The following is a 72,089-nucleotide window of genomic DNA, read 5'->3' as shown; positions in this document are numbered from 1 at the left end:
TCTCATCAGGCTGTTTGTCCTCTTTCATAGGAGCATCTTCCTTCTTTTCTTCATTCATTTTTACCTTTTTGGTGCTTCTAGCTACTAAGTCTTCTTCTTCTAGCAATCTTTTTTGAGGTCGACAATAATTTTCTTAGAGAAAACAGAGTTCATGTTAATAATTTTTAAAATAAATACATTCATGACTATTAACTATATGATACTTTAATATTATTTATATTTATACTTAGAATTGTGCATATCAATTTAAATTAAACAGTATTTAATTGTTAGTTATAATTTACTAAATCTCTAGTGATAGTAAATAAGTAGTAATCAATTAAAATTGTTTGTAGGAGAAGTAGTTAATATATTGTTTTAGTTTTGTGTAAAGATAAATCTACAAGTATTTTTGTAGCACTAAGATAAAAAAATTTCTTATTTTATGCCGTAATTAACAATTTTTTAATAAATCAGATGAAGGTATTTAATTTTATAATAATAATAATAATAATAATAATAATAATAATAATAATAATAATAATAATAATAATAATAATAATATAACTGAAAAACAGAAAAATAATAATATGGTATAACAGTGGAGCTAGTTTTTTGTAGTTATAATATTTTTAAATTTTGGACTCTTTTGCAAAAATCTCATATCTAAGAATTAATCTCTCATTTTTTTTAATTTTTTTTTATATTTAGGTCCATTAGGTTACGTTTGCTTTTAGGATTGAAAATAATATTAGAAGACTAAAACTGAGTATTATATTGAATAATCTAATATTTTAAACACAAAATTCCAGTCTTTTCAAAAAATAAAAATAGAGTCTTTAACAATAGAAACTAAATTTTTTATAACATTTTTTTTAAGAAATATTCTAATTAACTTTTTAAATTCTAACTATACCCTTCAATCTCCATATTTATTTTAAATTAAATATAACATTAAGACATAACTCTATCTTTTCGTCTCTATTTTTTCTTTTCACTCTCTTTTCTAAATACTCCAAAATTTTGGAGGTACTTTTACCACTATAAAAACTTCCTTAAGTTTTATACAGGGCCCTCTTAATAACTTGATGGTTAAGTTTCCATTGGTTTGTTGAACATCTTTCAATAATGGCAAATTGACAAATTAATAACAACCATAAAAGAGAATTTCTTAATCTGTTTGTGACATCACTCTATCTACAGTATGAAGTTGGAAACCGCTTTAAAAAGGTACAACTTAGAAACGGATCAGCATTCAAATTAAAGAAAATTTGGATTTTCTTTATGCTTTCTTATAAATGATTATATAGGTGCGCCACAAGCCTACAAGGTCAAAGTAACTACAGTAATAAAAAGGATAGTATTACAAAATTGACCTGGGAATAAACAGTAGTGTACTTGTTGCTGGTAGTGGCGACAAAATTCTCGATGCAGATTATAAAATGTTAATTAGTAGATTTATTTTAGTTTAGGGATGATAATGATAATGTTATTGCTTTTGCATTATTATCTGTAATGTTATTACTATACATATAAAGTATATAAATTATACTTATATTTATTAGAATTTATATATATTAGTGAACAACAGTTTACATTCATATTTATTAGTTTGCAATTATAAATTAATAAAATTTATTTATTAAAGATAATTTAATATTTATATTAACCATTTATTTGACCAAAATTATTAAAATCTGTTGGCCACCAAAGACTTTGTTATTATTTGTTTGTTACTAGGGTTAATAAATATCTCAAGTCATGAAACCACTCATTCCAAAAATTTAAATTGATTTTAGAATTCACCAAAAATTGAACTCTTGATCTTTCGGATCTAAAACTCTAATACCATGTCACAAAAAAAAGCTCTAATACCATGTCATGATACCACTCATCCCAAAAGTTTCAGCCGATAAAAAAAGATAACACTAATAATTATATCTTTAATACTCCATAAACTTCTATTACAAATATTCCATTGATTTCATAATAATAATAATGCGTGAATCCTCACATTTTACAATTGATGCTATAATAATTAAAGGTGCTGTTCCTTGAGCTGCACAGCGGTAAGTGCATACAAATTTGATGAACTCGTTGCTTTCTTGTTTGTACCACTGTATGTGCAGCCACACGTGCATGAGAAATTATAGAAAACGGAATTCATGTATATGTATGTTAACTTTTTGCTTATGCCTTATCTTTGAACGATAATAATTAATTAAATGCCAGGCACTAACACACAATGACTAATTAAGCTTGCAGTTGATGACGTTCAAAGTTTAAAACTAAAAAGTGAAATCCAATTAAGAATCAAGATTCGCCGCCACTACATCCTGACCAAAGCAGTTCCATGAGAAGACACCTAAATCGTCTAGAACATGAAAACAAAAGTCTCGTGCAATAATCAATAAATGGCTTTATTTACCTTTGGCTCCAGTAATCAACTCACTAGTTAGTCCGTTCAAATAGATATTAAAAATTTAAATTTTATTTTGTATATGTAGTAATTTATTAATCAATAAATTTTTAAATAGAATTCACTTTTATAACAGATTAATTTTTTATTTATCAAATTAAAAAATACTGTAAAAAATAATAAAATGACTTTATTTATCTTTTTAGAATAAAATTTAGTTAATATATGTTATAAAAATATAACAACAAATATAAAATATTTTCTTATTAAATGAGATTGGTTACATGGATTAATATTAAATGTTATCATATATTATGTTTTACAGTAAAATTATTTATACGTTATAAAAATACATGTTAAAATCATTAATCAAAAAATTTTTATAAAAAAATAATAAAAGTTAATTTTTTATAATGTATTTATTCTACGTTATCTACCACTACAAGAAATAAGGGGTTTAGCCACGAAAAAAATTGTGGCTAAACTTTAAGATAATCGTAGCAACTATACATTGGCCACGAAAGAATATTTGTGGCTAATGGGGGGTTGCATTTTCAATTTGTCACGATTTTAGCGTTATTAGCCATAATTTTAAACATCGTGGAGACCTTCAAAGAGTCACGATTTGTATATCATTGTCCACGCATAATGTCGTGGCTAAATAAGAATAATTAAATAAAAAAGTATAATTCTACTACATTTCATCCGTAGTTAATTTGTGCAGGCCGGGTTTTTCAGCCACATTTTTTTTGTGGCTAATGTTGGATTATTTAATCACACTATTTTTGTGGCTAACTCACTATATTTTTTACATACAATTCAGGGCTAATTTGTGCTAATTTGCTCTAATTGAACAATTTTATTAAATTAAAATTATATTTATATATATTACATTAATAACAAAAATCAAACTTTTTAAATATATAATATCTAACATTTTTCCATAAAAAAATACTAATAAGAATTCAGTATAATAATAATAATAGTCTACACTTATATATAATAAGAAATAAAAAAAATTTAACATAAATAAAATAAATTCTAATCCCTTCTAGATTAAATATATTTAAAATTTCAACTATTACTTATTAAATATATCAATTAAATATCTAACATATCACACTGGATAAACTAGGCACTTTATCACTGTATTTTGATAACAAAAATTTGTACAGAGCTGTCATATCCATAACTTTTTCTCTAAAGTTTCATCCAGTTTCTCTGAATTTATCACACATCATACATTTTCAACACCAAAGACCTTTCCAATTTACAGCGTTGCTCTACGAGCCATTACACCCAGAAATTGTATCAATAAATTTACGTCATTATCTCGACTTTGTCCATGTCCATCAAGTTCCATAATGTCTTTTTCATCCATTTTCAAATGCCAAACTTGAATTGTCGTCCTTTTGCCAGTTGTAATTTCTCCCATAGAAGTGTCTGCAATGAATATAAAATTGAATAAAAAAATAAACTAAATATTAGAATTCAAAAAATTACGTAAAAAAAATTGAAATTTCATATACCTTTGACATTTACAACTAAAGGGTCGTTATAATCTTTTCTGGTAGGTACTTATTTCACCCAAACCTTCTGCAAATTCTTCATTATTGTTGATATTCTGTGTTATCGTAATTCTGCTAAGAGGGTCTCTTCTAAATTATTATGTTTTTGTTTCACGAAAAAATCTACTAAAAAAAACTAACAAATAACAAAGAAAAAATCGGTATTTTTGTAAGATACGCTATCATATGATAGGGTTCATATAGTGTGGTTAAAGAGAGTGCTTTTAAGGTGCTGCAGAAAAGTAGGAGTTAAAAGACAACGTGAATGATGGGAAGTTATATTAAAATTTGTCCGTGATTATTTTAACTTTCCGCCAAAAACTACTTCAGAAGTTAAGCGCACATTAAAATTTTAAATTCTAAAAATTCAGCTTGACCAATGTTGTTTAAATTGTTTTTTAACTTTCTTTAATCTTAAGAATATTTCTTTCATTCTACTGTTTATTATCTACTAGATATACCTTAAATTATTTTATTTTTAATACAATAGTTATTTATTTATTTTTTAATTGTCAAATATAATAAAAAATTTAAATTTAAATTTTGATTTTGTAATATTTTTATCTTTAATTTTTATTATAATAACAATAAATAACCAAAAAACTACTTTAATAAATATATGACCCTCACAATCTCTCATTTCATGCACTTGATAGTTGATGATTTAAACAATATACTATTATTTAATTATTTACCTATTATACATAAAACAATATAACAAGAGTTATACATTAAATAAATTTTGTAAATACTTTTACCTGAAAATTTTAATGTTTAATAAATTTTAATTACTAAATTAGTTACTAAAATTTTATTACATTAGACAAATTAATTATCAGATAAAATTGTTATAAAAAATTTTATAAATTAATTTCTTTGTTACTTAATAAAATTTCAAACTTTTATACAAGTGACTCATAAATTAATTAGTATTAATTTTTTTATAACTGAAAATAATTGTAAAATAATTAATTAATGGAATATACCAATTAAATAATAGTAAAAATAAAAAGTTTAATTCATAATTTCATAAAATAATTTTTAAAAAGATAATTATACATATAATAAGAGTACAGTACGCACAAAAATATATAGTATGTACTAAACCATATAAATAAAGACTAATTTTTTTTAACTTATTCTCATTTTTTTAAATTAAAAAAATGATAAATAATTTATTTTTAATAAAAACCAAAAAAATTTTTATACTTACAAATTATTGAACTTTTTATTATCTATTCAAATTATATTATTTTAGTTAAATAAATTTTATCTTTATAATTAACTCAAATATTAGAATATTATCTTTATTTTTATAATTTTTTATTTTATCTAAATTCATTTTTTTATATTTTTAGATTTAATTTCATAAATATGTGTTAATTTTAGAATATTAAAAAAATGATACTATATATTAATAAATTTATTTAAAAAATTAATTTATTCAAGACAGAATAGCCATGTTACATTAATGTAAGCAAGAAATACAGCTACGAAAAATATTGTTTGTAGCAAAAGATTAAATTTTAGTCTCGTAGTTAAAATTTGGTGGCTAAACACCGTTTTTATGGTAGTGTACCAAAATAAAAATTTTGTTATTAATAATAATCTTCACGTATACTTTTAATAATAAAAAAAGAATTAACTAATATGTATGTATCTTAAGAATATAAATTAAGATTATTATTATTAGTAAAATATTTTTAATTTTTTAATAAATATATAATAAAAAATATTAAAAACAAAATTTTACATATTTTTTATAATAATATTTTTATTAATAACTTCAAATGTGCCTTCTAGCTAAACTCATCAAGAAATCCTTTCGAATGTGATGGTCAGCGTTGCAACTTTATAGTCAAGTCATCAATGGGCATAGCTCTAATGATATATTGATATGGGAAAAATATAAGAAATCAACATAAATCAGTCTATTTTTTAAACAATTTTATTTAATAATTAATTTTAAATTTTTAAATTTAAAATTAAAATAATTAAAAACTGATTAAATAAATTCTAATTAAAAACTGTAAAAAAAAATTTCACATTTTTATAACAATGCAGAAATTCTTTTTTTTTTCTCCTTTTCTCACTTCTATTTCTACAGCTGTGTCATACACACTCTTTTTCGTTGTCATTGTCATCGAACCATTTAGCGCGAAATTTTCTCTGTCCTCCTTAGTCACACCAACTCTCTTTTTCTCTCTTCATAAACCAGATTTTTGCATCAGTTTAAAATTATTCTAAGTTTGCTGATTAAATTGATGAAATATGTTGCTAAATTCATTTGAACTGGTTTAATTGACTTTTTATTGAATTAATAGAATAATTATTGTTGGCATAGTTTGAATATTATTGGGTTGTATAGAGATTTCTTATTTTATTGCAATTTTGATGAAGTTGTTAAGATTATTTGATCCTATTAATTCACTATGTTATAGTCAATTTTGCAAAAATATGATTGCTGAATTAATTGGATTATGCTTGAGTATTGTTGTTAATCCACTAGTGATACTCCATCATACTTTTATATTTCTTGGATTATTTGAATTTTATTTGGTTTGGATTGATTGATTTGTTTGCTGAATTTTGTTTAGGTTTAATTATAATTTTATTTTTGCTGATTTATTATTGTTGGATATCATTGCTGAAAAGTGACGGAAAGGATGTTGCAGTGAAGATTTTGAAAAGAGAATATCTACAAAGCAAAAATTTTAAATGACTATTAATTTAGTGAAGAGTCAGATAGATCCATCAGCATAAAAAATATTTAGTGCATCAAAAAGTATAAAAAATAATGGTCTTGATCCCATTAAATTTGTCATAACTTATGCCAATTCTATTGACAATTTCATTATGTTTGTTATATTATATTCGAAAGTTGGTATTTTAAATTTCAGAAGCAAAATAAATGAAGTTGGTATTTTAAATTTCTTTTTTCACTATTTTTGGAAGTTACCAAGTTATCATGCAAATAATGATGGCTATTACTTAATTATATGAACGCAAGTACATAAACAAGAATTTTTCTTCTTCAAAACTATTGGACATTTAAGAAGCAAATACAAATAAATTATAGAAATAATTTTGGATGGTGTATTTTAAATTATTGGACATTTGTATATGAGAACTTCAAAATACAAGATTGATAAAAAAGAATTTTATGATGAAAAATAAGATTGATTATACTACACTCTTAATGTGATAGCTTCAAAAGTGAAACCAACATGGCATGTTGCTTGGGAAGGTAGTGAAAGAATTTAGAGGCATCCATAACTGCTAAACAAGAAAATTTAGAAAATATATAAAGTAACATTCATTTAATATAAAAAAAGAATATTCTAATGTTTGATAGAAGTAACATTCACTTAGATCTTTACAAAAACAATCAGGTACCTACATGGAGAAACATGAGAAACATGTCGAGTAGGGTTTAAAAAAAAGTTATTCAATTCTTAAAGAAATACAGTCTTCCACATATACAACACAAGAAAACTCAAAAAATATATAAAGTAACATCCATTTAGTATGAAAAAGAAATATCCTAATACTTAACAGAAGTAACATCCACTTAGATCTACACAAAAACAACCAAGTACCTACACGGAAAAACATGCCAAATAGGATTTAAAAAGAAAATGCCATACAATTCTTAACAAGATACAGACATCCACAACTACAACGCAAAAAAATTCGAAAAATGTATGAAGTAACATTCGTTTAGTATGCAAAAAGAATATCCTGATGCTTGACAGAAGTAACATCCACTTATCACGAATTTTTTAGGTATCTTTTTTCTTCTATGGTATGACCTTAAAAACTCCATGTCTTCGTAATGGATGGCGAAAAAAGAAAAAAGAAAGAGAATGATAAGTTCCATAGCCGAATCCACATGTGTGTGTGTCTTGATGATGGCATGCGATAGTCGGCAAAAGGGCTTTTTAGTAACATAAATCAGATAATTTTGTAATATGTAAAGATCTTTGGGTAAGATTGCACACAAGCAGAACTTTCAATACAATTCCATGGAAACATATATAATAACCATACATTGTCGCCATAAAAAAATTTTACTGAAATCCACCAATTCAAGTAAGGAACAATAGTATTAAAAACAAGTGACATACACTATTTGAATGGGATAGAGTTTTAATTTTTTTAGACAAAACAATCCGTTATCTAATGACAGTAACATCCAATATCTAGTTACATGCAACCCCTGTTCGTGCTACAATTTTAAATGCGCATATTTAGAACACATCTAAATTTAATTAATATTACAACATTCAGCAATTCAAAAAATTAAACGCCAAATCATCCTTACAAAACAAAAAGCCTTTGTAAAGCGTGCATGCAAAATTCACCAATTCAGAAAACAAACATCAGTATAGGAAACAAACTAAATCATCAACATTTTGAATCGGAAAGAACAAAGTTTTCTTTTAAAAAAAAAGCTATACAATCTATAATAACAATAACGTCCAATCTATAATCGCATCTAGTTCAGCATTATTAAACACAAATCAAAGAAAAAAATTCCAATTACTTCTTTCATCCAATATAGGATTTAAAAAAAGAAACAGATATATTCAAACGCGATAAAAATAGAAACAAGAGACTCACGGTGGGAGGGTGGCGGCGCAGCGGCGGGTAGCGCTGCAAAGAGAAAGGTAAGCAACGATGGTGGGTGCAGACGTCACTCAGAACGCGCGTAGAGGCGCCGGCAAAGATGACGCCTGGAACTGGGTGGAGGCGGCGGGTTGGTCGGCACGGTGTTGGCGAGGACATAGAGGTCGATCGACGCGGCAGTAGTGACGTTGAACGGAACGGAGCTCGCGAATAGCAGCGTTAGCAGTGAAAGGCTCGGCACTGGTGGCCATTCCACATTGGTGTGACTTCACCGGCCGATGGCAGCGACGTAGCAGGGATGGCGAGTGAAGGAGGTAGAGAAAGGATTGTGTGGTAAATTTTTGAATGTGAACTTAAAAAGTGAAAGATAATATTAAGATAACTATTGAATTTTTTGGGTGTTTTTTTAGTTATATGGACTTTTTGTTACTAAGTCTTTTTTTTTTGACAGAAATAAACTTTCAATTAAGAAAATAGCCAAACGGTACTTACATATTGTAGAAAATATATTAGATCTGAAATTAAATAAGAAAATAGATAAATTTTATGTTAAACTATTGTCTGAGAGGAGGCGCAAAGTTCGATTACAAAAAATCTTATACAAACGAAACAAACATTCGTTACGATCTCTTTTATTTCTAAATCTTTTGTTATTAAGCCTATTTGAATTAGCTGATGATTGACAAATATTGAGTTGATTCTCTAGCAGAATTGATTAATATATGTGTCCAAAATCAATTAACCGTTAATGTATCTGTTGATGTGCCGTCGCTTCCAGACAAGAAGAGAGTTAGTTGGTCTAACCAACACAACACTTACTTAAAGCAAATTAAGCAGCTTCCAGAAATATTTGAAGCTAATTAAGGCTGGTCCCTACCTACTTCAAACTTTCCACTCAAATTCTTTGGTCAAATTAAAACTCAATATGGAAAATGTGTATCTCCATAGCCAGGCTTCATATTATTTACAATAGCAATTACCCGATATCATTAAAACTTTTTTTTTGTTATTATTTCGTTTATAATAATTTATATTACATATAAATTAATATAATTTATATTTATATTCTTCAAAATTTATACACAATTTTGAGTCAGTATTTGATAGTAATAATTTGTATTTATATTTATATGTATTTATACAAAAATATATATATATAATTTATACATATATTTATAATATTTATATGTATAAATTAATATAATTTATATTTATATTTTTTAAAATTTATATATATAAATAATAATTTAATATTTATAATAGACAAATAATAACCAAAATTATTAAAAACTAATAGTCTCTAGAATTTTTCTATTTATAATATAATAGTATAAAATAATCTAGCTTTTTGAATTGATTATGTATAATTCTTCAGCAAGGTGGACTCAATTATGCTGTCCTTTTTGTTATTTGATGTGACTACTAAATATTATACGTACTAGCATGGTGTGTTGAATGCTGATTTGTTGAAGTCATACCTCACAAATAATCATATATACTCCACTCAACTATTTGCCTTAATATTGCATGAGATGAGACTTTTGGAAGAAAAAGGAAACAAAATTTTGATGAAAAAATATTTGAATAAAAATGACACAAAGGTGTTGAATTCCCGGCTACAAATTAAAATTTCAAAATCAGTACTTATTAAGAGAAGAGTGTTCATACTTGGTTCAATATCAAAGTCAAACTTAAAATGAATAAGATTCAACCTATAAAATTTAGGAGTTTGATTCATTATGTCAACCTATTCGATTTGATGGGATATGATTCTTTAATTGCAATCTGATCCGATTTGAACTGTCAAAAGATCTTAATTGCCCCTACAAATTCACTTATTATTTTAAATATAGAATTACAATAATATTTTAAATAAAGAAAAATAATCATCTATAATATAGGTAAAGAGTTATAAAATAAGGATAAAATTCTTACTCTAATTATGTAAATATTCTATCATATATAGGTATTTTTTAATTCTAATTCATGAAATTTGTTTAAAATTCTTGCTAACTTAATCATCAGAATTTATTGCAGGTATCACCTCCATTTACCATTAAAGACCTTGGGCGACCTTACCTCATTGGAAAAGACTTCGGAACCTTCATCATAAGAAGTATGGACCTCACGTTCAGGCAAATCACCTCAGTTTTAGGTAATTTTCTGAACATTGGACTCCATTTTTCAGAATTTAGTGGCACACCTGAAGATTAAGCACCAGTTCATATTGGTAGAATATCCCCAAGCCAATGGACAAGTATAAGCCGCGGATAAGGTCATTCTGTCTGGGCTAAAGAGAAGACTTGAAGAAGCAAAAGAAGTATGGATAGAAGAGCTTTCAGGAGTGCTATGGGCATATTGGACAACTCCTCAATCGAGTACTATGGAGTCCCCTTTCCGACTTGCATATGGTATAAAGGCTATGATCCCAATTGAAGTAAACTAAAAAAGCCCAAATGTGAGATTCTATGATAAAATCAGCAATATCCAAACACAAAAATGAGAACTCGAAGTCCGAAAACAAGCTCGGATACGAGAAGAAACACTAAAGCAAAGGATGGTAATGAGGTACAACAAAAGGGTCGTCAAAAGAAACTTTGCTATGAACGATCTCATTCTGATCAGAAATGATATCGTATTACAAAGGTCGGGTAAAGAAAACTAGCAATAAACTAGAAAGGATCTTACAAAATCATTGAAGTCTTGGAAAAATATTATTATAAGGTGTCTAACTTGAAAGGGAACGAGTGACCTAGGTCGTGGTATGCTTGCAATATGACAATATATTATATTTAGAAAGTGAACCTTGTTTTTTGGTGTACTTTTTTTTTCGACTTCATAATTTTTTTCAATAAATTTTCTTAGATGAGGTCTTAATGAAGTATTATAGCAAAAAATAGGAGTCAAAACTAAAAAAACTCTAAGTAACAACTAATAAACGTATTTGTAATTTATTTTTTACTAATAAAGTGCATCCCTTCATATGATGTTATTAGATTCAATTGTACCAACTCAGGCTCAACAAAATGCCTAAATCATGACCGACCTCTTACGATCGATAGGATAAAGCAACAAGATCCAAATTGTTGTGTAGCAGTTATACAAGCAAATTAATGAGTCTTTAAACAATTCTTATGCAAATGAGTTATATATACAAATAAATCATAAAAATAACTTAGTAAAAACTTTCTATGCAAACAAAGCAAAGCATAATAAGGTATTATATCAAGGTTGTAAGAAGTAAAAATTAAAAAGCCCAAAAAGGCCAAGAGTATCAAAATATTACATCTAAAAGTGTTCAAAAGACCCACAAATCGAGTCATCAACTTCATAGAAGAGAAAAATATATGAAAGCTATGTATGGGGGGCAGCTTGGTCTTCAGGGCCTGAGGGGCAACTTAGTCCTCTGTGCCTATGGTCAAGGAGGGCTCTTCAGCAAAAGCAGAAGAGGAAGCTTTGAGATTTTTGGAGAAAGGAGCATCTTTATCATTGTCCAGAATAAGGATGATTTCACCATTCACTACGCTTTTGTTTAGATCAATAACTGAGATGTCCACCTCAGGCGTAAGAACTTGGAATTTGGCCTTCTGATTCTGTACAGTATCATTTTGACCCTTCACTACAGAACACTCCAAGTCCTCGTGCTCTTCTCTAAGCTTCTCAGGTTGTTCCTACAGATCAGTTTTCTCCACAAACGCACGAACATAGCTCTCCTCTGTCTTCTTTCTTAAGGCCTCTTCTTTGTCTGCCTTCTCGTCAGACTGCTTCACTGTATCTCATAGCTAGACAATGTTCGACTTCATGGTAGTTCTCTCAGCTTCCCACTTGGCCTTAGTCTTTTCAAGGTCGACTACCTTTTGCCGAAGGTCAGACACTTCCTTCTGAGTAGCATTAATGGGAGTTTGGCGAAGTTTTTTCAAGAGGTTAATACAAACCCTTGCTGTCTAAATGCCAACCCTAGCCAAAACCTCCAAATTCTTTTATGTATTTGTATCATCTATACCAATATCACTATTTGGCAGGATGAACTCCTCAGTGAAGCCAACGCTGTCAAAACCTTGGCCATAAACCTCTCGTACTTGTTAGAAAGAATCCTGCGTTTATATGAGGCTCCAGATTTGAACCCCTTCAAGGGCTCAGAGAAAGAAGGCATTAGAGGAACTACTTGGGTAAATGAGGCACATTGTAAGAGAGGAGGAGGCTGTGCAGACTTGTCCGACTAAGAGGAGGTTAAACCAGACTTAGGAGGAGTTGAGCTACCCGACATCTTGACCTTTCTCAGTTTGGCTTGATGAGCAACTTCGTTTTTCTTAGCCTGCTTGAGTTTCTTATAGTCCGAGCTGTTGACTATTTTTTCTACAAAAAGAGAAAGCAAGACTTAGAAAATACAATTAGTATATACATATCTATCTACAAAATAAAGTTATCTGCCTAACTCAATCCGAACATAACTCGATTTGGCTATCAAAAATTTTTTGATGTTGAGATTAAGAGCTCGGTCCCAACATTCTTGAAATAAAGTCATGATCAATTGCTCCTCCTCATCAAAAATCCTCTAAGTCGTACTTTCGAAATATCGCTCTTTTTTTCCAATATAGACAAAACATATATTAGGACTTTTTATTCATGCAAAAAGGTCGGGTACCCTCACAAGTCAAATTTTGAAATAGTAGTTTTTAAAATGATGAAAAGATTTTTCAAAGATAGAAAATACTTTCCTACCCTGAATAGTTCGGAAGAAAGCCCACTGTAGTTTTTTAGAGCTAAAGGGCTTGGTTAGTTAAAATAGATAAAAGAAAATTTTTCGGATAAAAGAAGGTTTAGCACCTGGCTAAACAACTAGTTTGGATGGAGTTGGATAAAAACAACACGGAAAACCAAGAAAACATCCATCTCAAAATGGGTAAATGGAATCCTCACGTCTAGCCTAAGGAATTTTAGAAGGCATAATTTGGACTACTGAATGAAATATATAGATCATATATCTAGAAAAAAAAAACAACTAGCCATGTAAAATACTACAAGTCGGACAAGTAAAGAACAACAAGTCGAGTCATCTTCAGTAAAAATATCCAAAATAACTCTTGCCATTCCCAATGAAAATCATAGACTAAAGTATGGCCTTGCTTCGCAGAAATTAGAATGGCACCATCATCGAGGACAACGATGACACCACCCAGAGGCAAGGTTAACCCCAAAACCAAGTACACCATAACAAGATTCAATCAAGAATATTAAAATAGTAAAATTGATGCTCTCATGAAAGCTACACTATAAAGAAAATAGTAAAGAAATTTTACAACATAGTAAACAAGAAGCGACACTTTTTCGAGACAAATTCCTCAAGAAGCAATCTTTATAGATGGCACATGCAAGAACGTTAATAACAAGTAGAAAAAAAGCTAACGAAGAAAAGAGGAGAAAGAAAGTGTTAATCTTAACGAAGAGTTGATGATGGAGAATCACACCACAAAACGTGAGTACGGTAGTAATAAAAAAGGGCTTTGAAAAGGAAGTGGTTTTAAGGAAATGTAGAGTTTGTGAAGAAGAAGAGTCAAGCTTATATAACTATAAGTAGGGACAAAACTATAATTTAATCCTGTTTTAAATGCTATGCACGGTTACCAAGAAAACTAAAAAGACACGCAAACAATTATAAAACGCTTAACGTCACATCAATCAAAATCACGTTGACTCAGCGATCTCCTAGATAAAATCACATCGAGAAACCAACTTGCGGAGCGATCAAACTTGAGTACCTGACTAACAACATTATTTACTTAGGAAATTGCTCGAGTCCGACTTAAGTAAGATCAACCTCAAGAAGGGATACTCTTCATGCTTTGACCCAATGTCAAAATTAAGCCCAAAATGAATAAGACCCAACCTACAAAATTCAAGAGTCCCGATTTACTATGCCAATCTAGCCGACTTGATGGGACTTGGATCCTTAACTGTAGTTTGACCACACTTGGGGTGCCAGAAAATCTCAACTGTCCCTACAAATTCACCTATTATTTTAAATATGGGATCACAACAACCCTCTAAACAAAGAAAAATAACCACCTATCACTATAAGTGAAGAGTTACAAAGTGAGGGAAAAATCCTCACCCCAATTGTATAAATATCTCATTACACACAGGTCTTTCTTAACCCTAATTAATAAAACTTACTTAAAATTCTTGTTAAGTTAAGCATCTGAATCCTTTGTAGGTATCACCTCTCATTCATCATCAAAGAGCTCGGGCGACGTTACCTCACTGAGAAAGATGTCGAAACCCTCATCATAAAGACTATGGACCTAACGTTCAGACCCAAACAACCTTAGTTTCAGGTAATCCTCAAAACAGAAAATAATCTTAAATGTTCTAACTTTAAAATTATAAGAAATCAAACGGACGCAAACTCCAAAATTGGCATTGGAATCAACCAAAAAAAAATAAAATTATAGTATGCTAAAACTGCATCGTTTTTGGAGTTTAGATTCAAAAAAGGTAGTATAATCGGGCTGAATTTTTTTTATATAATTTAGTGGTGTGAGTAATGCTTTATTATGATCATTTGGGGGGAATTACAATGTTATGACGGCGTTAATTTAAGAAATTTAGGGGAGAAGAAATCGGTGGGACCGATTTCAAGGAGAGAGAAGAGGGAACACAAATTGGTCCTACCGATTTGTGGAGGAGACATGAAGAACACAAATCGGTGCCACCGATTTGTGTAAGATGGAGAAACCAAATCGGACCCACCGATTTGTAGGAGTCCTACTTTATAACATAGTAATCGGTGGCACCGATTTCGGGCGGGAAAAATTTTTTTTTAATACGACCGTGCACCAATCGGAACGAGCGATTTGTGTGGAACGCGGTCGGTGGGTCCGATTTGCGGTAACTGCTTAAATAAAATGAAGAAAACATCACAGAAGCTTCATTTCTTCGTCTGTGCTCTCCGTCTAAGCTGATGTTCTTCCTCCTCTCCTTTTATTCTTCTCCATCATTCTTTCCATCATTCTTGTAGAAAAAATTTAAATGAGTGTGAGAATAGACAAGTACGTATACTGATATGGATGATAGAATTGTGTTGAAGATTTGTTGTTATGGGCAGATTTTGTTGCAAACATACGAAGGAGTTCAATTTGTGTGTGAAAATCCAGTAGATGTTGTTATTCCGTTCATGTTGTCGTTTGAGGAATTGAAAGGTGTGATTTGTGAGAAGATAGATTCTCAAAGATCTAGAAGAGTATCCTATATTTTGTACAGGTATCCTTTATCTGTGTTTGGTGAGTTCGTTTAATTTCAGACCAAGTACGTGACGGATGAAGCGAGTATGCATGAAATGTTTTCAATGTATATGGAAAATCGCCACCGAATGTCTTATATCGAGTTGTATGTTGAGTTTGAGCAATCTGAAGCGGACCGTAACATTGTGTTGGAAGATTATAATAGTGAAAGCGAGAATGAATTTGAAAGTAACTATGAGATTGTTGGTCCAGGTGAACACGAAGATGAAGCTGGCGGTGATATGAATGCAGATGTGGCGGCAGTTGTAGATGCACTAGCAAACCCGCATCCGTTTCAGGAGCCTTCTTTCATGCGGTCGTTGGATTTGGAGGCTATGCACGCACCGGAGTTTCCGCAATATATGAATCCAGGTGCGTAAAGCTAGATAGCTGTATGAAACTCTTAAGTAGCAGATCATTATGTCAGATAAGTAATATATGTGATATGTGGATAGTCATTTGTGAGCATAGCATTTTGTTTTTTTATTAATTAATAGTTCTTTGTTATGAGTTATATTTAGATGTTCTTTACGTAGATAGAATAGCGACAAAGAAGACTATTATGATCTTACATGGTAAAGTGTGTTTATTAATTGAGTTGTAATAAATGATTTATTGCTAAGTACACAATAAAGGATTTATTATTTTTGATGTATGCAGTGCTTCCTATTGTGGCGGATGGTGAGTTTATAGTGGGGATGGAATTCAGTTCAAGGGAGGCAGTAATCAAGGCAATGAAAGATTATACCATCCGGAGAGGTGTAGACTATCGGGTATATGAGTCAGAACCGACGACATTCTATGCCAAATGTACAGAATATGGTAATGGTTGTGACTGGTTGATCAGGGTTACCAAAATGCAGAAGAAGTACTGTTGGGAGATAAGGAGGTACAGCGGAAGTCACACCTGTACAAGGTCTACTATTTCTCAAGACCATTCGAAGCTGGATTCGAAGACAGTTGCAGAAGCAATTAAGCCATTGGTAGAGGCTGACCCGTCTATAAAGGTAAAATCAGTAATTGCTGAAGTCCAGTCAAAGTTTAACTACACCATCATTTATCGCAAGGCTTGGTTAGCAAAGCAACAGGCGGTGGAATCAATTTTCGGAGGTTGGGAGGCATCGTATGAAGCTTTGCCCATATGGTTTGAGGTCATGTGTCACAAGGAGCCATCAGCAGTGGTTCACTTCGAAACAATGCCTGCTTACCAGGGGGATGATTTGGTTCCTGATATACGTGTACTGCATAGAGTCTTCTGGAGTTATTACCCTTGTATAAGGGCCTTCAGACACTGCAAGCCAGTGGTCCAGGTGGACAGGACTCATTTGTATGGAAAATACAAGGGTTGTTTATTGGTTGCAGTCTCACAAGATGGTACAAAGTACTCAACCCCCTGGTGTGGCGGTATTATTGGCGGTGGTGGTGGAGGTACCGGATCCGGTTCCGGTTCCGGCGCAGGTGGTGGTGGAGGACCTCCTGGATTCTCTTCGAATACAAGGTTCGACAATTGCAAGTGGTCACCAAATGCAGCTCGATACCAATGCATGTAAATTTCCAATGGATAATGTAAATGCACCAAGTCATCTGAGAGAGTGTGACTATACTGATTGGTCCACTTCATCACCCAAGAAGAGTGGGTATTGGCCCAATCTTGATTCTTAGGCCCAGTAAGAACTTCGCCGTGTGATGCACCTAGAATCTCTGGTTGATTAGGAACACCCTGTGTCAATCCAAATTGTCTCCTGACTCTATCATATGCATGCCACTCGATGCATTCAAAAGATATAAGTGGCACTGTGGCACTCCAAATAACCGAATTATGATGGATGTCTAAAGGAATCACGCTTGGGTCGATGTTTCCAATGCCATATGCCTGCCAAACAAACTAGACACATCGAACCATCAGATGATTACACAACAATTAATTTACTATACAAGTTACATACGGTACTTGAATTTTACAACATACCTACCCTTCTTGTAGATCATCCAACAATCTCCTGTAGTGCGCAAGAGAATGATATCGGTAGGCATAGTTTTCACGGTCCCAGCTACGCCACCTGCCATCGGACAAATCATTAGTTAACTAATCTTGTAAAAAACATAAACAATTTATATCATACATTTTAATGCATACTTTAATCAAACTTACCTGTTTGCAATTGGAAACACTCGGGGATTGCCGGGAATAGGCCCTAGAAATGGTAGCCGGATCCAAGCCCAAGTGAGCAAGAGTATCAACGGACCGTCCATCTCCTTACTTCCGACACGAGTTGCCCTACACAATGATCTATACAAGTGTGCCAGGCATGCCGAACCCCAACTAAACTGTATGATCTGACGAAAGTTACGGAGCAAAGGTAAAAATTTCCAATGAACAACTGAAGTCACCTTATCTCCAAACATAACTGTCCCAAATAACAACATTATGTGACACTTTACATACATCTGAATATGCTCAACATCATTCAACACTATATGATCTCTCAAACCCCTAAACCATGTTAATTTTATAAAGCTCCCTCTACATTCCGTCTTCCTCGGTGCAACTCCAAATTGGTGCAAGCACTCGGCTTCCATTGCCTCAAAACTACTCATGGTCAGTCCTGTTACCGGAAGACCATTTGTCGGCAGACCGAGAATCATCACCACATCCTCCAAGGTCACGGCACACTCACCAACTGGAAAGTGAAACGTGTGAGTTTCAGGCCGCCATCTCTCAATCAGAGCATTAATCATTGCTGACTGACATGGAATAAATCCAATTTGTGAAACATTATAAAATCCTGTCTCGCGTAAGTGTGACTCAACAATTTGGTTGTATGAATCCGGCGGCTTTAAATGATCACACAGCAACAACCGTAAACCCTACAATATCACGTTTCCACTATAAGTCCCAGTATAATATAACTATATTCTCAAAAACAAAATTATCATTATATGACCATTATAACTAATTCCAGCATAATTGCATTCCAAATATACGCAGTAAATCTGTTATACAAAAATCTTTCAATCATATTCATTACCTTAAAACAAAAATTATTTAACCTTAACTAACTAACCAGAATAACCTCACGACTGATAAACTATTTATTCGTAAAACAGCATACTAATTTTATTATTGTTATTATTACTCATAAAACAGCATACACATTATTATTATTATTATTATTATTATTATTATTATTATTATTATTATTATTATTATTATTATTATTATTATTATTATTATTATTATTATTATTATTCATAACACAGCATTACAATTTTCTAATCTAAATTTAGTTACTACTAAATTATTTTCTAAATTTTAATGAATTAAAATTCATTTATTATTATTGATCAAAAATAAAATAATTTATTAAATTTTAATTATTAATCATAATAAATTATTAAACTCAATTACTACTACTAATAATAACTACAATCTACTTTAGGGGAGCATGTACAGTATCTGATTTCATTAGTTCATTAACTAAAAAAAATTATTATTTACAGCATACCATACATACATACATGATTAATTTCGATTTTAATTTCTATTACTAACCACCTAATCATACATCTATACATACATACATACATATATACATACATACATACATGATTAATTTCAATTTTAATTTTTATTTCTAACCACCTAATAATAAAATCATACATACATATATGATTTAATTAATCTCTACCTAATGCTATTACAATATATATTTCTAATTAAATTTAATATTTATCACTATTATTAATATTAAATCAGATTATTTAAAAATAAAAACTTACATAATTTGGATCTCCAAGATAATTAACAATGTAAAGATCTGGTTAATTTACTTCTTTAATTTTCCGTCTTCTTGGTATTTTCTTTGAATTCTTTTCAAAACCTGTTGTTGTCCAACAATGGTGTGCAGCAAAGATTTAGTGGGGTTGAGGTGGGGTTGAGAGAGGGAGATGAAAGTTAAAGAGAGTGAAAGGGATCCGGTGAAGGTGCTGAAGAGAGGGATAGGAAAGTGAAAGAGAGTCAAAGAGAGTGAGAGGGAAACCAAAGTGAAAGAGAGTGAAAGAGAGTGAAAGGGATACGCGGATGAGGGGGTTCTTTTGTTGCAAGGGGTCACGGGTGAATTGCATGCGTGACGCGTGGCAAAGAAACGCAAATCGGTGCCACCGATTTGTGCACCCTGTCCCACCTGAAATCGGTGCCTCCGATTTCCTTGTCTCCAATCGGTGCCACCGATTTCTGTTGCCCAGCCGTCACAAATCTGTTAATCCCCAATAATCACCATATCGCTGCATAACTCCATCAACAGCGTCATATTTAAATTAAAAAACGGTATAATCGAGAGAACCTAAAAGAATAAGAAAAACAGTAACATTCAATGTATAAGTATAAAAAATAAAGACAATTTTTACTGTACAAAAAATCTACATTTTAAATGAAAGACTGATTTAACTCTAAACATGAGTTGTATCGGAACTTATAGATAAAGATAAATGTTATAATTCTAACTAAAAAAATGATCATAATAGTAAATTATTAAATAATAAACGATAAAACCTAATTCTAGTTAAATAAAAACAACTTAAATTTACCAAAAATAACCAACTTGTATATTATTCAACAGCTTCCTTCAAATTGGATGGCGTTTAAACGAAGGTAAAATTCTAAGAGCATCAACCAAGTAATTTTTACATCATTGATGATCAAATAAAATGATGATATATGTGTGGGAATAGGCAACATTGAGATGATCAATACTCTTGTCAGACTTACATGAATGTGTTATAGACGCTAGAGGTTTTCCATTAAAGTCATTAGAGCATAATGTGATCAAAGCTCTTGCCAAAGATATATGTGATTATGTGTGCTTGAAGAGCGACCTTTAAAAGAGGCCAAAGAACCATTATAAAAAGGGTGAAGATTTTCCTAAAAGACTCGGTATGCTGTAATTGGTTGAGTCTTAAAAAAGTTTTTAACCCACAAATAGAATTAAAATAAAGTTCAAACCCTATTAGACCCAACCCATCATCAGTTCTAACTTGGTGTACTGTGTGGTACTTCTCTTCTAAATTATCTGGTCCAACAAAGCACAAAGCAATTTATCAATTAAAATCAACTTAAAAGCATTTTACTTGTAATACATAAATCGCTTATTAATTTACATTGTATTACTAACAAGGCTTAAAACTTGCCATGAAAAACCCATGGATGATGAATTCAATTCTCTGCTATCTGACCACAATCTTCTATAACAACCAGTTCAGATGTCTTCCCAGCATTTGAACCAACCTTCTCCATCTCCTTAACCACACTGTACCCATCAATAACTTTTCCAAACACAACATGCTTCCCATCAAGCCATTCAGTCTTGGCAGTACATATAAAAAACTGAGAACCATTTGTATGGGGCCCTGCATTCGCCATGGAAAGCATACCAGGTCCTGTATGCTTCAACTTGAAATTCTCATCGGCGAATTTAGAACCATAAATTGACTCTCCAGCAGTCCCATTCCCTCTGGTAAAATCTCCACCCTGACACATAAACTGAGGAATAATTCGGTGAAACGAAGATCCTTTGTAGTGCAAAGGTTTCCCAGATTTTCCAATCCCCTTCTCTCCGGTGCATAGAGCCCTGAAGTTTTCAGCTGTTTTTGGTGTTACATCAGCAAACAGCTCCATTACTATTCTCCCTGCTTTCATCCTTCCAATTGCAATGTCAAAGAAAACTTTTGGATTCGACATCTTTATCAGATTTGCACCCAAGTTCCCTATCCAGGTAAATACAATGTTGTCACACACTATCATTGTACTAATAATCAAATCAATAAATAAATAAATTATAAATGGTAATTACTTGTATTATCAACTTCATATGAAGCTAATAGATGAGAACCATATGTCAAACTAGGTTAAATTACTTTGTCAATCTTTATAATTTCAACAAAATTGCACTTAACTCCCTACAATTTAAAAGCTTCCAATTGAATCCCTACACTTCTTTTAATTTTGTAATTAGATCTTATCATCCCAAAAACATTTGGATTATCAGATTATTCCTCTTCAAATTGAAAATACCCACGCCTACAGGCTAAATCCCCAAACCTTAACATCCCATTTTCAGAATCTTCAGTAAATTCTAACGTTTTTTAAACATAAGGATCTAATTACAAAATTCAAAATGGCACAGAGAACTAATTAGAAGCTTTTAAACCATATGAACTTAATTACAACTTTGGTAAAACAGAATAGCAAAGTAATTTAACCGTCAAACTATCTATCAATTCTCGCCTATAGTCCTTACATGAAGACAGCTTCATAAGTAGTCACAATTCTAAATCATATAATTTCAAAACTAAAACTAGCTAACTTATGATGCAATATTTGCCGCAATGCAATAGAGCCTTTCCAATTTAATCATAGGAAGACACCAAAATATATACAATGAGGCAACATTAAATGTAGCTTAGGTTTATGTTATGTGATGACGTGGAAACTAATCAACACAAGACCGTCCATAAGCACACTAATAATAATTAAAGAAATCAAAACCATAAAACAATAGAAATCAATAAATAGAGAATGTTCATCATTCTGTATAAAGTCCTCGAGCTATGAACAATAAGCAAGAGAATGTGAATGAAGAAGATGAAATGGGATTTTGCACATGTTTTGAACTCACAGACTACGAAATAGAGCACCAGAGAGTCTTCGAAATGTGCAGAGATATACACAATAAGATCACAGAAACAGTGAAAAGGAAGAAAAGAGTACCTTGGATTTGGACTGAAACTGAGTTTGAGAGTTGAGAGGTAGCGGCGAAGAAAAAAGGCTTTAAATAAACGGTGGCAGAGGGGTTTAGGGTTAGGGTTTTGAATATTTTGTAGATTGGGGATTGGGCTTTTTGAACCAGGGCTTTTTAAACAATTTTTTTTTGAATAAAATGAATTTTGGGCGAGGTAAAAACTTCGTGTGGGTCAGACCAAAAATCTTTAATGGGTAACAGGTTTTTACTTATACACTTTATCACTCTATAATACATAATTTGTGTTTTGCATTATATGTTTAAATGAATTTATAAAACCTGACAAAAAAAAATGAATTTATAAAAATGTCAATAATAATATCCATTTCGTAAAGAAAATGTCTCTTTATCTTCATGGGTGCTTATCACCTAGTTTATTAACCATGAGGCTGGAAGTTGGAATCTTACCACCCATTTTTTTTCCAGGAGAAATCTTAATTACCGCCTTGAATATGGTCAATTTTTTTTTTTTGGTAATTAGGATATGGTCAATTTTATTTAGAGAAATTATTTAAATTTGTCTAAAAAATTTTAAAAACAGATAATTAATACACAAAAATATTCTCAAAGTTTTATTTCGACAAACAAATCAATTTTCAATTTATTTTTCGACAAAATAATTACCCGGATTAGTTCCCAAAAATTTAAAAGGAAGGCATTTTAGCCCCTAAAAAAATTAATACACAGATTAATTCTCAATATTTTTTTCGTCAAATATAACAATTCTCCATAAAAAAAAGTAAAATAAAATTATTATTATTATTATTAATTACACAATAATACTATATTATAATTTTTTTTGTATTTTTTGGATAAAAATTATGATAAATTTATTCATTAAATTCTTATATATATATATATATTTATAATATAAAAAGTATATGTATATATATTCACTTATTAATAATAATAATAATGATGATCAACAAAATTATAATCTCTAAAAGAAATTTAAGGTTGAAATTATTTGATATTTTTGTATCTAATATAATCAAAAGATGTCTTATTTTAAAAAATATGTCTATATTAAAAGAAAATATTTTAATTTGGATTTCAAAACATCATTATTCACCTTATTTGTTTCTAACGAAAAGAGTATATTAATATGCTAGTGTCATCGTCCACATGCACAAAGCTACGTTAATAATAATAAAGGTTGACATATAGTAAAAGTGAAATGTATGGGGACTGTTATGTCTAATAGAGAAAAACGTTAAGGATTGATCTGTGTATTAATTTTTTTTGGGGATTAAAATGTTCGCTTTTAAAATATTTAGAGGCAGATTTGGGTAATTACTCTGATAGAAAATAAACTGGGTACTGATTTGTCTGTTGAAGTAAAATCTTAAGGATTGTACGTATTAATTTTTCTTGGAGACTGATTTAGGTAATTACTCATTTTATTTATCCTAAGAGTCTTGCTAGACATCTAAGTCTTTTTAATAACCAAGTACAATTAAAGTTAGTCTAAATCTAACAAAAATAAATTTTATTAGTGAAAGCGTGAATATACGTTCCAATTTCCAGCCACTAATGTGAACTTTCTATCATTCTTTTCCTTTTCTTTTTTGCATTCCTCCTCCTTTTTCTTCGTGTTCTTCCTTATTCTTTGCATGTTTTCTCCCTATCATCGTTTCTTTTTGCAGCAACGATTTTTCTTCTCTTTTTTTTAAATTTTATTCCTCTTAAAAAAGTGAAACAAGAAGAATTAAGCGAAAATAAAATAAGAATAAGATGAAGAAAAAAAAGATAAAAAAGAAGAAGAAGAAACAGCAGAAGATGAGGAGCAAGAAGAGAAAGAGTTTTGAATTATGCAGAATTTATCAGAACAAATAACACCAAAAATTCTTAACAATAATATATAAATTTCTTAATTTTATACCAAAATTTTGTTACAAAAATGTCTTCTTTAATGCTGCATTTTTTCTTCTTCTTTTTATTCTTTTTTCTTTTTCTGTTGTTCTTATTTCTTTCTTTTAGGAGCATTGCTTCTCATATTAGACTTGAATGAACATGTTTGTAATATATTGTAATCTTATTTAGTTGAAATTAAAGAATGTAGGTCCTTCATCTTTCTAGTAATTTTGTAACATTATGTGTTTTTTTTTATTTGATTTTTTTATTTTTATTCCTGTTAAGAAAGTTAAATAAGAAGAATCATAAGAAAGTAAAAACAAAAAAGAAAAGATGAATAAAAAAAGAAGATGATGATGATGAGAATGAAGAAGAAGAAGGATGAGAAAGAGTTTTGAGTTTTTATTAAGTAATTTTGGTGCATTCTTAATTTAAATAAGGTGCATTTGGTCTATACTTGTTTTGAACCGAATTTGTTTGTATATCATCATTAATTTCAGTGCATTTTATATTTAATTTTGGTGCATTTTGGATTTAAATAAGATGTATTTTTAGTCTAAATTTGTTTTAAACTGAGTTTGCTTATGTGTTGCCATCATCATTAAAAAATTTTATACATATAAAAAGAAGATGATGAGGACAATAATGATGATGGAGTAGGAGGTGGAAGGGGAAAAGGAAGGAAGAGATCAAAGAAATTCAAATAAAAAAAGAAGGAGGAGGAGAAGATGGAAGTGGTGGCATGGTGATGGCGATGACGACGTTAATAAAAGTGAAAGATGAAGAAAAAAGAAGAGAAAAAAAAGATAATGATGATAATGAAGATAGAGGAGAAGAAGAAGGAAAAAGGAAGAAGAAAGTGGTGGTGGTGGTGAACGAAAGAAAAACAAGAAAAAGATGTAGCAATAACATGGATAAAAAAAAAAAGGTATGTATAAATTTAAAATTCTTAATAATAATTTAGTTAGACTTAGTTATAAAGCACGATTAAAAAACTAAAACTGATATGTGTATCACTTTATTGGTGTGTCTTTTTTTTAAATATTTTATTTTTGATAATAAAAATTATAAAAAAATAATATTGCAAATATCATTTTTCTTAAGCAACATTCCTTTCAATTTCCTCTTGGTCTCTAACACACTCATGGTCATGTAGGGTCAGACCTGAGATACCAAGAGGACAAGAGGACAACTTGGCTGGGAAAACAACAAAACCAACTACACCAAAAGATTAATAATCACTAATCAATCATAACAAATTAACCACTAAAATCGGAAGAAAAAACAAGTCATATAATTTTTATTTTTTATCTGATTATACCTATTATCAACCCACTCAAAAAATGAGGTAGAAGATTATAGGGGAGAATTTAAAGCACATATTAGGCCATTCAAACCCTTTGAAAGGGATAATTTTCCTCTCAAACTCGCACTGTGTTTAATGTTTATTCTTTATATAGCTATACTTTTTAAAAGAGAAATATTAAGTTATTAATATTTTTTATTTATCTTGTATTTAAGTTAATATAAATCAATAAATCAATTCCTCATTTTTTTAAATATTAACCTCTAATATATATCTTCTTTGGATAATAAAGGGAAAAAGTGACTTCTCCCAAAATTATGTAAGACATTTTAGTGAACTTTTTCCAATGCATTATCCCGTACATGTTCATGTCACATTATTTTATATATAGGTACTTTTATTAGGAATCTTACTTGATGAAATTAACAAACAATATATGTATATATAGTTGTACGTAGTTATATATAGTCACACATAAATAAAGCAAATATAAAATTCTTTCTTTCTTTATTATTAGAGTGCGTTTGTTTTTTAAAACAGGATATTATAAAACACTGAAAATAGGATAGAATAAGATATTGATAGATAGAGATATAAAATTTTGTATTCTTGTATATTATTTAGTAATAAATTATAACAAATTATGAAAATTCAATTTATTCTCATTTTTTTCATTAAAAAAATTTGAGATAAAAAATATAATAATAAAAAATATAATTATGAAAAATTAACAAGAATAATGAAAGAAAAAAGAATAAGTTGTGTCCTTTGTTAATGTCTCTATATCCTTTATTTAGTGTCTCTAAATACATTATTTCTGTCCATGTTTTCTCTGTCAAATACGATTTTGTGTCTCTATACTCCTATTTTAATGTCCTGTACGCAGTCTTATGGAACAATATGATATAATCATAAATATAAATAAATGGGTCGATAATGAAATAATTACTTTGATTTTGCAAACATGTTGTCCCACAAAAGCAGTCATGTCAGCACATAGATTTAAGCTACTTGCATGACTCTACATGTGACTTGTAAAAATATTTTTGTCATTAAATCAACTCATCACCTAACTAACAAATTAAAGCTTTTTATTTAAAATTATTATGCATAGATGTTATTTTTTAAAAATGTTATAAGTCGAGTTTAAACTCTAAAACCTTTAAATTAAGAAGCCCAGGTCACATCATCAAAATTGCAAACCCGTGAAATTTAAAATAAATTGTGTGACATGCCTAATAATTCTATAATCAATCTCGACCTAATCAAGATTCATTTTCACTATGCACATTTTTTTTAGCTCCTTTCTAATATTTTCACTAAACTTCAATCCTTTTCAAGTGAGGACAAAATACAGGCTCAACCAACAGAATTATTGGAATGTCAACTCTAAACATTTTTCAATATATATAATTATCATCACTATGGGGTCAATGATGACCTTACAATTGTTTTGTGTGTGTGCTTTTTATTTTTTACTTTTTTGACGTTACAACAATTTCAGCAATGAAATTTTACCTTTTCATTTAGAGTACATACAAGTAAATTAGTAAGATATTTAATTATCTCAATTCTCCAAAAGTATGAAAATTAAGTTAAGGAGGTTGAAATTTTCTCCGTTTATCAGTCAAGAAGACAAGTAACTGATATTGCACTGCATAACATGGCAATTATTAAAACAAAGAATAAAAGGTTTAGATGGTTAACATTTATTAGTTGTATGTGAATAAATTATATTGATTACTATTCGAATTGGCTGGTCTATTTTAAAAGCTAACTCAAAATATGAAGATTGCTTTTTAAATATACGTATTGTTCTTTGAAATGTATTTAAAACGAATTATAGACGATTGAATCTTAAATAATGAGGTTGGAGATGGTGATAAATGTGTTTAAAATAGTTTCACGTCAGTTCCAAAACATATTTATAGGAGAAGTGATGACTTGATCGTCAATCCAAAATCACGAATCGTAGCATCCATACCATTGAACATCATCCATATTATCGAGAATAACCATCTGAGTATCAAGAAATTTTGGGGTTCACCAAAGATTCAACTATTGACCTTTTGAATTTAGAACTCTGATACCATGTCATGAAATCACTTATTGCAAAAGTTTAAGCTGATAAGAAAATGTAACACTAATAGTTATATCTCTAATATTAAATCGGACATTTCTAAATCTCAATTATACACATTATACAAATATTTCCTATTCTTCCTCAAGTCATAATTTTATTTGAGCGAAAGTATAAACACGTATAAACACCGTATAGACTTGTAGAGTGACTATAACTTTTATATAACGTGGTTGATAGATATGAGAGTAATAATGGTAAAAGGAAAAGAAAAGTGAGAGGATTAGAGTTCCAAGGGCCTTGATGAAAGCAAAGATTCTCTCCAAACAGTTACTTGATCGAAAACACAATCGAAAGTGAAATGCTATTATTCTGAAGAAAAAAAAAATAAAAATAAGAAAGCAAGAAAGAATCAACGAAAAAGAAAAGAAAAAAAAAACAAGATGCGTTCAACAACCGTTTATCAATTGAAAATTTGAAGCAGTTAGTTGTCTACATATTAATTAATTGATGTGATATGATAAGGTCACTAGCTAGTAGCTACGAGAGGAATCATGCTATTATGTTATGTGAAATTCTCAAAAAGTTATATTATATATGCCGAACGTAACGGGAGATTATTACTTCATTATTTTATAACCAAACTGCAGAAAAATAGTGAGTATGTATTTAATAGAATAATAAAATCTTATTTTTGTTATGAATGCGTGTCTGAATATATAATATACGTTGAATTTGTATATTTTTTAAAGTGAAAAGATATATAAAGTAATAAGTAAAAGACTTGCACATTTAGCCGCAAAACGTGACGAAGCAAATCGTGGGTATAAAGAAAAGAAAAGAGTCATCACCAACAAAATTAATAATTTTTATTAATACTTGATTAATATTTTATACTTAAGTACTAAATTTTAAAAATATAAAAATAAAATGTTTGCTAATATTAATAAAAAGTATTATTTCCTAACATGTTTTTAAACTTGTTATTTTTGGTACACTAACTTTAGATAGATATAAATAACCTCGTTTATTTGTACCTTTAAGATAAAAGTAGTATTTCTTTTAGTTTTTTTCTTGTATTTTTTAAAGAAAAAAAAGTAAAAAATTATATTTTTTAAAACTTACAAAACAAAAATAAGAAAAAAAATAAAAAATGAGTAATATATAAGACTAAGGACAATTTACTCAATTAAAATAGGTATGAAGATTCTTTATTTAAATGTAATATTTTTAATTTATTTACGTGAGTGTCCTTTTTTATTATTATGTAAATTGTGGTAGGTAACTATAATTTTTAATTTGTGACACGATTTATATTTAGGAAACTTTGTTAAGTACAAGATTTTCTAAGTGTGAACCGTGCCAATCTTTTACGATTTATGTACAAATTAAAAACTATAATTACTTACCACGATTTATATAATAACAAAAAAAAAACACTCACATAAATAAATTAAAAATATTATATTTAAGTAAAGAATTTTCACATCGATTTTAATTGAATAAATTGCCTAAGACCAATATGAAAGTTTAGGCGAAAAATAATAGCCGTGAGCATATAAGTAATAAGTATGATTTAGAGGAGATGCGAATAATGATGTGAATTGGGCCACCTTCCGCCAGAGCGAATATATATAAATAAAAAAATGAAAAGGGAAACCCTAAGTACGAAGCTTATATTTATGAATTCCCTAGTGTTTTTGTTTACTTAAACTTACAACAACCCTTTGTAATTTGTACATACAGCTCCCCCAGGAGAAACCTACACACACTTCCCTTCTTCCCTACTTGCCTTATTTCTTTCCATTAATTATTTTCTAAAATAATAATTAAACTTCTCACTTCTCTGCTCTCTTTTTTCAACGAACCATGGCGAATCGATGGTGGACCGATCCGGTGGGTCTGACCGGAGTAGACAACTCCACCAACTCTCCCATCAAGAAACCCGATCTGGGTTTATCTGCTCCCATCAACAAGCACGAAGAACAAGATGACAACAACAGCGACGACTACCCCAAGGAAGGAGCAATCGAGCTCTCCGCCACGCGCCGCCCAAGGGGCCGTCCTCCTGGTTCCAAGAACAAGCCCAAGCCGCCGATATTCGTCACCAGAGACAGCCCTAACGCACTCAGAAGCCACGTCATGGAGGTTGCTAACGGTGCTGACATCACCGATAGCTTGGTTCAGTTCGCAAGGAAGCGACAGAGAGGGGTCTGCGTTCTCAGCGCCACCGGGACAGTCGCCAACGTCACTCTCCGGCAGCCAACTGCTCCCGGCGCCGTCATGGCACTCCATGGGCGATTTGAGATCATATCTTTAACAGGCTCGTTTCTTCCCGGGCCGTCGCCGGCGGGGTCGACGGGGCTGACCGTGTACCTGGCTGGAGGGCAGGGGCAGGTGGTGGGCGGCGGGGTGGTGGGGCCTCTTGTGGCGTCGGGATCAGTTATGATAATGGCGGCTACGTTTTCGAATGCAGTTTATGAGAGATTGCCAATTGAGCAGGATGAGGATCAACTTCAAGAAGTGCCTCCTGCTGCCAACGGCGGTGGGTCTCCACCGGTGTTAGGTGGTTCCGGCGGGGATGGTTATATGGTTGGGCAGCTCAGCCATGAAGGTTCTTGGGGTCATTCGAGACCACCACCACCCCCCTATTGAACCCTTGAAATTCAATTATGTTTAATATAATTAGTATGTTTGTTAATTACTTTTTCTTAATTACTAAATCATAGATACTACTCTAAGTAGTAACTCATCATCTCATCTGTACATTTAATTTACTGCAAAAAACGGCTTACCTTATTATCATTATATCATCTTTTGCATTTCCGTCCTTCTTCTATATTCTTTTCCTTTCATTATAGGTGGAAACTCAGGTTGACTTTACGTAAAATTGATACTTAAGAGTTGTTAAATGATTTAATTGATTTGACTAAATTTTTATCTAATAAATATCAACTTTATGTATATGAAGATTTCACCTCAATTTTCACCTTCAATCCAAATAAAATAAAGAAAAAGTCTAGGGGGCCAGCAGATTTATTAAAATCTGGCCAGCACTTAGCCAGCAAAACTAAAATAAGTGATTCTCCACTATTAGATGAAATCTCACACCATTAAATATACTATTGATAGTTAATTGATGGCTACAACTCACCAAAACTGCTGCCCCCTGGCACTCCTCTAAAATAAAAATGATTTATTTAGTCTTTTTTTATGTATGTGCGTGTGCTTGTATTTATTTTAATCCATTATCCATATAATCCTTTCTTTAATGCCTTTAATTTGCATCTGATATATTGAAAATGTGAGTAAGAGAAGTGCATTTCTTATTACTTTATAAATTTTAAATTTACTGTTTAAAAAATATCTAAATACATAATTTAATTAGGTTAATACAACAAAACTGAATTCGTTGTATATTTAAACAAATGTAAAATACTTTTGACTCACACTTCTGATCCCAAATATATATAAATAAAGGGGAAAATAATAGCATGAATAATACAGTACCATAACTTAGGCGTTGATGTGTGCTTCATGCATGATGTCTACATCTAGTGTCCTTCCTATTAATTAAAACAATATCTGTTAAATCAATAGTGTTTGTTAAATGAGGGAACATACAACACAGATTACAACTAATAATTAATTCAAGAGGAAATTATACATACAATTTAAGCTGTTGACACTTTGGATAATATAAATTATCAAAAATTAAAGTGAACTCCAGAATGTCCATATATATAAAAATTAAGTTGACCAATTATCATCAGATTAATATATATCTCTAGAATGTCCATATATATAAAGAAATAAGAACAAAAGTAGTCACATATTTGTACCTTATATACATGGATTATTTTGTTGATTGAACGCGTTAGAGTAAAAAGAGAGAAGTAGGTCAAAATTTCAACTCAATCTTTTTTTACTTTATCCCAGTAAAGTGCAGCCTTCTAGTTAGCTCATCTCATCTATCAAGAACAAAATCATGCGGGATTTTGGGCAGACTTGTTGCACCATATTTATAATTCCTAGTCATCGAAAATCACCAGAACTATATATATATATAATATATATAGCTAGATAGATTGCTTTGTACTTTATTTTGTCACTAGTTATTACTACTATAGCTAGAACACTTACATTACATAACATACATAACAAACTCCTTTATTTAAGATATATATGTACTAAAACGGATCCTTTAAATAAAGAAGCTAGCACAAGATTATTTGTAGAGGCTATTGTTGTGATGAGCCTTTCTAGTACAATATATTTTTATTTTATTACTAAAAGATCAATCAATGAAATACTTTCCCTTCATGCATGGGACAATATAATACAGGTGATTGATTCTCTATTATATATAATATATTTTGCAGATGCACCTATTTGGTTGGCAAGTCACAAGTTATGCCTAGCAAACTTGTGCTTTCATATGGTAACTTTTTTTGGAAGAGTGAAACATTCACATTTTATATATAAGTATGGGAAAGTGTTCAAGTTTACCAGTATATCAATATTTCAGTGATTTTTTAATTGTTAATCTTAATTATAAAAAATATATATAATATATATATAATTAAGATTAAGAGTTAAAAATTACTAAAATACTTTTTGTATGTATGTTTATTTTTTTCTGTAATATACGATATTTTTAAAAATATTTCTAACATTTTTAATTTAACACTAATTTATCTAAAATATTAGAAATATAATTAAAAATATTTAAAAATAATTTTAATATAAATAAAAAATTTTAAAAATAAAATTAAATAAATAAAAATATTAAAAATAAAGTTAAATATTAAAAAAATAAAAAATATTTAAAATAAAAATATACTTTATCTTATATTTTTTAAAAATAATTGTTATAGTTTTTAAAAATATAAAAAATTAATATTTAATTTTAAAAATATAAAAATAAATAATTATTAAATATTTAAAAATTATTATAAAAAATAAAAGACACTATAAAATTTACCTTTAATTGATACATGGGCGGAGAGGGGTTAATATAAGGCGCAACACTTTAGGTTTGGTTTTGATTCAATGAACTAATTGATTCAAATAAAGGATGTTATTAATTGTTTCCCTTCACACTCAAAGGATCCTCTCTAGCTCTATAGCTATAATAACATTGAGGAGGCCAACATTGAGGACCCAATTCACATGGATTCACGTGTTCATGTTTAAATCAAGAACAATGAATTTAATATTTAATTATTATTAATTATTAGCTAAGCTTACTTGCATACAACATTCGAATCGTAAAGTAGTTGTGCACTTGTGATGTGTTGGAGCCCCACTAAGGTTTGAGGCTTCCATATTCAAATGCCTTTAATTAAAATAACACTACACAAATAAAGACTTACCAACCAATCCCTTATACCTATTTTAATATTATTTTATCTCACACTCTACTTTGTTAGAGTCATCAGGCCTTTTAATATTTAATTCAAAAGTCTAATCAGAACCCAAGTTGTTAATTGATAATACTACTTTATTAAACAAAGATAAAACTCCATAGCTCAAGCATTAAGAAAACATGAGCCACTTGATACTTATTGAGCACAAATGAATGACAAATATATAATATGGTTAGGGTTATATAGTTAATCGTCAAAACACTTGATGCTTAACATATTTTATTAATAAACCGTACACCCATATGAACTTATTGCCGTGGAGTACACGCCTTCATGAGCCCATTTTTCATTTTTCAACCTAAAATATATTTATTTTTCAACAATCTAAAACATTCTACACGGATCAGAAGTGAATACTAAGAATTTTTTTCTTCTAAAACCAAAGTAAAGTTTTGTAGCATATGTATCAATAACAGTGATTTGGCTTTATAATGAGTTCGACCGAGTCAAATTATAATGATCAGGTCATTCTACAAAGTAAATTTTTGTAGCATATGTATGAATACTAATTTTTAATTTGTCTAAATCTAAAGTAAATTTTGTAGCATAATGTTAATTATATTACTTTTCGGTACACTAATTTTTTAGTAAAATTTATATTTTTATAAGATTTAATTTTTAATGTATTAATAGTAATAATTATTCAATCAGATTTATATATTTAAATAATTTTTTAAATAAAAAATTTAAAAATCAGTATTGGTTCATGATGATTTATTTACACTAATCATGCATGAAAATTAATTTTTTCTACTAACAAAAAAGTAACTAACATTAAACAAGTTATTAAGAATACTTAAAGGTCTTTTAAATAAAGATACTCAATTATTTAAATACGAAAAAAAGAAAAGGAGAATCAAATCAACCTCAAATAAAAATAATAGCAAAAAGCCCAGAGACACAATTTCGATGAACACAGTCTTCTATCACTTCTTTCATCCAATCTGGTCAGCACAAAAACACTCCGAATTATTTTCTTGATCAAGTTTCAATAACATGATTTTATTCTAATAATCGTCAACAAATTAATTGATCATGGTATTAAAAAAATTCAAACTCTACCCATATCTTCTTCATATATTATATGTACATATAGCTAATGTTAAAGGAACAAACTTCTTTATTCTTGTAATAAATGAATCTTAATCAAACGGAAAGAGTACACAAAAAAATATGTAAAAATAATAAAATTATGAAAGAATAAAAAAATGAAAAAATTTTATTGATTGATGATTGATTAAAATTGTAAACTATGAAAGTAAAACTAAATATATATAGAAAGCATTGTCCTATGAAAGATAAAAGCAAATAAAGATAAGATAAGGATAAATAAAGATAAGATAAAGATAAGATAATAATAAAGACTAAAATTATTATTCTGTTGAGCTGAATTTGTGGACCGTGAGACTTCTTTATTGTTGTCAAGAACACCAAGCTTGTTCAAATTAAGATGGAAAAGTTGATAAGACAAAAGCCTCTAAATGTTTGGTCCGTTCATAAAAAACTGGGTTAGCAGCAATATGAAGAGTACTCTGATTATCACAATATAAAATTGGTGGGCGAATAGGAGAGATAACACATTTAGTATCCATTGAAGTTCACAAGTTGTGTTAGCAAGTGTACCATATTGGATGAGCAGGCAACTGTGGTTTGTTCCTTGGTCTTCTAAGAGACTAAAGAACAGAAACAATAACCTGTTAAAGATCGTCAAGTGTTAGGACATCCGACCCAATCAGAGTCACTGAAATCGAGAAGTTGAATTTCTGATTCTCTTGTAAAAAAAAGTCTTTTGCCGAGACTAGTTTTTAGATATCGTAACACATGTTTGGCAGTTTGAAGATGAGCAGTGGAAGATACCATAAATTGACTTAATTGTTGAGTGGCATACATAATATCCGGTCAAGTAGTGGTGAGATAGATAAGACGCCCAACCAAACGGCGATATACAAAAGGGTCAGATAGCAGGGGACTTTTGCCTTGATATAGTCTTGTGGTACTATCCATTGGAATAGAAGCAGGCTTAGCATCTAATAAACCAAAATCCTCCAAAAGATCAAGACAATATTTTCTCTGAGATAAGCAAATTTCCTTCGCTGATTGAGCAACTTCAATACCCAAAAAATATTTTAATGGACCCAAGTCTTTAATTCAAAAATGTTGGTGCAAAATAGACTTAATGGCAGCAAGTTCAAAAATGGAATTACCAGTGAGAACGATGTCGTCAACATAGACTAGAAGGATAGAAATTTGAGTATCGGTGAATTTAACAAATAGACTATAATCAAATAAGGTATGTTGATATCCATGAAATAGCAAAAGATAAGAAAGTTTGTCATACCACATACAACTAGATTGTCGTAAACCATACGGTGACTTTAGTAGCTTACAACATTGATTCGATCGAGAAGATGTAAATCCGTGTGGCAGAGTCATATAAACATCCTCAGAAAGATCCCCATGTAAGAAAACATTATTGACATCCAACTGATGTATGGGCCAATGCTTCATAGAGGCCAATGCCAAAACTAATCTGATGGTGGCAGGCTTGACAACAGGGGAGAAAGTTTTCACGAAATCAACACCTTCAGTCTGAGTGAATCTTTTAGCCACAAGGCGTGCTTTATATCGATCAACTGAACCATCAAGCTTGCGTTTGATGCGACAGACCCATTTACAGCCAACCGGCTTAACGCCTGCAGGACAATCAACAAGATGCTAAGTTTTGTTTAGCTCAAGAGCATCCACCTCATCTTTCATATCAATACGCCAATTATAGTATTAATTGGTGTCCTTAAAAGACTTTGCCTCAAGATCAGAATGTAGAGATAAAAAAAAAATTTATGTGAAGATGAAAGAGAAAAAAAAGACATAACTGAAGACAAATGATACTTGCACTTTGAGAGAGATTGATTTGTAAAGATGAGAGAGGAATTGCACAAGTAATCAGAGAGATATACTGGAGATTGGTAAGGCCGGTCAGAATGACAAGGATGGGGTTGCTCAGGTGGTGAAGAAGGTGACGAGGGATGAGGACGTGATGGTGGACTGGTGTCTAGTGCGGAAGAAGAGATGGATGTGTGTGTTGAAAGAGATTCGGTGGTCATCGCTTCAATTTGGTTAGGAAACGACAATGAGGAAGAAGGAGAGGTTGGTGGAGAAAATAAAGAATTAGATGGAATTGGGTCAATGGGTACAGGTGAGGGTTCAACTGGAAGACTAACTAAATTTTGTTTTGAGAAGGTGTGTTTGGCAATGTTGGACTGAGTGTATGGAATTGGACATTTTTTGTAACTAAGGGCAAGATCATTTCATAAAAAATTACATTTCTAGAAATCTCAATTTTTTTATCTTCTAAAACATAAACAATACATCCTTTAAAACCATGTTGAAAGCCAATTTTTGGCTTTTGGATTAAATTTTGATCTGTTTGCTATTAGGGTAAAAACAAAACATAAGCATCCAAAAACTTTAAGGTCATGATAATTTGGTAGACGATTGAATAAAATTTCAAATGGTGTTCTAAAATTAATTGCGGATGATGGAACTCTGTTAAGTAAATAAATAGCATGTTTAATAACATAAGACCAAAAAGATGATGGTAAATTAGATTGAAATATAAGAGCACGAGCTATATTCAAAATATGTTGATACTTGTGTTCTACCCTTTCATTTTGTTGAAGAGTTTCAATACAACTACGTTGATGAACAATGCCCTTTGAAGCATAAAAATCATGTAAAATAAATTCTAGTCCATTATCGGAACGAATAGTTTTGACTTTAGAGTTGAATTGTGTTTCAACTAAAGTAATAAAATTTTTTTCATGATTTTGCACTTCTCCTTTTGATTTTAATAAAATAACATATATAAAACGGCTAAAATCATCAACAATAGTAAAAAATTATTTATGATTATGAATAGAATTTTGTCGAAACGGACTCCAAATATCAAAATGTAATAAATCAAAACTTGCATTGGCTTTGTTAAAACTTTGTGAAAAAGAAAGTTTCTTTTGCTTAGAAAGATGACAAATATCACAAACCTCATCATGATGCATAGAGATAAAAGAAAAACGTTTATATAAATGATTAAGTCTTTGTTAAAAAAGATGTCCTAATCGAAAATGTCATATATTTGAAGGTGTAATGGGTAGGGATTAGATAGAATTTATGGAATGTATAATGGATGAACTTTTACCGAAATTGGATTTAAGGAGATATAATCCCTCTCTCATTCTGCCCAAATCAATCGTTCCCAAAGTGTTGCTCTGTAAAGTGCAAGAAGATGAAAAAGTGAGTTCACATATGAGTGTTGAAGTAATTTTTGAGACGTAGATAATATCAAAGTTGAAATGAGGTAAATAAAGAACATCATGAAGAACCAATGATGGTGAAAATTGAACAATGTCTTTATAAAAACAGTAATTTAAGAACCATTTGGTAAATGAACAATGATAGGAGAAATTTATGGGTAAGAAATAAATCAAGATAAATTTGATGCAGTGTGATTTGTGGCACCAGAATCAATGATTCAAGTGTTCAAGAATGAATCTCGATTTGAAGAATTGTTAACAATAGAAAAAGTATTGAAAGAACAAAGATAATGAGTAGTTGGACTTGACAACGAAAAGTCCAAAAGAGGCTGTTGATGAAGTTGCTCGTATGCCCTTTTTTCTTGACCTAAGACAAAATAGAGAGGTTGATTATTAATGGTGGGAGGAGAGGTTGAAGGGATTTTTAAGATCTGAAATAGTGGTTTATCCATGAATGTCAGCAAGAAGAGCTCTGATACCATAATAAAACGGAAATAGTACATAAAGAATACGCATAAAAGAATAAGGAAAGAAAAGATAAAGAAATTTTATTGATTAGTGATTGATTGAAATTGTAAACTAAATATATATAAAGCATTGTCCTATAAAAGATAAAAACAAATAAAAATAAGATAATAATAAAGACTAAAATTATAACTGAATTTGTATATTCTGATGGGCTCCTATCATAATGTCCAACTTTCTATCAGATCCATTAATTGTAATTTGACTCGGTTAAAATAAAAAAGTTTGGAAAAACTTAAACGTGAACACTAACATTAGAATTATCATCATGACTTCGCTCACATTTGTTGCTTAGGAAAACAGAAGCTAAAATTAGTATCTATTTAGTTTTACTCCACAAATTACTTCTAAAAGCATTAAGTAAACTAATATTATTTATATCGATAGTTATTATATAAAAAAGAGATAAAAAAAAGATTGATGTTTAATTTTTTTTATTTTTGTGAATTTCAAATACCCTTACTCATTAAAATACACAAACATTTTTCATTCTTAGTTGAATGCAAAATTACTCATTATGAGACGAAACTACTTACTCTATTCAATGTCACATTTATTACACATGTTTAATAAAAAGGTTTATTTGTTTTGTGTTATTAGGGCACATGTTAAAATTACAAAATAAATAAATTTTTATTAGAAATATAAAAAATTTAAATTTTTAATATATTTATTTTGTATTTATTAAATAAAAATATTTAAAAACTTTCACTAATAATAAACTTATTACATGTATGTTAGCTATACCCTTAATAAAAAATATTAATAAACAGTTAAATTCATAACTACCTATTAATCTTTCAGTATTTATTATTTAGTAATCACAAAATAGAAAATTATCTATAAGCTAAATTAATCCACTGTTTTATATGAAATATATAAAATAGAAATCATCTACTAAAGAAATTAGGAGTACTTATAGATTAAATCGAATCATATATACAAAATCATATATACAAATTCGTAATATTTATCCGTATCCGATCCGCAATAATTAGATCCACAAAATGATTAGATCCAATTGAATTCGCACTCTAATCGAATCAGATTGTAGTTATCACATCTATATTGGCAAATCCAATCCTATATCCACATATCTACATCAAATTGTTATCATGAGTTAAAGTTGGAAGAGTGATTTAATAAATCTAATTCAAATAAAATAAATTCAAGAAGTCTAATACACTTTCAGTTCATGCCAAAATCAAAGACGAAATTAAAGGAGTAAGATAGTGATGATCGATGAATAGCATGGATTCACGGATAGCATATAGTTTTTAGATGTCGATGTCTCACAAAACCGATGTTGACTGATTGCAATTCTTCTTCTTGTTGTGGCTTGTGAGCTTGCTTGCACGTTGCATGATAATATTAGCTTCAATTTATCTCCCACTATAATTTTATTAAATTTTAAAATATTTTTAAAATAAATGAATATACAGGCTTAAATATTTAAGTATCTTTAATTTGGGAAAAAAATTATTCTGTTAACTTTTTAAACTTTTTTTGCAACAAAATTTAAAATAATATAAAAATCTAATTAAAAACTTTTAAACTATAAAAGTTAATTACAAATTTAATAAAATTATAAAGAATATTAAAGTATTAATATTATTGTTGCGCACACACTTCACAATCATAACAACACAACCTCTCGTGATTACATCTCAAATTGTTCACTTAATTGTGTATGAATGTGTGTTGGATTAGCAATTATAATTGTAAATCTATCTGTAGTGTGGAACACAAGTCTTGAAACATAGATATTCACAATCATGAACCATATGATATGCCTCAATAGCTCATAAATCTTAATTAATAGTATTCTTTCCCCCAGAAACATATACATACATGAAATTATTACTCATTTCCAGAATCTGATGATGCTTCATCTATTTTTGTTCCATGGTGACAACTGGTTCTGTATACCTTGTGAAAAAAAGCCTAACTTGTTATATGGCAAAAGAGATCAAACAGGAAAATGGTTAGCAGAATGAACCTAGTGTGTTAGAGAGAAAATTCCAGGTTCCTTGTGGGAATCATTGTGTAATTAACTTTTAAGGGAACTTAAGAAATTTGAGGCACTTGAAACTGTTTTTTCACAATTTTTCACCTGCACGTTGCAACACTGTCCTGAGTTCATCAGCCATCTCTTGAAGAAGAATTGGTTTGCGAATCAATCCATGCATTCCCACCTGTATGCATTTCTCCCTCACATCATCTTCCGCGCTCGCGGTAAGAGCTATAATCATGGGCCAACTACGGCTATGGAACTTTCGGATCCTTCTAGCTACTTCGAAGCCATCCATTTCAGGCATGTGAAGATCTAAGAGGATAATTTTGTACGTGTTGCCGGAGGCGCTTACAGCACTGAGGCACTGGAAACCTGATGAAACAGCGGTTACTTGACAACCAAGCTTCTCGAGCAGCTTCTTTGTCACGGTCCTGTTTACATTATCGTCGTCCGCCAACACAACCTTAAGGCCTCTAAACTGAGGGTTTGGAGCATCTTTCAGTGCAAATGTGGATCTTCCAACCGAGGGTCGACCTAGCTGAAACTTGAGAAGAAGTGTCATGCCTTGAGCCAAACCCGACGAGTTTGGCGACATCCAGATATTACCTTGCATCATCTGCATATTATTCCATAATATATGGTCAGAATTACTCAAAAAAATTTCATATACTACACTATTACAGCTTGTTTTACTACTAAAGTGTACTCCTATGCCAACTGATGAATTGAAATTGTAAAAGTAGCTGGATGATAATCAGTTGGAAAAGGCAAAAACCCCATTAGCTCATTCTTTTTCCCCTTGATGAATATGATGTTTGAATCAGTAATTCCCAACTAACTAAATTTGAGTAATGATTTTCATACATCCTCTTTTTGGTACTTGAGAAATCATGTATCAGTAACTGAAGATTTAGGTCATGTTGCATCATTACTAGTCAATCAACTTTCCCAATGAGAATCATTGTGTTGATAAGTGATAACTTGAAATTTCAGTTACTCTACTGGTGGTTCATATTGTAACTAACAAAATATGTAAAATCCTTTTTAGAAATTTGTAAGTAATACAACGAAAAATCTTTGGTAATACACATGATTCAAGTAAATTCGCTGACAACTTAAATCCCCATTATTGATACAGAGATCCATTGGTACCAAAATTATATTTGTAAAAGGGATGAAACACTAGCAAACTAAGTTAAGCCCCAAATGAGGATAATCTGCATAAAAATGAGGAATAGACACGAAATGATCCATTTAATATACAGTGAAAACAGAATCTGCACTCTCTGCAATTCTGTTAGACCACCAAAAGGACACCGAGACTACATTCTGATGATAATAATAAAAAGGGCAGGACAGGGGTTAGATTATGGGTCATGACAGAAAGGACGTGTCAACCCATGCCTGTGACATGTTAAGAGAGGAATATATGAAAAATTCTGTGAAATTCTCGCTGGCCATAAATGAGTCCATTCATCAATTTAATCATTGCCTCCTGACACAGTTGGGACTACATCACATATTAAATAATCAGGAAAGGTGGCAGATCAATGTAAAGAACACAGTTTCATCTATAATCCAAACTCCTTTGAGCATCCCAGCATGCACAACTATTAATCAGCATTGAAGTAGGTGCTATGCATTTAAGCAATGAATAATAACTCATCTATCTAAACAAACACCATCCATGACTAGTATTAGTATATATGGCTCCTAAAGTCAAGGAGATCACCAAAAAGCTAACTTCAGAATAATTCATGAGTATAAATGCAACCACCAACAAAAATAATAGATAAATTTGATTTCCTTTTTCTATCCAACATAAAAAAAAAAACATAAAAATGACAAAGGTAATGTAGCATCTACCTGCACCAGTGTTTTGCACATGCTGAAGCTCAGGCCCTCATTAGGTTCATTGTTGTAGTGCCTTCTATCAGAATAATGTTTTGCTGAATTTAATACATCTGACTCGGAAGTAATGCCCGTTACCCGAAAACTAAATTTTACATATACATAGTCATGTTGCACACTTGATCTCCATATTCCAAGACCTTTATCATCCTTATTTCCACTATCATTTTCAGGAAATGCTCGAAAAATGAGAGTCCCTTTGTCATACATGTTCAACAGATAACCTATCAAGTGCAAAATTACTTGGAAAGACCTTGCCTCATCACCTATAACCAACCCTGGTAAACCCTTGTGGACATCAATTTCAAGACCAAAGCCTTTATGTACACACAAACACTTAGCAATGCAAGAAACTTCCCTCGTCATGGAATGCAGATCGAAAGGTTTCATCTCTAACCGAAAGCTTCCTTTGTCATTTGCCGAAATCTCCATTACATCACTAATCAAACTGGAAAGTGCATTGCTAACTCTCAACATTGTGTCAATAATAATCTTCTGTTCAGGTCTTAGATTGTCCTCTTGAAATATTGAAAGCAAACCAAGGATTGAATGCATAGGCCTTCGCATTCCATTACTCATGACTTTCTGAAATGAGCTCCTTGCCTGGCTGGCCATCATTGCATTCTTTTGAGCCTGTTGCAGCGCTCGGTTTTGCTCTGCAAGTTTCTGCCTCATCAGCTGAGACTCTTCAAGAACAGATGCATGAGACAAGGCTACAGCAACCTGATCAGCAACTACTTCTACTATATCCATCTCATGGGGGTTCCAAGCCCTTGAGTTTAAATTTGGGAGAACCAAAACCAGTATAGCATAAGATGTATCAACCATTTCCGGTGTCCCTCCTTTGAAATTAGAAACATGAAGTATCGGCATGCGGATAGCTGCTACAGAACCCGACTCCCCAGATTCACCACCACTAGCAGCTCCCAATGCAGAATCAGGCCTCAAAATCTGCACACCCTTACTCTTTCTTATCTCCAACACATCTGGATCACTTATAGGAATAGAAATTTTTAATTTATTAGCCGAACTCGGTTTCAATTCATGGGTCAAATGCATCTCTCGCCTGTCATTGTCGGGCATCCACACAGCACAGTTATGCAGATCCAAGGCCTTGGAAAGCTCAACAAGGGTGGAATACAAGATAGTGTGCTTATCCAGAGACTTCCTAATTTCGCGAGTCAGCATTCGAACATGCCAGCTCGCTTCCTTCTGTTTCTTCATCATCCCAACCTCTTGGCCCAGTTCCAACACATTCTGCCTCAAGAAAAGCTCTCTCACTTTGATCTTGAGAAGAAGGGGAATGAGAGTAGGAAAGGTGATTGCAGTAGCACAGGACACAAGAGCAGTAAGGAATTTTGCGACGGTTAGAGAGATCAAAAGCTGGAAGGAGGGAGAGCCATAATAGGTGTAGGCATTGAGCAAATGTGTCAATCCACAGAGAACAATGAAGGCAATGAACTGAAGGAAGACCAATTTGAATGGGACATTGGAGTAGCTAATGAAGTAAAGTAGCTCAAGGGGTATGGAAAAATATGCAATGGCAATGAAGAAGTCACTGACTTTTTGGCAAACCAGGATGCTCTGGATGGTCCAAATCCCTTCCTCATCATCACAATTATGGCAGGGTCCAAACTCAACATCCATAGCATAAACAGAGAGCACAAGAGAAAAAACCAGTACCAACAACAGGATAGGACACACTCCTCTTTCCATGGTAAAAGGTCAAGTCAAAAGTTCCCAAAACCAAAACCATCCATGAATTTCACACAGTGCACAAGGTAGATGTTGACCTATTATCTGCCACACCCATGTAAGGTCAATACCCTAGATCTAACCCAGCTAACTAAACAAAATTAATCCCTTCTTTCAAGTTTTGGCCTTTCTAATTCAAGTTGAAAGGAATTGAATAGAAATACTCCTACTTTAGATTTACTGTTATCCAATTCAAGAAAGACGAGAAGCTCAAAAAGGATTCCAATAACATAAATCTTACACTTCAGAGTCCTTCCCACAGTGATGGCTCCCTTTGATTAGATACAGGTGAAAGAAGAACCGACACCACACCAAATCATAACAACAAATCAAAGGAATCTATAAGCTAGAAAAGTGAAAATATATTAAATAACAACAATAATAATAAAAAAGAAAGAGATATAGTTACAGTACTAAGTTGGGTTTCCTAAAGTTGAAGAAAAATAGAAACTTGAAACTGAAAGGAGCAGTTCTAAACAGCATGATCATAAATAGAGTTACACGTGATTTGTTCAGTTGATATGATAGAGCGTGTCTGCGTCTCCGTGTCTCTCTTACCGCTTCAGAAAGCAAATGTTGAAAAACAGAGAGAGACAGGAGAAAAGAGAGAGAACACAGAACAGGCGTTTGTGTGTAGAAGTTGGAAGAAAGAGAGAGAGAAATGCGAACTGTGGGACCCACAGAGGCTTGCATCAACCGAACCTAGACTCCTTCTCTTTTGCTTCTCTGCATAATAATAATAATAATAATAATAATAATTTAATTTTGATATAGTGTAAACTTAAAATAATTTTTGACGTGTATTTAATTAAATAATATTACATTAATAAAAATAATTATTTTTTATATTAAACACAAAAATAATTATTTAAAAAAATATTTTTTACTATTAATATATTAATATTAAATTTTAATAATAATAAAATCTAAAATATCATCACCCCATATTTATAATGTTTATAATAAAAAAAACATATACTACTAAAATTTAATTATTATATAATTGTGTATAAATATATATAATATTTAATTTATATTTAATATATATTTTATATTAATAGTTAATTTAATAATTGATATTTTATATATATTTAGTATAATTATTATAATAATCAACAGTAATTAATTTAAACAATTAAATTCTGAAGTTTGGTTTTCAATTATGTTTTGAATATATTTAATTTTGATGTATTGAAAATATAAAAAATTTTATACAAATAATTAATTATATATTATTTATTAATATAAATTAATTTTAAATTTAGTATATAAAATATTATATAAATTTAATTGAATAGATATATAAAAAGTTTTAAATTATTAATATATTAAAATTAAATTCATTCTTTTAGTCATTCAACTAAAAATCTCAAGCTGGATTTGCTTTCGCTTGGCAATCTTATTCTTTCTATTTCTGTATAGTTTGACGCACATCCAAAATAGCACAAGCCTAGGTTATCTTGTTGGTAAGACGATTCTGCCCATGATATGATAGTGCAAATATTTCCTTTTTAGTTTTTTACTTTCAGAGATCAGCGTCAGCGATCAATAATGGCAAACTTTTTAAGTGGCTGTTTGCTGTTACGTTAGATTTAAAATTTTATGAAATTTAAATTAAAAAAAATCAAAATAAATTCTTTTTATTTATTTATTTAAAATAATATAATTATCCTGTTTATATTATTTTTGTTTCTGTATCATTTGACGCAGTGCCTCCACCACGTCACGCTGTCAAGATCCAATTTATAATTTTAAAATTAATAAAGTCATAATAATGTTATAAAACAAATAAATTAAATAATAAAAATAAAATAATAAAATATAAATAGAAAACACTAATATTAGAGTTTACTAATATTATTATTTTATTATAATAAAAGTAATTCATATATATTTACAAATATTATATACGTTACAGCTTATACTCACGGAAAGACAAAGAAAGAAAGAAAGTTTATATTATATATAAAAGAAAAGAGTATTTTGTTATGCACTGTGTAAACCTATGCTTTACTATTTATAGAAGTAAAATGTTTACTTTTTCGAACTTCTTTAATATGGGAGCCTCTCAGATAAAGACGTTGAAAATATTTTTTAATAAAGATATTTTTTAATAATTAAACTTTAACACATATAATCGATTAAATCGTGTTATTTTTATCAAAATTAGACTAGACAAATTGATTTAACTGAAAAACAGTGAATTAAATCTTGAATTGGTCTAAATTAATATTATTTTTTTATAAAAAATGACTACAATACCCTATTATAAAAAATGAATAAAATACTTCTATTATATATATTAATTTTGAGAATCCTAAATTTTAGTCCTTTATTTTTCTATTGTAGGGTTATGATTTAGAATTTTTAAAATTAATATATATATAATAAAAATATTTTAATCATTCTCTACAATAAAGGTATTATAGTCATTTTTGATAAAAAAAAAATAATATTAATTTAGACCAGTTCAAGATTTGATTCACAATTTTTTTTGTTAAATTAATTTGTTTAGCCCAATTTTGACAAAAATAACATGATTTAATCGATTATATATGTCAAATTTTAATTACTGAAAAACATATTTAAAAAAAAACATTTTAGACGTCTTTATCTGAGTGGCTCCCCTTTAATATAATTCAGCTTTGAGAATGTGAGCTACCCATAATGAATGGACATCCACATCATCATCTTTATTACAACACTCCCTCTTAAATGACCATTTAAAATTATGCTTCGTTAAAATCTTACTTAAAAAAAATCTAATGAAAAAACTTTAGTGAAGAAAAAAGAGTACAATATCCTTTATGATAGAGAATGCCTCGTTAAAAATATTATCAAGAAAAACCCAATGGAAAAGACCTGACCAAGGAAAAAATAGTATAGTCTTCCCCTCTTGTCGACATTATTTAATATCTCGAAATCAGTACATCCCAATCTGATGTACCAATTTTTTAAAGGAGAATTTTGGAAGTAACTTTGTAAATAAATCTACCAGATTATCACTTGAGCGGATCTGTTAGACATCAATCATTCCATGATTTTGAAGATCATGAGTGAAGAATAATTTGAAAAAAAATATACTTTGTTCTATTACCTTTGATGTATCCACCTTTAAGTTATGCAATGCATGCTGTATTATCTTAAAACAGAACAGTTGGAGCTATCTCATGATCAGTCTACATAATGACATAATATATTGGATCAAACTCTTGAGCTAAAAACACTCGCGAATTGCTTCATGTATCGCTAGTATTTCAGCATGATTAGAAGATGTTGCTTCTATCGTCTGTTTCGTGAACATCCATGATATAACTGTATCACAATATGTGAACAGGTATCCTGTTTGAGATCTTCTTTTGTGTGGATCAGACAAGTATCTTGCATCTGCATAGCCAACTAATTGTGACTTGGATCCATATAGATAAAACAATCACATATCAACCGTTCCATGAAGATAACGAAAGATTTGTTTGATTCCATTCCAATGTCTTTTGATTGGAGAGGAATTATACCTTGCTAGTAAGTTCACAGCAAATGATATATCGGGTCGTGTATTATTAGCAAAGATATATTAATGCTATAATAGCATTAAGATATGGTACTTCAATACCAATGATATATTCATTTTCTTCTTTAGGACGAAATTGATGTTTTTTCACATCTAAAGACCTTATGATCATTGGGGTACTTAATGGATATGACTTATCCACATAAAATTTCTTCAAGATCTTTTCTGTGTATGTTGTTTAATGAATAAGGATTCCATTTTTTGTATGCTCGATCTGCAGGTCAAAACAAAATTTAGTCTTTTTAAAATCTTTCATCTTAAACTCTTCTTTTAAAGCTTTTATAATTGTTGGAATCTCTTCAAGAGTTCCAATGATATTTAAATCATCAACGTACACAACAATTATAATGAATCCAAATACAGATTTCTTTATGAAAATACATAGACAAATATCATCATTCTTGAATCCATTTTTAGCCAAATACCCAGTAAGACGATTATACCATATTCGTCCAGATTACTTTAAATCATATAAAGATCTTTGCGTTTTGATTGAGTATAACCCATGCGAATATTCATTGGATGGTTTAGATATATTTAGTCATTCAGGGACTTTTATATAGATATCACGATCTAATGATCCGTATAAATAGACTGTTATCACATCCATTAGATGCATATGTAGTTTATGGTATGCGGATAAACTGACAAAATAACGCAATATTATTGCATCCACTACAAGAAAATATGTTTCTTCATAATCTATACCGGGCCTTTGTGAAAAATTTTGTACAAGTCAAGTTTTGTAGAGTACAACTTCATTTTCTCTCATTTTATTTTCTCACAAATACCCATTTATATCCAATAGATTTTACCTCTTCTGGTGTATAAACTACAGGTCCAAAGACTTCACGTTTTGCAAGTGAGTCTAACTCAGCCTTCATAACTTCTTCCCATTTTTGGCCAATCATTCTTTTGTCAACATTCTTTGGATGTTATTGACTCAATATCCTTACTTTCATGCATGATATTTAATAATACATTATATACAAATATTTCATCAACAATGTTCTTATTTCGATCTCATTTTTCTCCTGTAAAGACATAATTTATCGAGATCTCGTCATTTTCACAGTTTTCAGGTACCTGAACGTCTTATGGCGTAAAAAATACAAAAGAATTTTAGACAACTATAGGCGTCTTTACTATATCTTTATCTTTTTCAACAGGAATATTATTTACCTCTTTTCTTTTTCGAGGATTTTTGTCTTTGGAACCGACAGGCCTACCACGCTTCTAACGTGATTTTATTTCGGTCTCCATTTATCCGACTGAGACATCAATTCGAATTGAAGTATTTTCAACTGGTATATAGGATTTAGTTATCCTTTTCGTATCAGAAAATACATCAGGTAATTTATTTACTATTCTTTGCAAATGTACAATCTTTTGAACTTCTAGTTCATATTGCCTTGATCGAGGATCTAAATGTATAAAGAATGATGCATTCCAATTAAGTTCTTTTTCAGGAAGCTTATTCTCTCCCATAATGTTGGAAATTTTGATTTATCAAATTGACAATATGCAAATTGGACTTGAGAAAAGATCACTATTTTTTGATAATTATACTTTTCTTTAAGGTTTTTCCACGTATCTGCAGTATCTTTTAGTGTGAGATATTCATTTTCTAATCTTTCGTCAAGATAACGACGAAAAAAAAATCATGGCTTTGCCTTTATCCTTTTAAGATGCATTATTTTCAGCCTTAATGATATATCAAAGATCCATTGAATCAAGATAGATTTTAGCATCTATTATCGATGATAAGTAGTTGTTTTTAAATATATCAAGAGCATTAAATTCAATATGAGAAAGTTTTGACATAATTAAAATTTATTACCTAAGTTTTTCTAAATTTTGATAAGAGTCTCGTGTTAATAACGTATTGTAAAATAAATAAATAAGGATGAGGTATTAAAAATAGAATAACAAAGTGTAAATAGAAGGCACTAATATTAGAGTTCACCAATATTATTATCTAATTATAATATAAGTAATTCATATATATTTACTAATATTATATATGTTGCAACTTATGCTCAGAGAGATAAAGAAAGAGAGAGAGTTTATATATATATATATATATATAAAAAGAGTATTTTGTTATATACATATGCAATGACGGATTCAGAAAATTTTTGTCGGTGGGGGCAAATCATACATAATAAGACTAATTTTTAGGATAAAGTATATTTTTATTCTTAATATTTATAATTTTTTTAAAAATACATCTAACATTTAGTTATATTCAATTTTATTTCTAATATTTTTTATTCATGTCAAAATTATCTCTAGACATCAACTTATATAAAATGTTAGGAATAAATTGAAAATTTTTAGGAATAGTTTTGACACAGACAAAATTAAATGAATACAAAACGTTAGGGAGAAAATTGAATGAAATTAAACATTAGAAATATTTAAAAAAAATGCAAAGATTAGAACAAAAATTATACTTTACCCTAATTTTTATAATTATATTTTGTTATTATAAACATAATTTAAAATTTTTTGTCATCGAAGATTTGCTATAAGACTTTTTACTTTGATTTTTAAAACCGTCTTTTTACTAAAAGAGCTTGATAAATTATTTTGAGATCCAAACTCTAATAATAATAGTTATTTTAAAAATATTTTTTCGTTACTAAAAAATAAAAATTTATATACTTAAACTAATTTATTAATAAATATAATATTATAAAAATATAATTTATAATTTCAAAAAAAATTAAAAATATAATATGAATATAAAATACTCAGCAAATCAATCATAAAAAAATACTAATAAAATTTTATTGTATAATAACCACTAACAAAAAAATCATTAAATAGTGTAATTGCAAAACAAATGCAGTATAATTTAATAAAATACAAATTAAAAAAAGATTAAAATAAAATTTTAATTAAAATCAAAAGAAATTAAAAAATTAGAATAGAAAAAATAAAAAACTAAGAAACTGAAAAAAAAAAGTAAAAAAAAAAAACAGCGAAAAAGTTGATTTGGGAATAGTTTGGATTTTTTTTTTTGGTGACTAGGAATAGTTTGGATTAATATTGTTTATTTTGATTTATCATTTTTTATTATTATTTATTTATTTATTTTTTTATTAAATAGTGAAAATTAAATTTTATATATTTATAAAATTAAATTTAATTAAATATCTTTTAATAATATTGTAATTATAAAGAATTGGGTCAAAATTATTTATATAAAAAGGACAACTAAAATTTAATATCATATACTATTTGAAAATTTTGTAAAACTCAATAGGATACTTGCCCTTACATATCACCAAGTAGATTTATCTCTGAACTTATGTAAATTTATGCTTTATTATTTATGGGGGTAAAATATTTACTCTTTTAAATTTTTTTAATATAATTTTATTTTAAAAATGTGAACTGCAAATAATGAATAGACATCCACATCATCATCTTTATCACAACACATAACAAATATAAGCAAATAAGTACTTTTCAAATTTTACTTAAATAGTTATTTAAAGTCATAATTATTAATTTAAATTATAATCATATAAATTTTAAATTAAATATTTTTATAATTTTAAAATTTAAAATTATTTAAATTAAATTAAATGAAATAAAAAAAATAAAAATCAAACAAATATAACATCAATTCAATTATACACATGTCATGGTAGATTTCATATATTTTCGTAAATTTTGTATTTATTATTTTTTTTATTTCACATATCATCTAATTCGACAGACAAAAAATTAATCCGTCGTGATATTGAACTCTATTTAAGGGTTTGTCGCTGGTTAATGAGTTGCTGCATGTCAAGGCGGAATTTCGAATCCCGATATTAAACCATTATTCACCTTAACCCATGACAACAATAAAAAAGTCTAACAGTCCATAAATTTAGCCCAACAAAATACATAAATTCAGTTATAATTTTAGTCATTATTATCTTATCTTATATTTATGTTATCTTTATATTTTATCTTATCTTTATTTTTATCTTTCGTAGATAATGCTCTATATATATTTAATTTTACCTTTATAATTCAATCTATCAATAATTAATAAATTTTTTTTATCATTTTTTTTATTTTTCTATTCTTTCACAATTATATTATCCAACACTTGTTTAAACAAACTAGTGAACTAACCACTAAAACAAGCCAACTCGATTTTATTTATTGAATTTAAATTTAAATATAAAAAAAATCCGAATCGGCTCCATTTTTTTAGTTCAAACTTGGGCAAGTCCAGCTGATTTTGGACCACACCCAATCTATAAACAACCCTCGTAGTCCATTCTATGTGCATTTCCACTACTACCTTTCCCAAATTCTCAAATACTCTCTTACTCCCAAATTAAAAAAAAAAACCCACCTCGCTCTGAGTAAACCCTATCAGAACGCCACCACCATCGCCGTCGGTAGTCATAGCCAGTGGCTGCCGTCAAGCCAGTCTCCGTCTTCCTCCTCGGCTCTGTCTTCGAGCCCCCGCTCTCTCCCTCTCTGTCTTCGATCCTCTTCTCCTTTACGTCGTCGCCCCCCGTCTGCTTCGTTCCTCCGTCGCCGTCAGGTTGGTTTTCCGTCACCACCGATAACCTCTGCTTGTTCTGTTTTTTTTTTGGTTAAGTTTTAAGATTTTAAGTTTTTATTTTTGTATGATTTTAAAACCTGGAATAACAGAATAATGTTTCTGATTGAGTTTTTGATTGTTTTGTTATATTTTTTCTTTTATTAATTTGTAAGAAACTAGAATAAACTCTGATGATGGTTGATTTCAGTGATTCTGAAATAATTTTGTTTATGGTATTTCACTGATTTGTTAAATAGAGCCTAGTTGATGGTATTTTGTTAAGTTTTCTGGAACAATTTTATTGATGTTTAATTTTTTTTTTTGCTGGGTTAATTCTCTGTCCTAATTTTTTGATTGTGTTTTTATATTCTTTGCTACATTAATTTGTCTGAAATTATTTAAAATTGTGTTGTTGGCTGTATGTTAAAGATAAAATTGTCACTTTGATGTATTATATATTAATTTCTTAATTTTGTTTTATATTTAATTAAACTGATTAAATTCTAATTTATAAAAGGAACTTAATTTTAAATTTACCGAAATAATAAGATAATTTTAAAAAAAATCACGAAACAATGATTTGCCGCCACGCGGTGAAGTAAAGAGGTACAGCGGCTTCCATTGAGTTTCTTTTTTGTTTCTTGTGTAACTTACTTATCCCGAATCTCAAGTCTTAACTACGGACCAAAGACTACGGTATTATTATACGTAGAAATTCCACAAATACATACATACGCTCTCCTTTTCTTTTCTCCCTCCCCACTCGTAAATCTCTCTCTTCCTCTTCTCCCTTCTCGCTTCTTCTCAAACATCCAGACACCCCCCCCCTCTCTCCAAACCCTATTTTTTCATCAGGGTTTGTTCTATCTGTCTTTTTTCCCCACGCGATCAAACCTAATTTCAGCATTGAAATTCATCGATTATTATTTCAATTAATAATCTTTTTGCCTTTCACCTGTTGCAGGTCGATCGCTTGGTGAATTGGGGTCTCAATTGACCTTTGTTGGATTTAATTTTTCCTCTTAGAGGCTTGAGGGTTTCGGTGTTTCATCTCTATCGCAACCATGTTTACCCGAATTTTCGGTAAACCTAAACAGGAGGCCAATACTCTAACCACATTGGACAAGTTAACCGAGGTAACTCCCATTCGATTCTCCTTAGATACTCATTTTTTTTCTCCTTCTCCTAATCGGGAAATTGTGAATTGTGCATATTCGGTCGATGGAACTATTATCTCTTCAAGTTGCGCGTTAATTATGTTGTAATTTCGTTATATTTTTCTCTTAATTGATAAGCAACGTTATTGTCTTGGGAATTCTGATGCAAACTATGCTAGAGCTATGAAGAAATGAATTCCTCTGTTTATGATGGATGTTGAATATCATCAGTTAAGAGAATTTTCGACTTGTAATTTGTTTTAGAGCTTGTTTGGGTACTATTAAGTGGCTAGGAAAATTTTTTTTAATGAAAATTTTTTTTAGCATGTTTGGCAAAATTTGAGTAGTAAAAGTAAAAGTTTTAGAAAAGTAAAAAAATTTTAGAAGTTACATTTTTTTTAAGGAAAAACAACTATTTGTATTCATGAACTTTGGGAATGCTGATAAAAGTATTCAAACCCTAATTTTTTGTTGAATTTTTGATAAAATTTCCAAATTACCCCACCATTTATCTTTAACTTCAATTCCATAGCTGTTTCTTCTTCCCAAAATCGCAAACTTTCAACTTGAATTCCTCATAATCATTATCACTAGATTGATAAATTAGTAAGACTCCTGTATCTTAGTAAATATTGTTCTAGCAATTAACAATTGGTGTCTGCAGGTTTTCTTCTCAAATTAACTATTTTGTTCCTTGAATCATGTAGACCCTTGAAATGCTAGAGAAAAAGGAGAAAGTGCTCGTTAAAAAGGCAGCAGCAGAAGTTGAAAAAGCCAAAGAATTCACCAAGGCAAAGAATAAGAGGGGTATGTAGCAAAACACATTGATGCTTGTTCTATAGAATATCATTGGGAAATACAATATCTTCTTGCTCTGTATCACTTATATTTTGTGTTGCTGATGCCATTGAGCTTATAAATGCATATTTTGGCCAAATTTTCTTGTTCAGTTTCTCAATGATAGTATCATCAAGAAAAATGGATCAAGCCTGTCAATAAGGCTCATATCCCAATCCATCTACCTTCTTGTTTGGAGTACTTTCTTATTTCTTAAGATAACAAACTTACTCTCTGCTAGTGCTGCAGCCAACCACTACCTTCACACAATCACACCCATATAGAATCAGTGCCATCACCTGATGACATTGAACTATTTATGGGTTGTCTTATTCTTGAATATACAAACATGCTGTTAATAATTATTCCATTCCTAGTTGATGGTAATAATGTTTCCATTCCTACTACTGTAATCCATGTGAACCAAATAGGATTATGGTACCACATTGATCTTATCTATATGAATTCTTTCACCATATCCTCTTTTTTTCTTTCTTTTATCCGTGATTAGCTATGTGAAATGTGGACAATAACGAATCTTATCTTATCCACTTGACCGAGTTTTATAAAAATGATATAGACCCTGCCTAATTTAAGTGCTTGTGTTCTTTCTGTGGAAAATTTTTTTGGAGCTTATTCATGAGTTGATGTTACATTCATCTACTGTGAAATTGATTTTGAATTTCTTCATGCAGCGGCAATACAATGTTTGAAGAGGAAGAGGCTGTATGAGCAGCAAATAGAGCAGCTTGGAAATTTCCAGTTGCGTATTCATGACCAGGTCTGAATGAAACTGGTTTAGTCAATGATTAAACATTTCAGCTTCACTCACTCATGCTGCCAATTTTCTTGCAGATGATAATGTTAGAAGGTGCCAAGGCAACCACAGAAACAGTTGATGCATTGAGAGTAGGAGCAGCTACTATGAAGGCTATGCAAAAAGCAACGTACGTATCACTGTTTATGTTATTAAGTGTTTATTGATTTCACGCATGATATGTTTTTGTCCTCTACTTCCCGGGTTATCTATGATTTGAAAAAATGACAAGTTTAGTATAAAGTCGTGATAATGTGAACATGGAGAATTATGTCATGTGATCTTATGAGCAGGATGCTCATTGTTAAATTATTGAATTGCAATATTATTCTACAGGAACATTGATGATGTTGACAAGACCATGGATGAGATCAATGAGCAGACTGAGAACATGAAACAAATTCAGGAAGCATTGTCAGCTCCAATTGGTTCAGCTGCTGATTTTGATGAGGTTATCTTTTCAAATGTTGATTTTGTTTCCATTATTTGCTTACAGGATATTTGTGCTCTCTTAATAGACTATTTTGTATAGTTATGTAATAAATAAATTTGGACAACATTTTGAATTTGCATGCCTTTTCAGGACGAATTGGAAGCAGAACTTGAAGAGCTAGAAGGTGCTGAGTTGGAAGAACAACTACTTCAGCCTGCAACTACAGCTCCCGCAGCTCCTGTACATGTCCCAGCTGGGCGGCAACCTAATCGTCCTTTCCCCGCAAAGCCTACTGCTGAAGAAGATGAATTGGCAGCTTTGCAGGCTGAGATGGCTCTTTGAGAAGGTCCCTTTTCTCATCTGCAACTCTGTTCAAGCATACGCTATCTGTGCATTATTCTCATTTTAAGTTTAATTAGCATTGCAATTAATAACTAAATTTGATGGTTTGTGTTTGCACGAGTTTTGTGTTTGATATCAACCTTTACTCTTATGCTATACTTTTGCTTTAGCTGCTGGGTTTAATTAGCCCAAACTTTTGCAGGCACTGATATGCATGATAAGTGGCCCCTAAAGAATTTCAACCAGTGACATGGAATATTCTGCCTCTCCGTGATCCGTATCTGTGTAAAAATCATTGAGCAGAGAATGTATATAAAGGTGACAAATATTGAAATGCGCTAAAAAATATAGTTTGAGTTTGTCACCCATTTCGATGTCTTATTTTAAAAGAAGTTGAAAACCCCCACTCTTGTGTAGTTTTTGTCATCCATTGATGCAATTCGGTTAACTATTTCTTTTGGAACCCAGTCCAATTGACATTGCCATTCAGATTGATATATATCACAAACTTTCTAAGGTTGTTGGGGAATCGAACACTAGTGTTTTCAGGAAAAAAAGTAGCCATATTTTTCTTCCCCCGGAAAATACGGACTGTGGTCATATATTATCGGAAGATTTTCAGGTATGCCAATGTACTTGACTGGCATACCGGTATATAATGATTGTATAGCGTTGAGATATTAATTTAATATGCTAACGGCATAGATTTAAATGGAAACTTTTCACATGAGCATGCATTTGAGTATGCAGATCATGGTGAGTAGTTGACCTGCTGTGGCGTTATCCGAAGAAAAAAGAATGGAATTTCTTGGTTTGTCCCGAGGTAGTATTATCTTGAGCGTGGCTGCTAAACGGCTTATGTTTCGGCTTTAGTAGAATGGGCCAGTATAGGGTACAGTGGATTAAGGTTGGCTATGATGGGCCAGAGTGATTGGGCTCCAATTTTAACAATGGAGTGTTCTATTGGGTTTGCATTTTTTTTCAGTAAAGTTAATGTGAAAAGAGTTAGGGATGAGTAGAGGTTGGGTTATTGGATGAGTGGACAGAGTCTAATTCCATTACCTATGGTATAAATTAGCTTGGGGTTTATAACCAAAAGGAAAAAAAATAGCTTGGGGTGAAATATGGATAGGTTGATAAGAGGAAAAAAAGAGAGAAAGAAATGGATATATTTAGCTGGCTGGTTCAAAATGTAGCGAGTTGGCTAGTGAGTTGCAATAGTGAGATGATGCTTCCAAATATGTATTTGATCAAACATACTGATGTTAAAATCCATTAGTGGTGATGTCAGTGATATCAACAAGAATAGATTTTATTGATTATGGAAAACTAATTGGTGAAGAAATGCCAAAAAATGTGTAATTTACTCACCATTGGAAGAAACACAAGTGATTTAGTGAATGTGTTTGGTTGTGGTTAGTTAACCGATTTATTCAATGAAATTAGTGAAGTGCATGTTGGGATTAATTATAAATATACAGTGCTTAAAATGTTGGGATTATTCCACACTGTCAACCATTCTAAACATGCTGACACTGTTCATGCATATTTATCATTCCACATGCCATACCATAGTATATACATGCATAGGAATTGGCTACCAGTATCTCTCAACATCATATTTACATGTATCATGTTCAGATAGCTGGTGCACATTATACAAAGATTTTTAGATCTTTTACCTCCTGATTTCTCCTCTTCTTAGCCAATAAAATCAATTGCTTATATCCTCGTGATCCTCAATTTGCTTAGGAATTGATGGATTTGGTTCAGGTGGCAACATGTTATTGGTTGAATTTCTGGTATAGAAAGGGTTCTCTGAGGTGAGTGGTTCCGGTGGAGTGGGGTCGTGTGTTTGGTTTGATTGGATGTTGTAGATATGAACATATCCATTGCAGGGACTGTGGTCCACCGCACAGTGACGGGTAGATGCTGCCGTAGGCGATGAAGTCGTGATTAGTAGCCAACCGGAGTAGACACTACTCAGTCAGTGAATTCACTGTTGAGGCGGTTGCAAACAGAGAAAGCCCCAAAAGAGAGGAAACTTTTGGATAGAAATCTACACTCGTGTTTGGTATAACGATCCACAATAATATTTTGGAGATAAAAAAATTAAGTCAAGACATTCTAAATTTAATTACTCTCAAAAATCACAATATCTATTTTATGCCCTTCAAAACAATAAATAATTTTTTATTAATTTTTTTAATTATTGAATATAGTTTTAGTGTAAATTTATTTTTTTCAATAATAAATTTATAGATATTAATAAGTTAACTATAATAAAAAGTTAAAGCTAAAAATATTATAAGTTTAAAAATTTGGGTCCCTACTATTAAAATTCTGGTTCTGCCACTGCACAAAGGAGTTGGGATTTGTTGGAATTCTATAAAATATGGTCTGAGACTCTTGCAAATTCCAATATCGAGGATCTGTGATTCCACAAGCCTATATTCAAGTTACGTTGTTTGTCTTTTTTCAAGGTATTATTAGTAATGGATCCCAAAAATTTAAAAAATGAAGACAAATATGTATATTAAAATAAATTTTGTTGAATATTATTAATATAAAAATATAATAGAAATATAAAAATTAAAAAAAGTTAATAAATTTTTTTATTTTTAAAATACTATTTATTATATATAATTTATAAAAAAAGAATTATTTCTAAAGCTTAAACTTAAAACATTTTAATTAAATTATAGATAACTTGTCATCCGAACTAATTTTACTCGAATGAACTAATTAGCATGTTAGCATCTATTGATATACTAATAATTATAATTTAATACTAAAATTATATATAAATACTAAAAAAATTAAATCTGTATATGAAAAGTATGTTTATATAAAATAATAGAAACTTAATTTACAATTTTTTTATTTTTAAAATAATTATTTTTTATATATTTTTAATTTAATTTTTATATACTGTCAGATTAAAGATTTTATGTATCTATTTAATTAAGTATTATAATTAAAAAAATTATTTTTTACATTCATTACGTAAATAATTATTTAAAAGAATAAATATAATTAAATGGTTATGTATATATATTTTAATATATCAAAATTAATTTCTATACTTTTAATTAAACAATTATTCTACTACTCATTATAATTTTCAAATTTTATTTACCTCCCATTCAATTAGAAAGTTTATTTGTTATAATATTTATGAAATAAAATACTTTTTAACCTAAAATAGTTGTTACAAGTAAAATTATTTAAGAGATAAAATTAAAAATTATTATATAATTTTAAAATAAAGAATATTAATTAATAAATAGATACTATTCTTTTTTATCTTAACTGATTTTGAAGAAAGAAATAACAATATTTTTATCTTAACTAATTAGATAAGCTAACTTAATTGTAATTTTTGGCTTAATCAAAAAATGAGCCGTTACATGATGATAAGATTAAGTTAATATTTATCAACTTATCGTACAACTTGATAAAATTATACAAAATGACAATTTGACAAGATCAAGTTGATCAACTTGATATCATGATAACTTGAACAAATAGTGATTTATTTATTTGTCATATCTTTGCTTTCAGAAAATCATATATAGGAGATTGGCTATGTATTGCATAGAATTAGTGAGTAAAAATAAAAAAAAATTAGTAAAGTCTCTCGTATGTGTAATTCTTTTGCATGAAATTTTATAATATATAAGAGAGTATTATAAATTTTTTTATATATTTTGAGAAATTATAATTTTACCACTTATCTTTTATAGATATAATCTCAATTTTGTTTTTTGTTAGATTTATTAAAGATACTGCCAAAACGAATCCAATAATTTTATATGTATTAAATGTGTCACTTCTTATAAATTATTAGATTTTTTAAATAAAAATAAAAAATATTAGATTTTTAAAATAGAAATTAAAAAATATTATAAAAAGAGTATTGATAGTTTTTATAAATATAAAACATATTAGTATATACATAAATAAATATTTTTAATATATAATATTTTAAAAAAACACGTGTAATCTTTTGTTTTAAAATAAATAAATATAAAATATATAAATATATAAAAAATTTATTAAGATTAATTATTATACAGTATTTCTTAATTACATAATATAAAATAATTAGATTATTTATTAAAAATATTTAAAATATTGTAATAGTTAATTTTGTTAAAAATATATTATTATATAATATATTTTTTATTTAAATATTTGTAAACATGCATTTTATTCAAAATATTATATATAATACAAGAAAATGTTGAGTTTTTTCACATTTTTAAACAAACGTTTTTGAATTTTTTTATTTATATTCTTAAAAGAAAGGTATTTAACATTAATCTACATGCTCTAATACACTCTAACTAAATGGCATTATTGAAAGGAAGAATAAATATCTTCTTGAAATAGCATATGCCATTATGTTTGAGGGTAATAATGTTCCAAAGTATTTATGAAGAGATGTTGTCTTAACAACAGCCTATCTCATAAATCGAATGTCCACATGTGTGTTAAATTACTGCACATTGTTGAATACTTTTAAAAATAATTTTTTAGCATGTAGGTTGCATTCTGACTTACCTTTAAAAGTATTTAGTTGCATTATGTTTTTATATACAACTTCATATCGAAATAAACTTGATCCAAGAGTAGAAAAATACATTTTTATTGGCTATTTCCAAAGTCAAAAGGGTTATAAATGTTTTAATCCATACACCAAAAAATTTTATGTAAACATGGATGTTACTTTTTTGGAACATAAAACTTTTTTTCAGAAAAATTCTCTTTAAGAAAAGATCTAAGGGAAGAAATTTTTTTGCATGAACCTTTATCCACTCATATCTTACATATTGAGGATACAACTTTCACTAATCTAAGTAAATTTTGAAACAATTGCAAAACAAGATGTGGAAACTAATTCTAAAATTGTGCCAGAATTAGTTGGATTCCAAACAGGAAAATAAATACCACAATCAGAAAATGAGCTTCGGTGTTATGTTCAGAAATATTCCAAGAAGACTAGAGATCAGCCCATCATCTCTGTACCAGTTCAATCTGAAAACCCAAAAAATAGCCCAACTATAGTACGAACTTCCAGGTAAATATGAAATTGTCACTTCTAATAATAACTTGCCAATAGCCCTTAGAAAAAACAATCAGAACCTGCACCAAAAGGTACTCAAAACCAACACCAACTATCCTATTTTCAATTATGTCTCTTACCAAAATCTCTCTAAAAAATATCGAACTTTTACTTCTAAAATTACAAATCTGTTTGAGTTTAGGAACATAGAGGAAGCACTAGATGATACCAATTGAAAATTAACAAGGATGAAAGAGTGGCATGCACTCAAGAAGAATGAAACTTTGGAAATTGTAGATCTGCCACAGAATACAAAATTGATTGGCTGCAGGTGAATTTTTACCATCAAGTACAATGCTGATGGAAGCATAGAGAGCTATAAGGCTAAGTTAGTAGTTAGGGGATATACACAAACCTATGGAGTAGACTATCGAGAGACTTTTGCTCCACTTGTCAAACTCAGTTCTTTGCGGATTCTCTTATCTCTAGCTGCGAATTACAATTGGCATTTACATCAATTGGATATAAAAAATGCTTTCATGAATGGGGAGTTAGAGGAAGAGGTATTCATTAAACTTCCACCTGGATTTGAGGCTGAACTACGAAGGAATAAAGTGTGCAAACTAAAAAAATCTCTATATGGATTGAAACAATCCCCAAGAGAATGGTTTGAACGACTTGGAATGGTGGTGAAGGAACTTGGTTATACTCAAAGCCAAGTTGACCATACACTTTTCTATAAACATTCAGCAGCTAATAAGTCTGTCATCTTAATTGTATATGTGGATGACATTATTCTGACAGGTGATGATTTTTTGGGCTAAAAGACTCGAAGGAGAAGCTTGCCAAAGCATTTGAAATCAAAGAACTTGACTCATTAAAATACTTTATTGGAATTGAATTTACAAGGTCTAAGGAAGCTATTTTTATGAACCAACAAAAGTACATCCTAAATATTTTAAAAGAGACGGGATTACTTCGTTGTAAAGCTGCTGAAACACCTATAGAGCCCAATTTAAAATTGAAGCTAGCTGAACTAAAAAATATAATGGACAAAGGGAGATATCAGCGGTTGCTAGGGAGGATAATCTATTTATTCCATACACGCCCGAATATAGTCTTTGCTGTGAGTATGGTAAGTTAGTTTATGTGTTCACCTAGTCAAAAACATATGAATGCTGTCTTTAGAATCCTAAGGTACTTGAAGGGGTTGCATAGGAAAGGATTACTCTACAAAAAGCATGGACATCTTCAAGTAGAAGCTTATACAGATGCGGATTGGGTTGGGAATGTCATAGATAGAAGGTCAACATCTGGGTATTGTACTTTTGTTGGCGAAAACCTGGTTAGTTGGAGGAGTAAAACAATGTATTGTGGCATGAAGTAGTGCAGAAGCTGAGTTTAGAGTAGTGGCTCATGAAATATGTGAAGCACTATAGGTAGAGAAAATCCTATAAGAACTAAAAGTTTCCATTTCTCCACCAATGATGTTGTATTGTAACAACAAATCTGCAATTTCTATTTTTCATAATCTAGTGTTGCATGATAGAACTAAACATGTTGAAGTTAACAAGCATTTTATCAGGGAAAAGATTGAGAGAGGACAGATTTACATCTCATATGTTCCAACTACGGAACAATTAGCAGATGTTCTAACTAAAAAATTACCCAAGAAGACTTTTGATAGCATAATAAGCAAGTTGTCAATGAATGATATCTTCAAGCCAACTTAAGGGGGAGTGTTGACTAGATCAAATAAAAATTAGATTCCTAATTCCTTTCGGAATCTTTTATGTAAATAAAATTAATTATAAATTTTTTGCTTTTCTGGTTTAGCTTAATTTTAGCAATTTTATGATTATAAATCTTTCCTTTATTTTAGGCTAGTATTTTTCCCTTCTTTCTTATTTTATAGTTATTTCTATTTCTATAATTCATCTATAAAGAGACTGATTCTCTATACATTTGAAAATATAATATATTCAAATACTTCAACTTTTTTCTTTTTATTTCTCATTCTTTGCAACGACTTCTAAGACTAATTTATATTTGAACAAATTTAAACCTAAAATCAATTCAATAAAAAATCATCTTTAAAATAGTTTGATTTCATCCAAAACTTAAATTAGTTTCTATGAAAGAGGTAAATCCTAAATTTGTACCCGAAAGATTTTAGCGCTGATAAAATAGTATCGGACTTTTGTTATTGACAAAATAGTCCCCAAAAGATTTTAAAATTTGACAAAATCAACCAACCGTAAAAAGATGACGTCACAGTAAACGAAAATATAGACGTGACCATCGCTAGAACTCTCTACCACCATCGAAGCTCTCTTCTAACGGCCACATCAGCATTTTCTGTTCACTGTGACGTCATGTTTTTTTAAAATTTTTTGGAAACTATTTTACCAATAACAAAAATCAGATACCATTTTGTCAACGTCAGAATCTTTCGATTTGATATTTACCTCTAAATTATGTTTCCTTATCTTTACTAGCCCCGCCAGCGCCCGCTAGAAAACCACCACACATTGCCGATAACTATTATCTCATCATTGCCAAATGCCAATCGCTATGAGCACGTGGAATCAATCCATACTTCAACAGATAAGATATCACCACTATTGTTCCAACGTTCTTCAAAGTTCAAACCACCAAAAGTTACAAAATAGTCGCAATATTTCAAAGGTCATCCCGTGCTTTGCTTTCAATAAACAAATTATATTTGATTATGTCTAATTTCATAATCAATTAAACATTTAGATGATTTCAAGATACATTTTTTATTTTCAAATAATTGAGGTTATCCTAAAAAGTATTTAATTTTATAATTTCAAAATACATTCAATTATGTTTTTGAATTTGGCCAACATTGAAAATTACAATTGATTTATAGATACATCTCAAACATTCAACCTTTGTCACAAACTCTCTGGCAGCAGCCTTAGTAGGCCAAAAACAAACCCCTCTCAAGGATCCTTGTATGGTTTCCACGCCTTTCAAGCAATGTTTTTGACATTTTTATATCGGTGGAAAAGGGAAGGAAAGATAAGGGGTTTTGAACAATAGAATCAAGAAGGGAAAAAGAGGACTCATTACTTTCCAAAAAGGCTTATTCAATGATGAACTACAATAATAATAATAATAATAATAATAACAACAATAATATATGCTCGAACAGAATTTTGAACAACATGCAAGATTGCAATTGGAATGAAAGTATAGCAAAGAAACTAATCTAAGAAGCAGCACATATCTAACCTTATTTGTTCTGGTGTAGCAAAAGCTAACAGGCCCGCAAAAATTGAAGAGGTAGGTATTAGCCAGCAACCCTGATTTTCATTTTTAAATACATCATCACCACCATGGTAGAACATATTAAGGACAAAGCATGAGCTGAGTTGAGTATTATTTCTCAGAAGCCACGGTCCTCAGCGGATGATGGCAAATACTATAAATGGCACCACTTGACAACATGTGCTGGTATATGTAGAGATATCATACATTGGCGCTTCTAAATCCATGTGTCATCTCAATCAGTGATCTGGTCATAGCCCCCGTTCTCTGGAGATTGGTGGGCCCCCGGACCTGTTCTTCCTGCACACAGGAAATGTCTGCCTTAAACCACAGAAAAGGAAAGTGTGTAGGTTTTGCTGACACCTCTGGGGTTCATACCTGCCATCTCATAGCCGGAATTTCTTGATTCCGGATGGCTTCCCCAGTCTGTTGACCGGGGAGGCGTCATGTGCAAACCAAGCTGTTGAATCATGTAATGACTTCCCCCCATAGTTTGATGCTCTTCATTTCCCCGGATTGGATTTCCACTAGTAGAGTCAACTGGGCGGTAACCTAAGCTCGATACCGAGTCACCAACTGGTGACGGCAACTTACTAGCAGAGGCATCACCTTTTGCACCAGGACCACTATCCTTCTTGGAGTCAACAAAAAATGTACCGACAATAACCTAAAGTGAATACCATTTAACAAAAGTGACTTCATGGAGTATTTCATATCAGACTGCTTGGTAGTAGAGGAAATAGTATGCACAAAAGTAATAAAGTTTGAAATTTGACAACGCATATATTTTTGTTTTTCATTCTAACATTTTCTCCTATATCTTTATCTTTATTCTAACCAAGGACAACCGTAGATGTTGTCCCCCCACGGGCGCTTTCTCCTCCTCCTCTCTCACTAAAAAGTACAATCACATTTCTGTTCTGAGAATAGATGCAAACATGCGAAGAAGAGTATGTCTCAACACTCACGGATGCAAGTTCTTTAAAAAGAAAGGATGAAGATACTGATAAAGGTAAAAGAAAAGAAAGATGTAAGGCGAAGAAACAAAATCTTGTATATCCCACCTACAAAGTTCATCCATAGTCCTGAAATTACCTGAACTGGACCAGCCGCTTTAAGGGGTCCACCAACTCCACCACCAATTATTTGCCCATAAGTATTAGATAAGCATACACTCAGACCACCAGATCGATTTCCAAGTTCATTACGAACATAGGAACCAGTAAGAGAAATAATATCAAACCGACCCTGATATTAAAGCAAGAAATACTTAAATATAATAAAGCTGAGATAAATGTACTATGAGGGACTGAAATATGAAAATCTAAAAATGAAAAGACAGCCTTTTCAATTAAGAAAAGCAATTAAATAGTAAAGATCAATTTAATCACATATTTAGTAATTGTTCATGTACAAATCAATATCTTAATAATTTAGTGATAATGTAGTAGCATGATAGTACTATAACTACGGCTTCATTGGCACTAACTTTAAAAGTTAGTATTCAAGACCTAATATACAGAGTTTCAATCGAGGCTCTTCTTGTTATCTGTACTCTTTAAGGTAATTAAAGAGTGAAGACCAAGTTTCTAACAGGAAGTGGGTGCAAGAGGTATCAACATAAAATGAGACTACTCTCCATAGCTCTTGCATTTATACAAACAACCCATAAACACATGCATGTGTATGCATAATTAACAAAATGGAGAAAGAAATAGGATGATTGAGAACATTGAGAAAATACTGAGGGAGAAAAAAAGCCTTGCCATTTCTATTAGAGATCAGTTCAAATGTGCAAAATTTAATCACCTAATTTAGTGACAATAGTAAAAATATTGAATAAAATGAAAAAATCAAAAGAGAACAAAGAAGATTTTGAGCCATTTGCATAATGAAACTGAAATCAGATTTTAAAGGTTGCAATGGTTGCATTTCCTTTCGAAGATCATTTGAAGTACAGGGATCTGTGACAAAATTACAGTGCTCAATATTTTACCTCATATGTAACGTTGCCTCCTGAGGTTGCTGGCTGACGAAGAGAGGCATTGGATATGGAACCAGATGCAGACAAAATGCACATCTCACGCTTACTTTGTTGCATAAATAACATAATTTTTTGGCCAACATCCTGTTGAATACATGTTCAAGTAAATTATGGAAGCATCACAGAACAGAGTAAAGATGAACTTAATAAAATTAGGAAAATGGAAGGAGAAAAAATGGGACATAGGTTATAAATCAAGACATATTAATTAAACCCTGTGACTATTCACATCATTCAGTCAAAGGTTAGCTGTAGCTATTAGGCACACCAATTGTGCCTCACCTGGATCCATCGATGGCCCCATTAAGCATGTGTAACCTGGTTAACTTTGCAATCAATTGTCAGTAGAATGCCCCCTCCCAATACACCCTCTCAATTACAAGAGACATTGCCACATTATTTAATCAAATCTCCTCCCATCAACTCACTACTCATTTAAAACTTAATCTACCAAGAAAGTATCATTTTACAAGGCTAAAATCACCAATAAAACAAACATAGGAAGTCACATGAAAAAAGTTGAGTCTCTATGAGACACTGGTGATTGATAAGAAAGATCAGTTCTCCAATTGAAATCTCAGTAGGAATAACCATGGAGATAAGACTAAGGGAGAGCTAAGATTTTCTCTTTTCTCCTTTTCCTTTAGGGAGAAGGAAGGAGTGTGGAGAATAGAAAGAAATCCAACTATAATGGTGAGCCTAGTCAATGGATAGTACATACAACATGGTTGGTATCTATGCGCATTGTGCACCAAGGGTTGTCAGGCAAGATGTGCCTAGATGTATATTAGCTTATTAAACCTATGGGGCTCCAATTTTGTCTGCTATAATCACGGGTTACGTACTCACCATGTGCAGCAAGCAGATGCAGAAATCTAAAATTCAAGAAACAAATGTTCCGGGACTGAGAATGATGCATACCTCACCAGCAGCTACAGCAATGACATGCGGAGTGAAGCCTTGTCCTGCATTGCCTGCATCACCCATTGACAACAGAAGCATCAAAATAGAAGTCTAGACTCTACCATGCACTCAATACCATTGTTTAGTTTGTAAGATGGTGTGATGGATTCACAGTTTACTTTCACCCACTACTCTTGAGGAAACACGAAATAATTGCAAAAGAAAAAAGTGAATGCCAAATTTTTGTATGGAATTTTCATAAATTTTCAACATTGATGGCATAAACCACAAACTTGACTTTGTTAACAAATTAGTGGCAATAAGCTGCACAACCTCGAAACTGAATAAATGGCATTTCACACAAGTGATTAAATATAAGTTTCTCCACTGAATCTAATAAACCACCCATGAAGTGGGCAAAAAGGCCAAGGTAAAGTCTGACTCTGCATGTGAAATTGAAAACAAAAGCATAACATAGTAGCATACACCAGCAAACATATGAACTCCATTACACTTGAAATCAGAAGGCATTCATTGCCATCAACACATATAATTCATGCTTTCCTTACTTAGATCAAGGCTAGCACTATCTGTGGCTAAATCCACTCATTGTGAACCACTTCTATACTGTTAACTGTTAAAAAATGATTTAAGATGAAGCCAATATAGGAAAAAGAAAATGTTCACTATTTTACTGAATACTGTTTAAGTTGCTGAAGCACAAACTATTATTTCTTACTCCTTCGACTTTTGAAGTGAAAAAAATGAAATACTATGTGCACAAAACAGACAGCAAGAAATACAGCAGTATGAACACTACTAATCCGTCTTTTCCATCAGACTGATCATGTTTCGCAGGAAGCATATCATTTCTGTTGCGGTGTATCCAAGAAAATTAATATTAAGCAGAGTTAAAACTTTTAGTACTAACATTTCAATACAATACTGCTAAGAAGGATCATCAGTTGCCAATTTCTGTTGACCAGCCAGGCATAAAAAATTTGGTCATGCAATAGAATAATAATATATTCTAAAAAGCACCAAATGAGAACTCAGAACTCAAACCAATAATGCATTTTATTTTAATAAAAATAAAGGGTTAAACAATGACCAAGACCAATTCAATTATGAACCATAAAAGAAGAATATTCAATTAACCACCAGAAACTTAGAATAAGAAGCAGCTCTTAAAACTTAAAAGCAATGCTTTTTCAGAGGTATATGCCCAACACGTCGAACAAAAACATGCAGGGCCAAAAAAAAAAAATCCAAACTTTAAATTAAGCTCATCCACCTAACTAACACAATAGAAATCCCTCATTTGCTAACGAAATCGCAAATAGAAACCCTACGAATTGGTAAAATAACAAAGCAACAGAGAGGAAAATCGAATTAGAGAAGCTGACCTAAACCAAAGGAGTGCGATTTCTTGGAAGAGGAGGAAGGAAACGAGGAACCACCCAAGGCACGAGGCTGGTGAGGAAGGGATTTCTTTGCAGCGGAGGAGGAGGAGGTTGGGGAGAAGGAGTGAGCGGCGGAAGATGACGTCGTAGAGGCTTTCTTCGCAGCGAGGGCTTGCTCGGGAGTACCGTACTTGCGAGGCCGACCTCTCTTCCTCTTCGCCGGTGGCTCCACCAGCTGCGACGACACTGCCGACGGCACCGTGTGAGGGTACAACATGTGCGAGTGGGCCCCATCGGTGTTCCCTAAAAGGCCGTTGGTCGGCGACACCGCCGTCGAGGCTCCCACGCCGGAGGGCGCGGCGGCGCTCTGGTGGTGCTGCTGGTGGTGATGCTGTTGCTGGTGGTGGTGCTGTTGTTGTTGTTGGTGGAAGTAGGAGCTGAGTTGGTTGTCATTAGGTTCCATTTTTTTTTTAGTTTTTTCTTTTTTCTTTTTTTTTAATTTGTTGGAGTAAAGAAGGGAGAAACGTGGGTGTGTGTCAGTGTGGTGCTGCGAGGGCAGCCACTGCGAAATTATTTTATTTTTTTAAAAAAAGAAATTGTGTTTTTTTCTAACCAACAAAAAATACTTTATCGGTGTTATCTATGAAGAATGGTGGGTTTTCAACCGTCCGATTGGTGTTTTTGGTTGATACTTTTTGAGTTTTGACCCTTCGTTATATCTGCTCCTTTTTTTTTATAAATTTATTTATTTATTATGGGAAAGGGGTCAGACGTGGGTATTTGTATGGGTGACAAAGAAGCAGTGAGAAGAACTGACACTGACATCTCAAATTACAATGTTACGATCCGAATCCGACCCGATATTTAGGAAATTTAAATAATTTATTATTTTTATTAATATGATAATATTAACATATAATTAGTTATTTGTATAATTTTTTATATTAATAATATATAAAAATTAAATTTATTTCTTTGATTTAATTAATAGTTAGTAATATTGTTAATTTTGATGGTGATCTAACCAATGATTTTTCTTATTAAGTTATTTCAAGTTATCACAACCTTGAATGTTTAATACGATGGAATATTGTTTTTTGGAGTAAAGATATTTTTGTCTATTTTTTTTATCAAGGATAAAATATTTATTGTCCCAAAAAAAATATTTTCATTCTCAATTTTTTATTTTAAAATAATACGATCTTTTTATTAAAAAATCTGTTAAATAGTAACAAAAATTATTTTGTGAAAATTTGATTTATAATTTGTGTAAAATTTTAAACTCTTACAAATTATTAATAAATTTATTTTTAAAAAATCTTTTTATTGATGGTGGTTAAATGGAGAAAGACCATTACTAAAAATGATATTGCAGACAAAAATTTGCAATACAGAGACTTTTTAAAGAAAAAAATAACATCGACACAATAAATTAAATAAAATAATATTAATGTTGATGATATTTGTATTGGTGATAATGACAGTAAAGAAGATAACGAGGTGATAAAGTATGATTATACAATAAAAATAATAGAGATAGAGATGATAATGATAAAAATAAAAAAGGTGATATAGTAGTAGTAGTTAGTTATATTGTTAAAAAGAATTTTATCGATAGTTTAAAATCCCACAAATACAAATAAAATTCTCACAAAATTAATCACCAAAAATTGAAAAAAAATTTCATAAAACTAATTTTTGTTACTATTTAATAGACTTTATAATAGACGGATCGCATTTTATAAAATAAAAAGATTGATGACGGTTTTCTATAAAATGCTATTTTGTTAAGAAAGATATTAGCTGACAATTGGCAATTGTGCGTTTATATCGATACATTCTTTTAAAGAAAAATATATTTTGTCCTTCTCAAATTTAATCTAATAAACACACAATTTTATCATTGCAACTTTGATTAAAAAAGACACAAATAAAAGGGTGTCTTATTTTCGTTTCATCATTCTTTTTTACTATCCAATTTTATTCATTATCTCTAAAACTATTCTCACATACAGAAAACTTTCAAAAATCACTCTCTCATTTTTTCATTAACAATTTTCGTTTTCATTAACACTAAGTTGGTTTACTGAGTATTTTGAATCTATAAATTGATTTCATGAACTGGTTATGATTTGTTGAAATCAATCAAAGATGAGTTTCAAGTGATTAAGGGATGTGAAATAGAAAATATTATAAAGTGTCGTGTGACTTTGGAAAAAATCTTATAACTCTCTTTAAAAACACCTATAATTTCAGAAAAAAATGCTATAGCCAAATTCACTTTTAAGAAATTTTGGCCAAGTTGATTTAATGGACAATTTAAACTTAAGGGTGATTTTATTGACTGGTTGTAACTTGTTGAGTCAACTAGGATAAATTTCAATTGTTTAAGGAATGTTGAATGTTATTTGTTATGAAATAATAAATATTCAAAGTATCACATGACTTTGAAAAAAATTATGTATTCCCTTTAAAAGAACCAATATCTTTAGAAAAAAATTCTATAACTAAATTTACTTTTGAAAAAAATTTGTCCAAAAAACTTATCCAAGTTTGTTTAATAAACAATTTAAAGTTGGGAGGTAATTTTATGAACTAGTTGTCACTTGTTTGAGGTCAGTTAAAATGAGTTTTAAGCGATTAAGGGATATGAAATATTGTTTATAATGAAATAACAAATATTGTAAAGTGTCTTGTAACTTTGAAACAAATTATGTAATTTTTAAAAAAAAAAACTTATAACTTAAAAAAAATTCTGTAACCAGATTTATTTTTGAAAAAAGTTATCCATGTTAATTTAATGAAGAATTTAAACTTGGAGGTAATTTCATAGTCTAATTGTGACTTGTTGAGTTCAGCTGGACTTAACTTCAAGTGATTTAAGAGAGTTGGAAATTAGTTTGTTGTGAAATGTTATAATACTTTTACTCATTTGTCAATTTTAAATAAAACAATATTCCTCCCTTTTGAACCATTTGAAATTGATTTTGTGTGGTACCAACCTAACATAATTAGGGTATGATGTCACTAACCTTATGACTTATGTCTAGATAACTATTCTGATTGTCTTTTCTCAAAAATATTCTGATTATAAGATTTTTTTTTAAATTTTGATAGACAATTTAAATTTAGTTATCAGAAATGGTAAAATTTAAAATTTATAAATAAATTTAATTATTAATAATTTAAATTGTAAATTTAATTTAATTTTTATGAACTAAATTTGAGTCTGACTCAATTTAATTTAGTTCGATTTACTTTTGATTATTTCGATTCAAACTCTCAATATTTGATTAAACGAATTAGTGAATTAATAATTAGGCTGATTCAACTTGGTTGGCTCACTTTCGATTATAATGATAAGAGATATTTTGATGGATCATTTATGCCCATGTTTGAAAGGGGGACCATTACCTATTGGTTACAATATATTAACTACTAGTCTATTAATATAGCTGCACCGTTACGGCAAGTTTACACAAGCAAACCTTTTATATTGGAGACCCTCTGTTCAGTTAACTCTTTAAAATTGTTCTAATAGACTCTCTTTGATAAAGAGGAGGTAGACGTGCCATTAATCTTCCACTTTCAACAATCAACACCCACTGTTTCTGTTTCTGCATCATTTTTTCGCTAATTATATCTTCATCTTTTTAAGAGTAAAAAACTTTAATAAGCTAAGTCAAGAATCATGTAACGTAAATACGCCAAAGCGAAAATCGTTTCAGCAATAAGCCAAATCATATTTTTATATAATTCGAACTATGCTGGTTCGAATTCCATTTCTACATAATTCGAATCAG

General features: G+C 30.4%; 6 protein-coding genes across 8 annotated transcripts; 2 read left to right on the top strand and 4 right to left on the bottom strand.

Annotated features, from left to right (window-relative positions):
• Window positions 1–17,844: 17,844 nt before the first annotated feature.
• LOC112698031 (serine/threonine-protein phosphatase 7 long form homolog) lies at window positions 17,845–18,614 on the bottom strand. The gene is made up of 2 exons (XM_025751459.1): window positions 18,028–18,614; window positions 17,845–17,935 (listed from the first exon to the last, which is right to left on the bottom strand). The coding sequence occupies exons 1-2, from the start codon at window positions 18,612–18,614 to the stop codon at window positions 17,845–17,847; spliced, it is 678 nt and encodes a 225-aa protein (XP_025607244.1).
• Window positions 18,615–20,968: 2,354 nt separating this feature from the next.
• LOC112695378 (peptidyl-prolyl cis-trans isomerase CYP19-3) lies at window positions 20,969–22,744 on the bottom strand. Of its 2 annotated transcripts, none has more exons than XM_025747699.3 (2): window positions 22,642–22,744; window positions 20,969–21,638 (listed from the first exon to the last, which is right to left on the bottom strand). In XM_025747699.3, exon 2 carries the CDS (start codon window positions 21,610–21,612, stop codon window positions 21,088–21,090), a length of 525 nt encoding a protein of 174 aa, XP_025603484.1. In that variant the 5' UTR covers window positions 21,613–21,638; window positions 22,642–22,744; the 3' UTR covers window positions 20,969–21,087. The 2 variants fall into 2 exon arrangements, with proteins under 2 accessions (XP_025603484.1, XP_025603483.1); XM_025747698.3 differs by lacking the exon at window positions 22,642–22,744 and adding an exon at window positions 22,550–22,599.
• Window positions 22,745–29,571: 6,827 nt separating this feature from the next.
• Window positions 29,572–30,720, top strand: LOC112695377 (AT-hook motif nuclear-localized protein 20). Its single transcript, XM_025747697.3, has one exon. It carries the CDS (start codon window positions 29,782–29,784, stop codon window positions 30,565–30,567), a length of 786 nt encoding a protein of 261 aa, XP_025603482.1. The 5' UTR covers window positions 29,572–29,781; the 3' UTR covers window positions 30,568–30,720.
• A 9,222-nt stretch (window positions 30,721–39,942) lies between these two features.
• LOC112695376 (protein EIN4) lies at window positions 39,943–44,509 on the bottom strand. The gene is made up of 3 exons (XM_072196542.1): window positions 42,057–44,509; window positions 40,290–40,806; window positions 39,943–40,120 (listed from the first exon to the last, which is right to left on the bottom strand). The coding sequence occupies exons 1-3, from the start codon at window positions 43,815–43,817 to the stop codon at window positions 40,065–40,067; spliced, it is 2,334 nt and encodes a 777-aa protein (XP_072052643.1). The 5' UTR covers window positions 43,818–44,509; the 3' UTR covers window positions 39,943–40,064.
• A 7,128-nt stretch (window positions 44,510–51,637) lies between these two features.
• Window positions 51,638–56,100, top strand: LOC112695375 (vacuolar protein sorting-associated protein 32 homolog 1). 2 transcript variants are annotated; one of them, XM_025747693.2, is made up of 8 exons: window positions 51,638–51,985; window positions 52,950–53,121; window positions 53,850–53,949; window positions 54,675–54,760; window positions 54,835–54,926; window positions 55,133–55,247; window positions 55,380–55,575; window positions 55,774–56,100. In XM_025747693.2, exons 2-7 carry the CDS (start codon window positions 53,050–53,052, stop codon window positions 55,569–55,571), a joined length of 657 nt encoding a protein of 218 aa, XP_025603478.1. In that variant the 5' UTR covers window positions 51,638–51,985; window positions 52,950–53,049; the 3' UTR covers window positions 55,572–55,575; window positions 55,774–56,100. The 2 variants fall into 2 exon arrangements, with proteins under 2 accessions (XP_025603478.1, XP_025603477.1); XM_025747692.3 differs by lacking the exon at window positions 51,638–51,985 and adding an exon at window positions 52,622–52,841.
• A 7,638-nt stretch (window positions 56,101–63,738) lies between these two features.
• LOC112695374 (AT-hook motif nuclear-localized protein 14) lies at window positions 63,739–68,918 on the bottom strand. The gene is made up of 6 exons (XM_025747689.2): window positions 68,290–68,918; window positions 66,902–66,954; window positions 65,933–66,064; window positions 65,032–65,184; window positions 64,315–64,603; window positions 63,739–64,236 (listed from the first exon to the last, which is right to left on the bottom strand). Exons 1-6 carry the CDS (start codon window positions 68,747–68,749, stop codon window positions 64,172–64,174), a joined length of 1,152 nt encoding a protein of 383 aa, XP_025603474.1. The 5' UTR covers window positions 68,750–68,918; the 3' UTR covers window positions 63,739–64,171.
• Window positions 68,919–72,089: the final 3,171 nt, after the last annotated feature.

Source organism: Arachis hypogaea, chromosome 6, assembly GCF_003086295.3.
Source record: "Arachis hypogaea cultivar Tifrunner chromosome 6, arahy.Tifrunner.gnm2.J5K5, whole genome shotgun sequence".
In the NCBI taxonomy this organism is placed as follows: domain Eukaryota; kingdom Viridiplantae; phylum Streptophyta; class Magnoliopsida; order Fabales; family Fabaceae; genus Arachis; species Arachis hypogaea.
The sequence above is the reverse complement of the archived record's forward strand: the minus strand, read 5'-3'. Positions and strand labels throughout refer to the sequence as shown.

Excerpts from the sequence above, each read along its gene's own strand:
- LOC112695376 (XM_072196542.1), bottom strand. The coding sequence starts at position 43,817 with ATGGAAAGAGGAGTGTGTCCTATCCTGTTGTTGGTACTGGTTTTTTCT. Across the intron at positions 40,807-42,056 it reads TGTGCAAAACACTGGTGCAG|ATGATGCAAGGTAATATCTG; the intron begins GTAGATGCTACA and ends AATAATATGCAG. Across the intron at positions 40,121-40,289 it reads GACAGTGTTGCAACGTGCAG|GCTTTTTTTCACAAGGTATA; the intron begins GTGAAAAATTGT and ends ATAACAAGTTAG.
- LOC112695377 (XM_025747697.3), top strand. The coding sequence starts at position 29,782 with ATGGCGAATCGATGGTGGACCGATCCGGTGGGTCTGACCGGAGTAGAC.
- LOC112695378 (XM_025747699.3), bottom strand. The coding sequence starts at position 21,612 with ATGTCGAATCCAAAAGTTTTCTTTGACATTGCAATTGGAAGGATGAAA.
- LOC112695374 (XM_025747689.2), bottom strand. The coding sequence starts at position 68,749 with ATGGAACCTAATGACAACCAACTCAGCTCCTACTTCCACCAACAACAA. Across the intron at positions 66,955-68,289 it reads ATCGCACTCCTTTGGTTTAG|GCAATGCAGGACAAGGCTTC; the intron begins GTCAGCTTCTCT and ends TGGGTGATGCAG. Across the intron at positions 66,065-66,901 it reads TTGCTGTAGCTGCTGGTGAG|GATGTTGGCCAAAAAATTAT; the intron begins GTATGCATCATT and ends TGTATTCAACAG.
- LOC112698031 (XM_025751459.1), bottom strand. The coding sequence starts at position 18,614 with ATGATTAATGCTCTGATTGAGAGATGGCGGCCTGAAACTCACACGTTT. Across the intron at positions 17,936-18,027 it reads GTGTTTCCAATTGCAAACAG|GTGGCGTAGCTGGGACCGTG; the intron begins GTAAGTTTGATT and ends GTCCGATGGCAG.
- LOC112695375 (XM_025747693.2), top strand. The coding sequence starts at position 53,050 with ATGTTTACCCGAATTTTCGGTAAACCTAAACAGGAGGCCAATACTCTA. Across the intron at positions 53,122-53,849 it reads CATTGGACAAGTTAACCGAG|ACCCTTGAAATGCTAGAGAA; the intron begins GTAACTCCCATT and ends TGAATCATGTAG. Across the intron at positions 54,927-55,132 it reads AAGGCTATGCAAAAAGCAAC|GAACATTGATGATGTTGACA; the intron begins GTACGTATCACT and ends ATTATTCTACAG.